The 71585-nt window shown below is 46.1% G+C and overlaps 3 protein-coding genes across 9 annotated transcripts in view; all 3 read right to left on the bottom strand.

The window, feature by feature from the left end:
- misp (mitotic spindle positioning) overlaps positions 1 to 6973 on the bottom strand; it is a 7899-nt gene extending 926 nt beyond the window's left edge. The window contains exons 1-4 of one of the 2 annotated variants that reach the window (XM_033622564.2): positions 6852 to 6973; positions 2621 to 4718; positions 947 to 1161; positions 759 to 797 (exon numbers count right to left, since the gene is read on the bottom strand). In XM_033622564.2, coding sequence (XP_033478455.1) covers positions 759 to 797; positions 947 to 1161; positions 2621 to 4592 — 2226 coding nt within the window. In that variant the 5' untranslated portion in view covers positions 4593 to 4718; positions 6852 to 6973. The other variant, XM_078168408.1, reaches the window with a different exon arrangement.
- A 6804-nt stretch (positions 6974 to 13777) lies between these two features.
- palm1a (paralemmin 1a) lies at positions 13778 to 43088 on the bottom strand. 6 transcript variants are annotated; one of them, XM_078168410.1, is made up of 11 exons: positions 43023 to 43088; positions 38573 to 38612; positions 36967 to 37047; positions 36120 to 36247; positions 23334 to 23397; positions 22692 to 22713; positions 22543 to 22614; positions 20776 to 20841; positions 19141 to 19272; positions 16084 to 16635; positions 13778 to 14018 (listed from the first exon to the last, which is right to left on the bottom strand). In XM_078168410.1, exons 1-11 carry the CDS (start codon positions 43073 to 43075, stop codon positions 14008 to 14010), a joined length of 1221 nt encoding a protein of 406 aa, XP_078024536.1. In that variant the 5' UTR covers positions 43076 to 43088; the 3' UTR covers positions 13778 to 14007. The 6 variants fall into 6 exon arrangements, with proteins under 6 accessions (XP_078024536.1, XP_078024535.1, XP_078024537.1 ...); XM_078168409.1 differs by having other exon boundaries at positions 13778 to 16635; XM_078168411.1 differs by lacking the exon at positions 22543 to 22614 and having other exon boundaries at positions 13778 to 16635.
- A 10529-nt stretch (positions 43089 to 53617) lies between these two features.
- map1sa (microtubule-associated protein 1Sa) overlaps positions 53618 to 71585 on the bottom strand; it is a 26235-nt gene continuing 8267 nt past the window's right edge. Inside the window, exons 4-7 of the mRNA XM_033622338.2 lie at positions 70381 to 70521; positions 67003 to 70030; positions 57168 to 57382; positions 53618 to 57084 (exon numbers count right to left, since the gene is read on the bottom strand). Coding sequence (XP_033478229.1) covers positions 56929 to 57084; positions 57168 to 57382; positions 67003 to 70030; positions 70381 to 70521 — 3540 coding nt within the window. The 3' untranslated portion in view covers positions 53618 to 56928. The remainder of the gene's footprint in view (positions 57085 to 57167; positions 57383 to 67002; positions 70031 to 70380; positions 70522 to 71585) is intronic.

The raw sequence follows: 71585 nt of genomic DNA on the forward strand, positions 1-71585 counted from the left end.
TAGTTAGTTAACTGTAAGTTAACTGCAAGTTAACTGTTAGTTAACTGTTAGTTAATTGTAAGTTAACTGTAAGTTAGTTAACTGTAAGTTAACTGTTAGTTAATTAGTTAACTGTTAGTTAACAGTTAGTTAACTGTAAGTCAACTGTTAGTTAGTTATAAGTTAACCGGTAGTTAACTGTAAGTTAACTGTTAGTTACTTAATTGCAAGTTAACTGTTAGTTAACTGTTAGTTAATTGCAAGTTCACTGTAAGTTAACTGTTAGTTAGTTAGTTAACTGATAGTTAACTGTTAGTAAGTTAACTGTTAGTTAACTGTTAGTTAGTTAACTGTTACAGCTCTGTAACACTTAACTCTGTAGCACAATAATGTGCAAGAAATGATGTAGTTGGTTTCCTGAATGTTTGCATGTCGCTTTATGTCATTTGTTCAGGGGAAAATGTCTTCAGACAGAAATGTGTTCGACTAAACAAATCGTTTGCTCTAAGTGATGTCATCCCTCCAGGTCATGTCATCCCTCCAGGTCAGAGCTTACCCGCTGTCAGAACAACAGGTCGGTGGTTTTCGGTGACGAGGATCGTAGAGCTGACATCATATATTTGTCACAGAGCAGGGCCACAACAACTAACCTTAAAGTTGGCATCGAATGAGATGTCCAGTTATTTTATGTGCGGTGTAGTTTACGCCAGCCTGAGTGGACACAGCCAAACACAACGCTGTTCATGGTTACCATGGTTACCTGTGGAACATTCACATACCTCGTTATTCACGTCATCAACCGGCTGAATTCCTGCGTACTGAAACACAGAGGATTAAAGCTGATCAGCAGTTTATCACAAATCAATAACTGATCAATAATCATGAGTTTGTTTGTTTTATTTTATTTGTCACTGACAGGAAGTACACAACCCTTCAAAATAAGAGCCTGGATGTGTCAGTGACTCACTGCGCTCTCCTCCAGCTTCAGTTTGACTCGTCTCTCCTCGAAGTCCTGCAGCAGTGTGTCCGTCAGTCCTCCGACAGGAGGAGGCGCCGAGCTGTGCGCCGCGGGGGAGGAGGAGGGAGGAGGTGAGTAGGACCAGGGCTGAGCCGTGATGAAGGAGAAGGAGGACAGACGGACAAAGGGACGAGGAGAGGGGGAGGACACACTGACAGGTTTGTCTGAAACACAACAGAAAGCACATCATCAATGACATCATATGTGACATCATATGTGACAGGCTGTAATGTCAGCTGGTCTGTAGTGTTATCAGTCATGTCATGTGTCCACCAGGTGGGGCTGTGTCTCTGCTCTCTGTTACCTGTACAGGTGAGTCATGTGAGTCAGACTGATGTCTCACTCTGATTGGTTGCCGTGGTTACAGACCTGTCACTGATTGACACAGAGGGCAGTGACCCCACTGAGGCTGTCGGACTTTGGTCGTCATCTCAATCAGTTATTTATTCTCAGACTGCAGCGTCCTCTTCACCTGACTCACTGACACTATGCTGATGTCACTTCCTGTCATTGGTCTCAGATCAGTCGTATCAGAGCAGCTCACAGTCGACAGTCTGCTGTCACTGAGGTCAAAGGTCACCTGTCCCTGCGGTCTGCTGTTACTGAGGTCAAAGGTCACCTGTCCCTGCGGTCTGCTGTGGCTGAGGTCAAAGGTCACCTGTTCCTGCGGTCTGCTGTTACCGAGGTCAAAGGTCGCCTGTTCCTGCGGTCTGCTGTTGCTGAGGTCAAAGGTCAGATGTCCCTGTGGTCTGCTGTTACTGAGGTCTCCTCCTGAGTGTCCCTGTCAGTTGGTCCCACTGAGGACAGAGTCAACGTGACAAATTGTCCCACCTCATGTCTTCTTTCAGAGCACTCTGGTTTTGTTTTTTGGTTTTTTGGTTTTTTGTGTGTGTCTGGTCTGATACATTTCTAAATGCTGAAGTATTTTACATCAGTTTTACAACATGTCTGTGTCTCTGTGTCCGAGGCTTTTTTGTTACTACAAAATGAAATGTGAAGGTTTTCTGAATCTGAGCAGATGGTAACACATTGCTCTCTTGTATCTATGGTGACATAGATACCCGGACGAAACCCACGCTGACACAGGGAGAACATGTCGGAGCACCTGAAGGAAACCCACTGCACACCGTACCGCTGATTTTTAAAAAAAAATGTTTCTAAAATCTCCTTCAGTTATTTTTCAGTCATCGTTGTGTCTCAGATTCGTTTTTAGAAATTTCTGATTCAAAACGTTGCAGAATGTTCAGTAAATGTATGTTATGACTCTTTTGTGTTTGTGTGATATTTCTAAAGTGTTCAACTTTTTGTTGCTAAATATAAAGCTACAACCAGCAGCTTTTTAGCTTAGCTTAGCTTAGCTTAGCTTAGCTTAGTTTAGCAACACAGACAACTAGTGGTAGCACAAAAACTGACCACTCCTCCTGTTTACTTCCGGTCTCAGGTGTTCTGTGTCAGTTCATCATGATCTGATGAACCAGTCACTGTCAGTCACAGTCAGTCACAGTTTTCAGTCCCAAACAAGTTCATAAGTAATTAGAATACTGCCTCTGACACACAGTCAGTAATCAGATTACTCTGGCGGTCTGAGTCCTGGTTGGTAGCTGAGCCTTGATAAAGACATACCTGCGTTTACAGGAGGGTAGAACTGACTGATGGCCATCTTGTTCGCCTGCTCCACCAGAGGAGCCGGAGAGAGGAGCCGTCCGTCTGTCTCCTCTCTGGACTCCCTCAGCTCCTTCAGCTCCTGCTCCCGTCTCAACGCCTCCTCGATCTCCTTCTCGATGAAATCTGGAGCGCCTGTCCCTCTGGACTGCAGGCCCGTGGACTCCAGGTTCTCCCTCCAGGACCGCGGCGTGGTCCAGGTCATATCACGTCGAGGTGTTGGGGAAGAGGAAGAGGAGGAGGAGGAGGCGCGGAAGGATGAAGAAGTTGTTAGATCTTGGCGGAGGCCTCTTGTGTACTGGACATCTGAGTCCCTCACAGAAAAGGAAGGTGGAGCTGAACTCATCTGGCTGATGTAGCGCTCGGTCTCTTCGGAGTGTCGATGAGGACAGCAGGGAGACAGGAAGATGTCTGTGTCTCCAGACTGAACTCTGGCCTCTGTCCTCTCGTCCTCGTCCTGCTGGACAGACTCCATCTTTATGTCCTCCGGGTCCTGCGGAGGATCTGGACTGTGTCCTCCCTCCTGATGAGGCTCCTCCCTCCTCTCATTCTCCTTCTGGATCTCGCGTTGGATAATGAAGCTCACTCTGTTCTTCTCTTTGGATTTGATGAGTGTCAGCAGCGGCAGCGTCTGTAAGCGTTTGGTTTTGATCTCAACCATCTCTGCTCTGCTGTCGCTGAGCTTCAGCCCTCGAGAGCGTCGCAGGTTCTCCTCACGTTCCTGATTTAAGCGGATCTCCCTCTCAATCGGTGTCTCATAGTCACTCTTGGACACACTGCTCCTGTCCTGTTGCTGAGTGTTGTCATTGAACACACCTTCGTCGCTGGTGTAGCCGCCGCCCACCTCCACAGACAGCTCCTCCAGGCCGGAGTCCAGGTCATCGAACACGCTGCTCTGCCGGCTGAGAGGCTTCTCAGTCTGACACACCGCCACCTTCCTCTCAGGGAACGCCTCATCTTCTGTTGGTTTGAATGCTGTTGGAGCTTCACTTGTCTCCACCCCGCTGTATGTCTCCATGCCGTGGTATGATGACTCTACCTGCTTCGATAAGGACGCATCAGGATCTGTCTGCAGAGACGTGTTCAGGTGTGTTATGGAGGATCTCAGAGGACTGGGGACTGCAGTCAGCCTGTCCTGCTCCATCTTCAGGAACTGCTGTCGGGCGGTGCTGAAGTTGATCTGTTCCTCGTCGATGGTCCCGGGCGCAGCCGGGCTCGGAGGTCGCGGTCTGGAGGCGACAGGACTGAAGCTCACACTGAAACCTTCCATCAGCTTGTTGGGGGAACGGCTCAGATCCAGATTCTCCAGAGCACTCAGCTGATCTTTGAATGTCAGGTTCTTCTTTGGTGCTTGGCTGCGAATGATCTCCTTCCTCAGCTGCTGCTCCTCTTCCTCCCGGACCACCTCAACACCATCGCTCTGATCCACTCTGTACTGCGCATCTCCATTTCCGTCTGCAAACAGACTCTCTGGCTTCCTGCTGCTGGCGTACGTCTGCAGTCTGAATCCTTTCTCCTCCTTCAGGGTCGACAGCTGCGTCTGACGCTGCGGCGACACCATCCAGGCTTCGTTCAGTTCCGCCTCCTGACTCGTCGGATCTTCCACGAAGGAGTAGAAACCGCAGTGAGAGCCCGAGCTGCTGCTGGGACTGCTGGGGCTGCTGGGATTCCACTCGTCGCTGGTGCTCCCTCTGTCCTGCGACACCGCGACCTGCCGGGCCTGAACCACCACGTCCCCGGACCCGTTGCCCTGCTGCGAGGAGACGACCACCGATGAATGACTGCGGGCGATGGAGATGCTGCTGGAGGTGAAGACTGGATCGTCCAGGGCAGAGGCGTCGGTCTGAGTGGGGCCAGCGATGGTGCGCAGATCTGAGAGTTGCAGCAGGGGGGACAGAGGCTTCAGCACCCACCTCCTCGGGATGCTCTCCATGGCTGCGGGGGGCGCTGTGGTGGCGGTGGGTGGCGGAGGTTCTGATGGAGGAAGACGCTGAACAGAGCACGATGTTTGGAAACTCTGAGGAGTCACAACATCCTGACGGTCTCCCGCCGAGAGTCTCTGAAACAACAGACAGGACAGTTACCATGGAAACAACAGAGAGACAGGTCGGTTACCACGGAAACAACAGAGAAGGGTCAGTTACTATGGAAACAACAGAGAGACAGGTCAGTTACTATGGAAACAGCAGCATCAGGTCTCGGTTTCTCTGTTCTCAGTTTGTGTTCTGGATGATGTGATGACGGTGCGTTCAGGAACCTGATGCTCTGCTCTCTCAGAGCGAGTGTTTCTGAACGCTTTAAAACATCCAACAGATTCCTGCAAAGCATTGTGGGATTCAGAGTCTTTGAGATGAAGAGGTGTGAGTGTCAGATTAAGATTGAAATATTCTGATGTCCCACAGACATGAGAGACAGTAATAAAGCTGCTGTCACTTTATGAGCTCATGAACAAAATCTATGAAACATCTGTTAATGAGCTGCAGATGATCAGAGGAGGATTATTTCCTTTACTGTAAATCATTAGTGTTTTAATGCTGAAACATGAACTTTACTGTCGGAGCAGGACGGACTCAGATCTTTGACTGGACTAAAAGCAGTCTGAAAATATTCTGTTGAAGTTCCTGTGTTCAAACTGATACTGCAGATATGACACACAGTTATTGTTATAAGGACGTGAGCTATCAAAAATACTGCTTATGCAAAAATGAAAAAAAAAAGAAAGTGAGACTCTTCAGAAGTATAAAGTATCAGAAAGTAGAAATACTCGAGTACAGGAACCTAAAATAAAGTACAGTAAAGTGAGAACATGACTGAGTGACTGAGTGAACTTTGATTTGGAGGAAATGAATCTGAAGAATGTGTCAATAAAGTTAACAGGAAGAACAACACACGGCCACCGCCACCGTGTGTGTGTGTGTGCGTGTGTGTACACCAGACTGTTATATACACACAATATAGTTATGATACGCACATATACAAGATATTTATATTTTATAGTGACGTGTGCACCAGGTAGTTTTAGGTTCACATTATATCTATAAACATGAGTGTGAGCTGCTGAGATAAAACCTGATGAATCATCTTCTTCCAAAGGATCAATAATAAATAAATAATCGATCAGTTTCAGATCAAACAGGGTTCAGACAGATCAATAAAATTTATTGATCCTGAAACAACAGCAGGACTCTGAAGACTGATCAGACGCAGCTCGACCTCTGCTGCAGATGTTAGCATTAGCATTAACATGGCAGCATTGGTTCAGTGTGTCTGTGTGTCAGAGATAAAGAGCCCCGCCCACAGCCTGACTGCTGCTGTCAGCTGATACACGGCCTCACACCGCCAACGCCAACGCCAACGCCAGGTCCTCCTACAGTCGACTGTAGACTGTAACTGCACCACACCTCAGAGGGACAGATGGTGCATCACATGACTGCACCATGTTCCTGTATCTGAGCTCTGAGCTCACTGGTCTTTACTAACTCAGAGTTCTACAGAAAATGTTTGAAAGGAAAGTTGATGAACTTTAATAATAAACGCTGAAGTTGTTTTCTAATTTATTTTAAATTTAAATAATTTTATGGTATTTCTTTACATATATTCCTGTGTTTGGTATTTTTACCTTTAATTTTATTATTATTTTTATTTGCACACATAAAACTGCATAAAATCCAAATAGTAAAAAAGAAGGCAATAAGACACGTGAGGAGAGGTGGCTGAAGTCAAACACGTTGACTTTGTGTTCCTGATTTTAATTTAACCTCAGGGACATTTTAAACTTTGACCTGCTTCACAGGGTTTTACTGTGCAGTATTTTCACTGTGATCAACGATGTGAATTCTTCCTCCTCCATGTTACTGAGTCCATGATGTTCCTGCAGCGCCCTCTTCAGGACGATGGTCTGAAGGGGGCGCTGACAGCAGCTCAGATATGTTTTTGCCACACATGTTAAATATGTTTCCGAAACTGTTCATATGTAAATATTCTGTATTTTAATAAAGATGCTGCTACAGAGACACTTCATAATATTCACCTCACATGGAACTCATCGTCACATTCATACACAATCATTAAAGCATGATCTCAGTCCTGTTTCTGTTTTTACATCAGAGTTATTAAAGATGATTTCAGTATGACATTTGACCCTTCTGATGTTCAAGTGTAATGTTTCAGTGGTTGAATCAGGAGCTCTTACCTGGGATCAGTTTGGTGTCAGCAGCTGCACAAACTCTGAATAATAACTGACTCAAGTGACAAAGTTCAGCTTCTATCGTCCAATCACAGGCCCCGCCCACGGCACACAGGCCCCGCCCACTCGGAGATACACATGTTGTGCCTTGACTGAAAATGTAAATGTTTTTATTATGTCCCATCAGTTTGTCCTCTGACTGTCTGACTGGTTCTTGTTGCTGAGCAGCTGCTGCCCCCTGCTGTTCACACACACACACACACACACACACACACACACAGCTTCAATTTCACACTGAGCGACACGTTTCTACAGGACAGTGCGAAACAGACTGTGATGTGTTTCCTGTTGTGTGGTGGGCGTGTCAGAGGCAAGATTCAGGTGGAGCTGTTTGTTTGTTTGTTTAGTGTTTGTTTATATTTCTCACCTGCTGTGATGATGTAAACATGTTTGCCATGATGCTGCTGAAACTAAATTAAAGCTGCAGTGTTAAATTCACAGTGTTGATTGACACGTCTGTCTGTGTGTCTGTCTGTCTGTGAGGTCTCACCTTGGCGTCGTGGTCCAGACTGTGACAGAGAACCTGCCAGGGAGGTGTGTACCTGAACATCTGAACTGGATCTGACTGGTTCCCACTGCTGTTGGTCTTTGTGATGATGATGATGATGATGATGATGATGTCAGTCAGACCATCAGCCAGCAGGAACCAATCACCATCAACCCTTCAAGAGACAGAGTAAAGACTGACCAAAAAGCCACCGTCCAATCAGAAAGAATCAACAGTGTAAACAGGAAGTCACCAACGAGCTGTAACCACAGACTGTAGAAAGGAAGTGATGTCATCACTGGTCTGTGGACTCCAGTTTGGGTTTGTGGAGCCAGAGGTGACCGTATTTGGATGAGAGGGCGGAGCTTGAATACGCACTGCAACACCTGTATCCTGACCGACAGGTTACTATAGTACCGACTTATCACTGACTGAGATGACACACAGCGAACATGTGAAGGAGAAACTTCGTCTACGCAGGAAACTTTTTAAATATTTAAAATATAAAAAACAGAAGGATTGAAAGAAAACAAATGTCAGGAATACTGTGAGAAAATGTTGTTGTTGTTGTTGTTGTTGTTGTTGAAACTATTTATTTAATGAATATTTAAACAGGAAGTTTTTTCACTTATTTACAGAAAATAAAGGTTTGTTTACAAACACAAGTCGTTTTGTTTGTCAACAGAAAATTAATGTTTACCAACATCAGCAGCATCCAATCACGTCATCTGACTGTCAGAGGTGGGCGGGGCTACGACGACCTTCACATTTTCTTTACATCACTGACTTTTAACAAACCCCTGGATGATGTCATGATGATGTCACACAGGTAAGAGTAAACAAAGATAAACAAACAGAACGAGGTCTCACCTGCAGGTCCAGCTGACGGAGGACTGATCCACACCGACCCACTGTGTGTGTGTGTCACTGTGTGTGTGTGTGTGTGTGTGTGTGTGTTGCTGAGCTGTAGAATTTGTCAGGAATCCTGCTGACCGACAGAAACACACTGCCAATGACTGACCACACCCACCACACACACAATAACATACACACACGCACACAATAACACACACACACACACAATAACACACACGCACACAATAACACACACGCACACAATAACACACAATAACACACACATACACACACACACACACAATAACACACACGCACACAATAACACACACACACACACAATAAAACACACACACACACACACACACACACACAATAAAACACACACACACACACACACACACACACACAGTGTTTAGGTACAGTACAGGCCAAAAGTTTGGACACACCTTCTCATTCAATGCGTTTTCTTTATTTTCATGACTATTTACATTGTAGATTCTCACTGAAGGCATCAAAACTATGAATGAACACATGTGGAGTTATGTACTTAACAAAAAAAGGTGAAATAACTGAAAACATGTTTTATATTCTAGTTTCTTCAAAATAGCCACCCTTTGCTCTGATTACTGCTTTGCACACTCTTGGCATTCTCTCCATGAGCTTCAAGAGGTAGTCACCTGAAATGGTTTCCACTTCACAGGTGTGCCTTATCAGGGTTAATTAGTGGAATTTCTTGCTTTATCAATGGGGTTGGGACCATCAGTTGTGTTGTGCAGAAGTCAGGTTAATACACAGCCGACAGCCCTATTGGACAACTGTTAAAATTCATATTATGGCAAGAACCAATCAGCTAACTAAAGAAAAACCAGTGGCCATCATTACTTTAAGAAATGAAGGTCAGTCAGTCCGGAAAATTGCAAAAACTTTAAATGTGTCCCCAAGTGGAGTCGCAAAAACCATCAAGCGCTACAACCAAACTGGCACACATGAGGACCGACCCAGGAAAGGAAGACCAAGAGTCACCTCTGCTTCTGAGGATAAGTTCATCCGAGTCACCAGCCTCAGAAATGGCAAGTTAACAGCAGCTCAGATCAGAGACCAGATGAATGCCACACAGAGTTCTAGCAGCAGACCCATCTCTAGAACAACTGTTAAGAGGAGACTGCGCCAATCAGGCCTTCATGGTCAAATAGCTGCTAGGAAACCACTGCTAAGGAGAGGCAACAAGCAGAAGAGATTTGTTTGGGCCAAGAAACACAAGGAATGGACATTAGACCAGTGGAAATCTGTGCTTTGGTCTGATGAGTCCAAATTTGAGATCTTTGGTTCCAACCGCCGTGTCTTTGTGAGACGCAGAAAAGGTGAACGGATGGATTCCACATGCCTGGTTCCCACTGTGAAGCATGGAGGAGGAGGTGTGATGGTGTGGGGGTGTTTTGCTGGTGACACTGTTGGGGATTTATTCAAAATTGAAGGCACACTGAACCAGCATGGCTACCACAGCATCCTGCAGCGACATGCCATCCCATCCGGTTTGCGTTTAGTTGGACGATCATTTATTTTTCAACAGGACAATGACCCCAAACACACCTCCAGGCTGTGTAAGGGCTATTTGACCAAGAAGGAGAGTGATGGAGTGCTGCGGCAGATGACCTGGCCTCCACAGTCACCGGACCTGAACCCAATCCAGATGGTTTGGGGTGAGCTGGACCGCAGAGTGAAGGCAAAGGGGCCAACAAGTGCTAAACACCTCTGGGAACTCCTTCAAGACTGTTGGAAAACCATTTCAGGTGACTACCTCTTGAAGCTCATGGAGAGAATGCCAAGAGTGTGCAAAGCAGTAATCAGAGCAAAGGGTGGCTATTTTGAAGAAACTAGAATATAAAACATGTTTTCAGTTATTTCACCTTTTTTTGTTAAGTACATAACTCCACATGTGTTCATTCATAGTTTTGATGCCTTCAGTGAGAATCTACAATGTAAATAGTCATGAAAATAAAGAAAACGCATTGAATGAGAAGGTGTGTCCAAACTTTTGGCCTGTACTGTATGTGATCACATGACTTCCTGGTCTGAACTGTCTGGGTTGTTTTTTAATGTAACAGCAAAAAGTGTGCCGTTACATCACTTCCTGTCGGGGACACACAGGTTGCAGTTCTGTTTATGAGGAGGTCATGTGTTGTTGAGCCTCAGTCAGCAGGTTACCATGACAACAGGAGGCGTCTGATGAATGACATTGATGACACTTGTCAACACAAACTTAAAGTTTCCACCGAGCTCCTCCTCTTTCCTCATGACATCATCTCCCTGACGCCATTCACCACCATCTGATGATGACATCATACAATCAGCTGATTCATGTTTAGATTCAATTCAATTCAATTTTATTTCAATTTTATTTATAAAGCCCAATATCACAAATCACAATTTGCCTCACAGGGCTTTACAGCATACGACATCCCTCTGTCCTTATGACCCTCACAGCTGATCAGGAAAAACTCCCCAAAAAACCCTTTAACGGGGAAAAAACGGTAGAAACCTCAGGAAGAGCAACTGAGGAGGGATCCCTCTTCCAGGACGGACAGACGTGCAATAGATGTCGTACAGAACAGATCAGCATAATAAATTAACAGTAATCCACATGACACAATGAGACAGAGAGAGAGACAGAGAGACAGAGAGAGAGAGAGAGAGAGACAGAGAGAGAGAGAGAGAGAGAGAGATGCAGGTAATAACAGTAGCTTACAACAACATTATTGAAAGTAATAATATTATAGTTATAGTTCTGGCTACTGTGGTACAATATGTTGAAAGTATGTATTAATATCAGACAGTATACATGTGTGACAATAGTCATATGTGTATAATAACAGTAGAAGTATGACTAATGACTAATGATGGCAGCAGCAGCAGGAGGCATCTGGCAGGACCACGGCAGCAGCACAACCACACACGTCACGCTGTCCAGGCACCGCTGTGATATGAGTTAATCTGAGAGACAGTGGAGCACAAAGGCTCCGGAGAAGAAGCCGAGTTAGTGACATCCAGAATGGCCGAGTTAGCAAGATGTAGTAATAGAATACGAGAGAGAGAGAGAGAGAGAGAGAGAGAGAGAAGGTGCCCGGTGTATTATAGGGGGGTCCTCCGGCAGACTAGGCCTAAGTCAGCCTAACTAGGGGCTGGTACAGGGCAAGCCTGAGCCAGCCCTAACTATAAGCTTTATCAAAGAGGAAAGTCTTAAGTCTAGTCTTAAATGTGGAGACGGTGTCTGCCTCCCGGACCGTAACAGGAAGATGATTCCACAGGAGAGGAGCCTGATAGCTGAAGGCTCTGGCTCCTGATCTACTTTTGGAGACTTTAGGGACCACGAGTAACCCTGCGTTCTCAGAGCGCAGTGTTCTGGTGGGATAATATGGCACTATGAGCTCTCTAAGATATGACGGAGCTTGACCATTTAGAGCTTTATAAGTTAACAGTAGGATTTTAAATTCAATTCTGGATTTTACAGGGAGCCAGTGCAGAGAAGCTAAAACAGGAGAAATATGATGTCGTTTCTTAGTTCCTGTTAGTACACGTGCTGCTGCATTCTGAATTAGCTGGAGAGTTTTTAAGGACTTACTAGAGCTACCTGATAATAGAGAGTTACAGTAATCCAGCCTTGAGGTAACAAAAGCGTGGACCAATTTTTCTGCATCTTTTCGGGTCAGGATAGGCCTAATTTTCACAATATTACGCAGATGAAAAAATGCAGTCCGTGAGGTTTGTTTTAAATGAGAATTAAAAGACAAATCTTGATCAAATATTACTCCGAGGTTTCTTATGGTAGTGCTAGAGGCCAGAGCAATGCCATCTAGAGAAACTATGTCATCAGATAAAGAGTCTCTGAGTTGTTTGGGGCCAAGAACAATAACTTCAGTTTAGATGGAGACGTGTTGGATACGGTGGTGTCATTCAGGTTCGAGGAACTTCCTGTGGACGTGTTAACAGCTCCTTCACAATATGAGTCACGGCTGACTTTTTTAACAAAGTTTGTGTCACATGACCTCTGGCCTGTTTACAGTTGGCTCTGTGTGTCGTCATGGAGACGATGTAAACAAACCAACGGGCCAACAGTTTCTCAGACTGGTGTAGAGACACATGTTTAAAAGACCTGGCGTCGTATTCACAAAGCTTCCTCGTACACAGAGTTTCATCTAACGACAGAATTCTGAGAAAATCCTTAGGACTGTGACGTTTCCTTAGAATTTCCCCTTAAAGTTAAGTCTTAAGTTCAGACGAGGTCCTGGTGAAGATAAAAGTTCCTCATGGAGCTCCTGCTGCAGATCAGATGATGTCATCAGGGATACACACACATTTCCCAGCTGACTCTGTAACGTCAGAAACAAAATGATGACATCATCACTGAGGTATGTGAGGTCAGAGCAGCAGTGATGAGTTGAGTCTGTCTCAACCTTCATCAGCAGTGATCACACTAACACTGACACTGTCACAGTCTGCAGTTCATCTCATGTCCACTGGGTGTCCTCACACCTTACAGGCTCACAGAGGGGCGTGTCTCTGACAACCAATCACATCACACCTAACAACAGGGTCGACCACACCTCCTCACTGAGGTCACAGTTTCTGTCCCTTCATCACTCACAGAACTTTCCTGAATCACTCCTGACCTCTGACCTCTGACTGACAGTTCTCAGCTCTGTGACGATTCTCAGGATATTTGTGAACACGGCTCCTCAACATGACAGACTAATAAACACGTCTCTGGATCTGAGCAAATATCACAACACTGACTTTTTCAAGAGGGAATGAAAGATGGAGGCTGCGTTCACATCGTCCACCATCAGACCAAAATGGTGAGAAGAGAAAAGTGTCACTGGTGTGAACTGGCCGGTCTGAGCTCGACTCAAGCCAGCTGATGATGTCATCTGACACCCTGCTGGTTTTAAAGCACGTCACCTGTTTCAACAGCCAATCAGCTTGTAGTGAGGTCAGCTGGTCAAGTCAAAATGACCACTGTTGGCTTGCTGCAGCAGGTGCTCCGTCCCCACAGAGCCCTCTGTTTCTGTCCTCACAGTGTGCCGGTGTCAGACGGTGGGTCGCTGCTGCTGCTGGCTGTATGTGCTTATGCCCCGCCCCCACACACATTCTCATTGACTGATGAATTGGCGCTGGTTATTTATATTATTGTGGCGTATTGATTATGAATACAGTCCATCTGATGCTGGTTTTGTTTCATCACTGGAGCCAGTATCTCACTATCACTATCCTCATTCAGATTTTAAGAAGCTACAAATTATATTCAGCCACAAAATAAGTCTGAAAAGCTGCAAATCAGAACGAAGTACAGAGAGTCGTTGACTAGAGATGATGCGCCGTCTCATGGCGGTCACTTCCTGTCAACGTCTCTACATGAGGCCACACCCCCTCCTCAACCTTAAACAACCAATGAGTGACCTGCATTGATGTCTCAGTAGGAAACCCCCCTACAGTACCCCATGTGTGACAGAGAACAGACAGCAGACGGCAGTGATGAAGCAAAGTCTTTATTCTCATCATCATCATCAGTCCATCCTCAGAACTCTGACAGGGATCTAACATATTGATCAGGTATTGATCGGGAATTGATCGGCCTCCTGCCCCTCACTGTTTCTTTGATCCAAACCAGGACCGGCCATCTCTTCCTGTCTTCACTTACATCTCTGTCTTCAGTCGGCCATCTTTGTTATGTGGTTACCATGGCAACGGTGCGTCAGCAGATCAGTTCAGATCTGTTGATGGAAGACAGGAAGCCATTTTAATGTGACGCGAGGACGTCTCTAAGGACGTCTCACTGCTTCACTTCAACTCTGTCCATCACAGAAGACATGTACAGAGAGACAGGAGCTGATGGAGGAAGATGGAGGATGAGGATGGTGGATGGCAGACGGAGTGATCACACCTGCCAACTGCTCTAGACGATGATGTCACAGGTCACATGATGTTGTGAATTAAATAAGCGATTGTTGCTGAGTCACACAAACATGGCTGCCCCGAGAAGAGGTCACAGTCAACCAGTGTGTTAGCATGCTGATGTTAGCGTGCTAACACCACCGTGCAGATTTCGTCTTTGTTTCTATTATTAAGATCTAGTTTTAGGTCGTCATCGTCTCGTCGTGGACAAAAGATTGTTGACGCAAAATTTTTGTCAACGAATTAACACTGCTAATGAAGGTGATGAAGGTGATGTGTGTGATGAAGATGATGAAGGTGATGTGTGTGATGAAGATGATGAAGGTGATGTGTGTGATGAAGGTGATGTGTGTGATGAAGGTGATGTGTGTGATGAAGATGATGAAGGTGATGAAGATGATGTGTGTGATGAAGGTGATGTGTGTGATGAAGATGATGTGTGTGATGAAGATGATGAAGATGATGAAGGTGATGTGTGTGATGAAGGTGATGTGTGTGATGAAGATGATGAAGGTGATGAAGATGATGTGTGTGATGAAGGTGATGTGTGTGATGAAGATGATGTGTGTGATGAAGATGATGAAGATGATGAAGGTGATGTGTGTGATGAAGGTGATGTGTGTGATGAAGATGATGAAGGTGATGAAGATGATGTGTGTGATGAAGGTGATGTGTGTGATGAAGGTGATGTGTGTGATGAAGATGATGAAGATGATGAAGGTGATGTGTGTGATGAAGGTGATGTGTGTGATGAAGATGATGAAGGTGATGAAGATGATGTGTGTGATGAAGGTGATGTGTGTGATGAAGATGATGAAGGTGATGAAGATGATGTGTGATGAAGGTGATGTGTGTGATGAAGATGATGAAGGTGATGAAGATGATGTGTGATGAAGGTGATGTGTGTGATGAAGATGAAGGTGATGCGTGTGATGAAGATGAAGGTGATGAAGATAATGTGTGTGATGAAGGTGATGAAGGTAATGTGTGTGAGGAAGATGATGTGTGTGATGAAGATGATGAAGGTGATGAAGATGATGTGTGTGTGATGAAGGTGATGTGTGTGATGAAGATGATGTGTGTGATGGTGATGTGTGTGATGAAGATGATGAAGGTGATGTGTGTGATGAAGGTGATGTGTGTGATGGCGATGTGTGTGATGAAGCTGATGAAGGTGATGTGTGTGATGAAGATGATGTGTGTGATGAAGATGATGAAGGTGATGAAGATGATGTGTGTGTGATGAAGGTGATGTGTGTGATGAAGATGATGTGTGTGATGGTGATGTGTGTGATGAAGCTGATGAAGGTGATGTGTGTGATGAAGATGATGTGTGTGATGAAGATGATGTGTGTGATGAAGGTGATGTGTGTGATAAAGGTGATGTGTGTGATGAAGGTGATGTGTGTGATGAAGATGATGTGTTTGATGAAGGTGATGAAGGTGATGAAAGTGATGTGTGTGTACCAACAGAATGATCCAGAGTCAGCGTGGTGCGTTCAGGGTCGACTTGTCGGTCAGATCAGTTTATTTTCTTTTTAAAACTAAAAACAAACAGGAACTTACAAAATCAAATAAATACAAACTCTAGAATTATTAACTGTCTGATTTCACAGTGACGACTGCGTGGCTAATGCTAATGCTAATGCTAATCAGATGCATCGAGCAGACAGGAGGAGTACAAAAGTAAAAAGGTTTCAGGGAAATAGAAAAAGTAAAGAGAGGTTTTATAAAACAGGAGAATGAAGAAACAGGAAATGATGTCATGTTGTTAGAGGCGGGGCTGAGGGCAGTGGGTGGAGTCTGTGTCCTGAAAAGTCTCCGTCCTTTTTATTCTTGTATGATTTGACTTTCTGCAGGATCACATGATGCTGCAGCACTTACACGGCTGTTTCTCCTTCTTTATCTCCACCGCTCCTCCCTTCACCTCCTCTGCCGTCTCACCATTGCTCGCCGCCGGCTGTGTCCCTGGAGGTTTGGTGGAGGGCGGTGGGGCGGAGGAGGCAGCTGGAGGCGGAGCTGGTGTCTGAGTGCCAACCACTGCCTCCTCCTTCTCTCCGCCCGGTGACGTTTTCCCGTTGGCGTCATCGATGAGCACGAGCTCTGCCTTCACCGTCCCCTGCAGACCCAGAACCTTCCTGGTCTCATCCTCGTCCTCCACGCTCTGGTATCCCATGAACACCATGGTGACGGGGTTCTCGGCGCTGGCCTCGGCCATGCTCGGCTCACCGCCCACTTTGGTTTCCAGCCCGGTGATCTCCGTTGGTGGTGGCAGCTCGGGAACCACCTCCTCCTGGACCTCCGCTGTCGGGAGGGAAGTCACCGTGGCAACAGTCTGCGACATCATCGAGGCCTCGTCGGCTTTATGGATCAGGTCTTCGACCTCGGAGGAGCTGAGCAGCTGGACGCCGTCTTCACCGTTCATCTCGTGGACCACTGAGGGACAGAGAGACAAGATCAGGATCAGACTGCAGACCAGAATCAAGATCAGAGTCCAGATCAGGATCAAGATCAGAGTCCAGACCAGGATCAGAGTCTAGACCAGGATCAGGATCCGAGTCCAGACCAAGATCAGGATCCGAGTCCAGACCAAGATCAGAGTCCAGATCAGGATCAGGATCAGACTCTAGACCAGGATCAGGATCAGACTCCAGATCAGGATCAGAGTCCAGACCAGGATCAAGATCAGAGTCCGGATCAAGATCAGAGTCCAGATCAGGATCAAGATCAGAGTCCAAACCAGGATCGGGATCAGAGTGCAGACCAGGACCAGGATCAGAGTACAGACCAGGATTGGGATCAGAGTCCAGATCAGGATCGGGATCAGACTAAAGACCAGGATGAGGATCAGACTGCAGATCAGAGTCCAGACCAGGATCAGGATCAGAGTCCAGACCAGGATCAGAGTCCGGATCAAGATCAGAGTCCAGATCAAGATCAGAGTCCAGACCAGGATTGGGATCAGAGTCCAGACCAGGATCGGGATCAGAGTCCAGATCAGGATCAGAATCCAGACCAGGATCAGGGTCAGACCAGGATCAGGATCAAGATCAGAGTCCACACCAGGATCGGGATCAGAGTCCAGATCAGGATCAGGATCAGAGTCAGGATCAGGATCAGACTCCAGACCAGGATCAGACTCCAGATCAGGATCAAGATCAGAGTCCACACCAGGATCGGGATAAGAGTCCAGATCGGATCAGAGTCTAGACCAGGATCAGAGTACAGACCAGGATCAAGATCAGAATCCAGACCAGGAACAGAGTCCAGACCAGGATCAGGATCAGAATCCAGACCAGGATCGGGATCAGAGTCCAGACCAGGATCAGGATCAGAGTCCAGACCAGGATCAGGATCAGTGTGCAGACCAAGATCAGGATCAAAGTCCAGACCAGGATCAGAGTCCAGACCGGGATCAGAGTCCAGACCGGGATCAGGATCAGACTCCAGACCAGGATCAGAGTCCGGATCAAGATCAGAGCCCAGACCAGGATCAGAGTCCAGACCAGGATCAAGATCAGTGTGCAGACCAAGATCAGGATCAAAGTCCAGACCAGGATCAGAGTCCAGACCAGGATCAGGATCAGAGTCCAGACCAGGATCAGAGTCCGGATCAAGATCAGAGTCCAGATCAAGATCAGAGTCCAGACCAGGATTGGGATCAGAGTCCAGACCAGGATCGGGATCAGAGTCCAGATCAGGATCAGAATCCAGACCAGGATCAGGGTCAGACCAGGATCAGGATCAAGATCAGAGTCCACACCAGGATCGGGATCAGAGTCCAGATCAGGATCAGGATCAGAGTCAGGATCAGGATCAGACTCCAGACCAGGATCAGACTCCAGATCAGGATCAAGATCAGAGTCCACACCAGGATCGGGATAAGAGTCCAGATCGGATCAGAGTCTAGACCAGGATCAGAGTACAGACCAGGATCAAGATCAGAATCCAGACCAGGAACAGAGTCCAGACCAGGATCAGGATCAGAATCCAGACCAGGATCGGGATCAGAGTCCAGACCAGGATCAGGATCAGAGTCCAGACCAGGATCAGGATCAGTGTGCAGACCAAGATCAGGATCAAAGTCCAGACCAGGATCAGAGTCCAGACCGGGATCAGAGTCCAGACCGGGATCAGGATCAGACTCCAGACCAGGATCAGAGTCCGGATCAAGATCAGAGCCCAGACCAGGATCAGAGTCCAGACCAGGATCAAGATCAGTGTGCAGACCAAGATCAGGATCAAAGTCCAGACCAGGATCAGAGTCCAGACCAGGATCAGGATCAGAGTCCAGACCAGGATCAAGATCAGTGTGCAGACCAAGATCAGGATCAAAGTGCAGACCAGGATCAGAGTCCAGACCAGGATCAGGATCAGAGTCCAGATCAGGATTAGGATCAGACTCTAGACCAGGATCAGGATCAGACTCCAGATCAGGATCAGAGTCCAGACCAAGATCAGAGTCCAGATCAGGATCAGGATCAGACTCTAGACCAGGATCAGGATCAGACTCCAGATCAGGATCAGAGTCCAGACCAGGATCAAGATCAGTGTGCAGACCAAGATCAGGATCAAAGTCCAGACCAGGATCAGAGTCCAGACCAGGATCAGGATCAGAATCCAGACCAGGATCGGGATCAGAGTCCAGACCAGGATCAGGATCAGAGTCCAGACCAGGATCAGGATCAGAGTCCAGACCAGGATCAAGATCAGTGTGCAGACCAAGATCAGGATCAGAGTCCAGACCAGGATCAGAGTCCAGACCAGGATCAGGATCAGAGTCCAGACCAGGATCAGAGTCCAGACCAAGATCAGAGTCCAGATCAAGATCAGAGTCCAGACCAGGATCAGAGTCCAGATCAGGATCAGGATCAGACTCCAGACCTCCTCCTGCTGTTCAGTCAGGTTTCAGTTTAATCATTCTGTTTCCTGTGACGTCACCTTTCCTCTCGTCCTCGTACACTTTGACCCCTTGGTGAGACAGGTCAACAGGAAGTGTGGTGTTAGTGGACAGAACCCTGGTCTCCCCCGTCACTTTGTCCCGCTCCACCTTAATCTCCACCGAGTACATCGCTGGAGAGGGGCGGGGTTAGGGGCGGAGTCACACAGGGTGAACAAAACACACACACACACACACACACACACACACAGTTAAAGACTCACACACACTCAGACACACAGACAGACACACACACACAGAGTTAAAGACTCACACACACTCAAGACACAGAAAGACACACACACAGACAGGTGGTTAAATGTCAGACATGAACCTGAATTATTCCTGCTGATGTCACCTGTCTACCTGCTGTGACCTTTGACCTCCTGATGCTGCTTGTGTCCACAGGACGTCTCAACACACTCTACTCACTTCCTGTGGACAGCAGGAGAAGCAGTCGTGCAGTGCATGCTGGGAGAACGTAGACCAGGTTCAACATTCAGCGCCTGACTCACAACACCTGGACCAAACTGTCTCCGTAGAGGCTCCGCCCACTTCTATCTCACCTTTGCACTAACAGAGTCCAGTTGATTGTTGACCAGGTCTGTGGTTGGTCCACTAAGACCTCTTTACTCTAACAGCAGATGTGGTCTGACGGGAGGCGTCCATGTTTGTCTGGTTCAGTGTCTCAGGCTGCTGTCAGCCCTAGAGTGGTCTCCTCTGGTCTGAATCAGGGACTCATGTTGTTCCAAAGTTGTATAATTGCCTAGAGTTGGTTCGTGTTCTCACGGCAGCATTTACAAGAGGACCAGATCAAATGCCTTGTGTGAGAAAGCTGCTCTTGATTGGTCAGAATTTCCATGTGGGAAAAATCCAGGAAGTAAAGCAAACGTTGAAGAAGAGTACACTTGCAAGATAAATGTGACACTTTCTAATGTCACAATGGAGGGACAACTACGCAGGTTGATTTTAGCGCTGCTCATCGTGGACTATATTGCTGTCATTGTTCATTTTAGTCAAAGCATACAGTTTGAAAACGAGGCGCGGCTCCAACTAGAAAACAATGTTTTGATGCATTGGATGTGCTGAATGTGCATATTAAGGCAGTACAGGAGGAGGTGCACATGAATAATCCTCCAGGACTGTAACATGCTCATGTTTAACCCAAACAATGTGTCATGTGACTGCAGTTGCTTCACATCCAGGTCGAACACCTTCTCACCACAAACCAACAGGACAGGTGTGAATGCAGCCTGATTTTAAGTTCTATATTTGTTATATTTACACGTCTCATCCCATGTTTACAGTTCACACTCTGCTGTTCAGTTTATTCAGGTTCAATGAGTGTTTGTTAGCGGGACGCGACCGAGACCTGACGACTGCTTCTCTCCGATCGTCATCATTAATCTGACCAAGTTAAAACTTAAAACTGTTGCAAGTCAGAAAACTACCACTCAGACGTTATTCACAGGGTCAGGTTACTTCCTGCATGAGCTGAACATTACTGTTCTCTATACACTCTGATCATCATCATCACCATCATCATCATCACTGACAGCTGTGGCGCTTCCATCAGCAGGACGTCAACAAACTGATGACCAGTTGTTATGAATGATTCAGGGTCAAGGGCTCCTCACCTCTCTTCATCTCGTCCGTCGCCTCTTTCGGTTTGTTCACTCGAGGGTTTTTGTGAACTTTGACCTCTGCAAAGGTTAATGGGAAAGAGAGGAGGCGGGCACAGAGACAGAGTACAGACTGAAGCTCTGAGGTCATCAGAAGGTCATCACAACACTTCACTGATTCCTCTTTGATCCATTCAGACTCACTGTAATCTGATTACAGTCTTCTGACCGCTCTAATCTGATTACAGTCTTCTGACCGCTCTAATCTGATTACAGTCTTCTGACCGCTCTAATCTGGTTACAGTCATCTGAATGCTCTAATCTGATTACAGTCATCTGAATGCTCTAATCTGGTTACAGTCATCTGAATGCTCTAATCTGATTACAGTCATCTGAATGCTCTAATCTGGTTACAGTCATCTGAATGCTCTAATCTGGTTACAGTCATCTGAATGCTCTAATCTGGTTACAGTCATCTGAATGCTCTAATCTGGTTACAGTCATCTGAATGCTCTAATCTGATTACAGTCATCTGACCGCTCTAATCTGATTACAGTCTTCTGACCGCTCTAATCTGATTACAGTCATCTGACCGCTCTAATCTGATTACAGTCATCTGAATGCTCTAATCTGGTTACAGTCATCTGACCGCTCTAATCTGATCATAGTAGTTTATTTACTTTATTCAGTTCATATTATAATCTATATGAATTTTAGTTAACTGACTGCTTTCATTTTATTATTGCAATCTGACTACTGTACTCTATTTACTGTATTCTGTTTATATTGTAATCTGATTAAATTGTAATATGATCACAGTAATCTGTAATCTGACTGTATTTTAACACCATATTGTGACTAACATGGGCAGAGTAATATAATTTCTGTAATCTGAATACTGTAATTTGATTACTGTAACCCAACTGTTATTATATCTCTACTGTTGCATGACTACTGTAATCTGACTACTGCAATCTGACTACTGTAATCTGTTATGTTATTGCTATAATTTGTCATTTGTGAAGTGTAATCTAACCTCTGTATTCTGTCTAATGTAATCTGACTAGAAAGCCCACCAGAGAATGCACTTTTATCGGAAACTTTGGGCTTTTAATGTGGACAACACGTTTATGAAAATGTTTTATTCTTGTTTTTTAGAATCTGTTTTAACATTTTCATTTATCAGCTGGTATGGGTCAATCACCCTTATAAACAAAAGCCGGCTTCATAACATAGTTAAAGTGTGCAGCAAAATTGCCGGCCTAACATTAAATGACTTGACGTTCTTGTACCAGGCTGGGATCTTAAAGAGGGCCCAGTCAGTCCTGGCTGATCCCAGCTACCCTCTGCACGGAGAGTTCAGGTTGCTTCCGTCTGGCTGCAGGTACAGCCAAGTTACCTGCAGGACCAATAGGCTAAGGAACTCTTTTGTTCCAACTGCCATTGGCCTCCTAAATAAGGCACTTTAACTTTGAATGTAGTTGTTGTACTTCTGCTGTCATTATGTGTCTGTTTTTTTTGTTTTTTTTTATGTGTGAGATTGCTGGCTGCACAACAAATTGCCCCTCGGGGATAATAAAGTTTTCTTTGACCTTTGACCTTTGACTACTGTTATATGATTACTCTACTGCGATAAATATAACTTGATTATACAATCCGATAACTGTAATATGATTTGTAATCTAACTACTGTAATCTCTAAACAGTTACAGAAATAGGATTACTATAATCCCAGTAATGTAATCTGATTACAGAACACAGTAGAGTCCAGTAGAGTCTCACCTTGAACTATCTGACCTGAGGTTGTGGCTGGCCTGGTCTGCTGACGGCTGCTGTGACCTTTGACCTCTACAGCTGATCAGAGAGACACAGTGAACGAAGGAGAGGACGAAACAATGACACAAACAAAGACAAGAGAAGAAGAAATGTACCTTTAACTGATCCTGATGACACCTGCAGGCAGAGACAGAAACAGGAAGTTCAACTTCGCAATTATAGTCACTGTAGTCTAACAGGAAACAGATAAATTGCAACTGAAAATACAAAGTAAAATAAAATATTAAACTAGAGAAGCATTCTTATGTCCTACTAGCACCACCGACAGGTGGCAGTGTTAATTACAAGTGTCAAAGGTCGCTATAGTCTACAGAGTTTGTTACAATTGGCAGAGATCATTACAAGCGGCAGAGGTCATTACAAGCGGCAGAGGTCATTACAAGCGGCAGAGGTCGTTACAAGCGGCAGAGGTCATTACAAGCGGCAGAGGTCGTTACAAGCGGCAGAGGTCGTTACAAGCGGCAGAGGTCGTTACAAGCGGCAGAGGTCATTACAAGCGGCAGAGGTCATTACAGGCGGCAGAGGTCATTACAAGCGGCAGAGGTCATTACAGGCGGCAGAGGTCATTACAGGCAGCAGAGGTCATTACAGGCAGCAGAGGTCATTACAGGCAGTAGAGGTTGTAACAGCTACAATAACAACATCATGATTATTTAGTTTCATGTAATAAATGTAATCTGTAATCTTTAATAGGACTACTGTAATCAGTGTGTGTGTGTCTGTGTGTGTGTGCTCACAGTAGTGTGTTCTACTCTCTGACACAAGCCTCCACTTTCCAATCCGACGAGCTCCGCCTCCAACCTGCAACACACAATCATTCAGTTTCATACAGTCTGTTTAGTTGTGTAGTGATGAGGTGTGTTATAGTTGTGTAGTGATGAGGTGTGTTGTAGATGTGTAGTGATGAGGTGTGTTGTAGTTGTGTAGTGATGAGGTGTGTTGTAGTTGTGTAGTGATGAGGTGTGTTGTAGTTGTGTAGTGATGAGGTGTGTTGTAGTTGTGTAGGGATGAGGTGTGTTGTAGTTGTGCAGTGATGAGGTGTGTTGTAGTTGTGTAGTGATGAGGTGTGTTGTAGTTGTGTAGTGATGAGGTGTGTTGTAGATGTGTAGTGATGAGGTGTGTTGTAGTTGTGTAGTGATGAGGTGTGTTGTAGATGTGTAGTGATGAGGTGTGTTGTAGTTGTGCAGTGATGAGGTGTGTTGTAGTTGTGTAGTGATGAGGTGTGTTGTAGATGTGTAGTGATGAGGTGTGTTGTAGTTGTGTAGTGATGAGGTGTGTTGTAGTTGTGTAGTGATGAGGTGTGTTGTAGTTGTGTAGTGATGAGGTGTGTTGTAGTTGTGTAGTGATGAGGTGTGTTGTAGTTGTGTAGTGATGAGGTGTGTTGTAGATGTGTAGTGATGAGGTGTGTTGTAGATGTGTAGTGATGAGGTGTGTTGTAGATGTGTAGTGATGAGGTGTGTTGTAGATGTGTAGTGATGAGGTGTGTTGTAGTTGTGTAGTGATGAGGTGTGTTGTAGATGTGTAGTGATGAGGTGTGTTGTAGTTGTGTAGTGATGAGGTGTGTTGTAGTTGTGTAGTGATGAGGTGTGTTGTAGATGTGTAGTGATGAGGTGCGTTGTAGTTGTGTAGTGATGAGGTGCGTTGTAGTTGTGTAGTGATGAGGTGTGTTGTAGTTGTGTAGTGATGAGGTGTGTTGTAGATGAGGTGTGTTGTAGATGTGTAGCGATGAGGTGCGTTGTAGTTGTGTAGTGATGAGGTGTGTAGTAGTTGTGTAGTGATGAGGTGTGTTGTAGTTGTGTAGTGATGAGGTGTGTTGTAGTTGTGCAGTGATGAGGTGTGTTGTAGTTGTGTAGTGATGAGGTGTGTTGTAGATGTGTAGTGATGAGGTGTGTTGTAGATGTGTAGGGATGAGGTGTGTTGTAGATGTGTAGTGATGAGGTGTGTTGTAGATGTGTACTGATGAGGTGTGTTGTAGATGTGTAGTGATGAGGTGTGTTGTAGATGTGTAGTGATGAGGTGTGTTGTAGATGTGTAGGGATGAGGTGTGTTGTAGTTGTGTAGTGATGAGGTGTGTTGTAGATGTGTAGTGATGAGGTGTGTTGTAGATGTGTAGTGATGAGGTGTGTTGTAGATGTGTAGTGATGAGGTGTGTTGTAGTTGTGTAGGGATGAGGTGTGTTGTAGATGTGTAGTGATGAGGTGTGTTGTAGATGTGTAGTGATGAGGTGTGTTGTAGATGTGTAGTGATGAGGTGTGTTGTAGTTGTGTAGTGATGAGGTGTGTTGTAGATGTGTAGTGATGAGGTGTGTTGTAGATGTGTAGTGATGAGGTGTGTTGTAGTTGTGTAGTGATGAGGTGTGTTGTAGTTGTGTAGTGATGAGGTGCGTTGTAGTTGTGTAGTGATGAGGTGTGTTGTAGATGTGTAGTGATGAGGTGCGTTGTAGTTGTGTAGTGATGAGGTGCGTTGTAGTTGTGTAGTGATGAGGTGTGTTGTAGATGAGGTGTGTTGTAGATGTGTAGTGATGAGGTGTGTTGTAGTTGTGTAGTGATGAGGTGTGTTGTAGTTGTGTAGTGATGAGGTGTGTTGTAGATGTGTAGTGATGAGGTGTGTTGTAGATGTGTAGTGATGAGGTGCGTTGTAGTTGTGTAGTGATGAGGTGTGTTGTAGTTGTGTAGTGATGAGGTGTGTTGTAGATGTGTAGTGATGGGGTGTGTTGTAGTTGTGTAGTGATAAGGTGTGTTGTAGTTGTGTAGTGATGAGGTGTGTTGTAGATGTGTAGTGATGAGGTGTGTTGTAGATGTGTAGTGATGAGGTGCGTTGTAGTTGTGTAGTGATGAGGTGCGTTGTAGTTGTGTAGTGATGAGGTGCGTTTTAGTTGTGTAGTGATGAGGTGTGTTGTAGATGTGTAGTGATGAGGTGCGTTGTAGATGTGTAGTGATGAGGTGCGTTGTAGTTGTGTAGTGATGAGGTGCGTTTTAGTTGTGTAGTGATGAGGTGTGTTGTAGTTGTGTAGTGATGAGGTGTGTTGTAGTTGTGTAGTGATGAGGTGTGTTGTAGATGAGGTGTGTTGTAGATGTGTAGTGATGAGGTGCGTTGTAGTTGTGTAGTGATGAGGTGTGTTGTAGTTGTGTAGTGATGAGGTGTGTTGTAGATGTGTAGTGATGAGGTGTGTTGTAGTTGTGTAGTGATGAGGTGTGTTGTAGTTGTGCAGTGATGAGGTGTGTTGTAGTTGTGTAGTGATGAGGTGTGTTGTAGATGTGTAGGGATGAGGTGTGTTGTAGATGTGTAGTGATGAGGTGTGTTGTAGATGTGTAGTGATGAGGTGTGTTGTAGTTGTGTAGTGATGAGGTGTGTTGTAGATGTGTAGTAGTTGTGCAGTGATGAGGTGTGTTGTAGTTGTGTAGTGATGAGGTGTGTTGTAGTTGTGTAGTGATGAGGTGTGTTGTAGTTGTGTAGTGATGAGGTGTGTTGTAGATGTGTAGTGATGAGGTGTGTTGTAGATGTGTAGTGATGAGGTGTGTTGTAGATGTGTAGTAGTTGTGCAGTGATGAGGTGTGTTGTAGATGTGTAGTGATGAGGTGTGTTGTAGATGTGTAGTGATGAGGTGTGTTGTAGATGTGTAGTGATGAGGTGTGTTGTAGTTGTGTAGTGATGAGGTGTGTTGTAGATGTGTAGTGATGAGGTGTGTTGTAGATGTGTAGTGATGAGGTGTGTTGTAGATGTGTAGTGATGAGGTGTGTTGTAGTTGTGTAGTGATGAGGTGTGTTGTAGATGTGTAGTGATGAGGTGTGTTGTAGATGTGTAGTGATGAGGTGTGTTGTAGATGTGTAGTGATGAGGTGTGTTGTAGATGTGTAGTGATGAGGTGTGTTGTAGATGTGTAGTGATGAGGTGTGTTGTAGTTGTGTAGGGATGAGGTGTGTTGTAGATGTGTAGTGATGAGGTGTGTTGTAGATGTGTAGTGATGAGGTGTGTTGTAGTTGTGTAGTGATGAGGTGTGTTGTAGTTGTGTAGTGATGAGGTGTGTTGTAGATGTGTAGTGATGAGGTGTGTTGTAGTTGTGTAGTGATGAGGTGTGTTGTAGTTGTGTAGTGATGAGGTGTGTTGTAGTTGTGTAGTGATGAGGTGTGTTGTAGATGTGTAGTGATGAGGTGTGTTGTAGATGTGTAGGGATGAGGTGTGTTGTAGATGTGTAGTGATGAGGTGTGTTGTAGATGTGTAGTGATGAGGTGTGTTGTAGATGTGTAGTAGTTGTGCAGTGATGAGGTGTGTTGTAGTTGTGTAGTGATGAGGTGTGTTGTAGTTGTGTAGTGATGAGGTGTGTTGTAGTTGTGTAGTGATGAGGTGTGTTGTAGATGTGTAGTGATGAGGTGTGTTGTAGATGTGTAGGGATGAGGTGTGTTGTAGATGTGTAGTAGTTGTGTAGTGATGAGGTGTGTTGTAGTTGTGTAGGGATGAGGTGTGTTGTAGATGTGTAGTGATGAGGTGTGTTGTAGTTGTGTAGTGATGAGGTGTGTTGTAGTTGTGTAGTGATGAGGTGTGTTGTAGATGTGTAGTGATGAGGTGTGTTGTAGTTGTGTAGTGATGAGGTGTGTTGTAGTTGTGTAGTGATGAGGTGCGTTGTAGTTGTGTAGTGATGAGGTGTGTTGTAGATGTGTAGTGATGAGGTGTGTTGTAGTTGTGTAGTGATGAGGTGTGTTGTAGATGTGTAGTGATGAGGTGTGTTGTAGTTGTGTAGTGATGAGGTGTGTTGTAGATGAGGTGTGTTGTAGATGTGTAGTGATGAGGTGCGTTGTAGATGTGTAGTGATGAGGTGCGTTGTAGTTGTGTAGTGATGAGGTGCGTTGTAGTTGTGTAGTGATGAGGTGTGTTGTAGTTGTGTAGTGATGAGGTGTGTTGTAGTTGTGTAGTGATGAGGTGTGTTGTAGATGTGTAGTGATGAGGTGTGTTGTAGTTGTGTAGTGATGACGTGTGTTGTAGATGTGTAGTGATGAGGTGTGTTGTAGTTGTGTAGTGATGAGGTGTGTTGTAGTTGTGTAGTGATGAGGTGCGTTGTAGTTGTGTAGTGATGAGGTGTGTTGTAGTTGTGTAGTGATGAGGTGTGTTGTAGTTGTGTAGTGATGAGGTGTGTTGTAGATGAGGTGTGTTGTAGATGTGTAGTGATGAGGTGCGTTGTAGTTGTGTAGTGATGAGGTGTGTTGTAGTTGTGTAGTGATGAGGTGTGTTGTAGATGTGTAGTGATGAGGTGTGTTGTAGTTGTGTAGTGATGAGGTGTGTTGTAGTTGTGCAGTGATGAGGTGTGTTGTAGTTGTGTAGTGATGAGGTGTGTTGTAGATGTGTAGTGATGAGGTGTGTTGTAGATGTGTAGTGATGAGGTGTGTTGTAGATGTGTAGGGATGAGGTGTGTTGTAGATGTGTAGTGATGAGGTGTGTTGTAGTTGTGTAGTGATGAGGTGTGTTGTAGTTGTGTAGTGATGAGGTGTGTTGTAGATGTGTAGTGATGAGGTGTGTTGTAGTTGTGCAGTGATGAGGTGTGTTGTAGTTGTGTAGTGATGAGGTGTGTTGTAGATGTGTAGTGATGAGGTGTGTTGTAGTTGTGTAGTGATGAGGTGTGTTGTAGATGTGTAGTGATGAGGTGTGTTGTAGTTGTGTAGTGATGAGGTGTGTTGTAGATGAGGTGTGTTGTAGATGTGTAGTGATGAGGTGCGTTGTAGTTGTGTAGTGATGAGGTGCGTTGTAGTTGTGTAGTGATGAGGTGTGTTGTAGTTGTGTAGTGATGAGGTGTGTTGTAGTTGTGTAGTGATGAGGTGTGTTGTAGATGTGTAGTGATGAGGTGTGTTGTAGTTGTGTAGTGATGAGGTGTGTTGTAGTTGTGTAGTGATGAGGTGCGTTGTAGTTGTGTAGTGATGAGGTGTGTTGTAGTTGTGTAGTGATGAGGTGTGTTGTAGTTGTGTAGTGATGAGGTGTGTTGTAGATGAGGTGTGTTGTAGATGTGTAGTGATGAGGTGCGTTGTAGTTGTGTAGTGATGAGGTGTGTTGTAGTTGTGTAGTGATGAGGTGTGTTGTAGTTGTGTAGTGATGAGGTGTGTTGTAGATGAGGTGTGTTGTAGATGTGTAGTGATGAGGTGTGTTGTAGATGTGTAGTGATGAGGTGTGTTGTAGATGTGTAGTGATGAGGTGTGTTGTAGATGTGTAGTGATGAGGTGTGTTGTAGTTGTGTAGTGATGAGGTGTGTTGTAGTTGTGTAGTGATGAGGTGTGTTGTAGATGTGTAGTGATGAGGTGTGTTGTAGTTGTGTAGTGATGAGGTGTGTTGTAGATGTGTAGTGATGAGGTGTGTTGTAGATGTGTAGGGATGAGGTGTGTTGTAGATGTGTAGTGATGAGGTGTGTTGTAGATGTGTAGTGATGAGGTGTGTTGTAGATGTGTAGTGATGAGGTGTGTTGTAGTTGTGTAGGGATGAGGTGTGTTGTAGATGTGTAGTGATGAGGTGTGTTGTAGATGTGTAGTGATGAGGTGTGTTGTAGATGTGTAGTGATGAGGTGTGTTGTAGTTGTGTAGTGATGAGGTGTGTTGTAGATGTGTAGTGATGAGGTGTGTTGTAGATGTGTAGTGATGAGGTGTGTTGTAGTTGTGTAGTGATGAGGTGTGTTGTAGTTGTGTAGTGATGAGGTGCGTTGTAGTTGTGTAGTGATGAGGTGTGTTGTAGATGTGTAGTGATGAGGTGCGTTGTAGTTGTGTAGTGATGAGGTGCGTTGTAGTTGTGTAGTGATGAGGTGTGTTGTAGTTGTGCAGTGATGAGGTGTGTTGTAGTTGTGTAGTGATGAGGTGTGTTGTAGATGTGTAGGGATGAGGTGTGTTGTAGATGTGTAGTGATGAGGTGTGTTGTAGATGTGTAGTGATGAGGTGTGTTGTAGATGTGTAGTAGTTGTGCAGTGATGAGGTGTGTTGTAGATGTGTAGTGATGAGGTGTGTTGTAGATGTGTAGTAGTTGTGCAGTGATGAGGTGTGTTGTAGATGTGTAGTGATGAGGTGTGTTGTAGTTGTGTAGTGATGAGGTGTGTTGTAGTTGTGTAGTGATGAGGTGTGTTGTAGATGTGTAGGGATGAGGTGTGTTGTAGATGTGTAGTGATGAGGTGTGTTGTAGATGTGTAGTGATGAGGTGTGTTGTAGTTGTGTAGTGATGAGGTGTGTTGTAGTTGTGTAGTGATGAGGTGTGTTGTAGTTGTGTAGTGATGAGGTGTGTTGTAGATGTGTAGTGATGAGGTGTGTTGTAGATGTGTAGTGATGAGGTGTGTTGTAGATGTGTAGTGATGAGGTGTGTTGTAGTTGTGCAGTGATGAGGTGTGTTGTAGTTGTGTAGGGATGAGGTGTGTTGTAGATGTGTAGTAGTTGTGCAGTGATGAGGTGTGTTGTAGATGTGTAGTGATGAGGTGTGTTGTAGATGTGTAGTAGTTGTGCAGTGATGAGGTGTGTTGTAGATGTGTAGTAGTTGAGTAGTGATGAGGTGTGTTGTAGTTGTGTAGTGATGAGGTGTGTTGTAGATGTGTAGTGATGAGGTGTGTTGTAGTTGTGTAGTGATGAGGTGTGTTGTAGATGTGTAGTGATGAGGTGTGTTGTAGTTGTGTAGTGATGAGGTGTGTTGTAGTTGTGTAGTGATGAGGTGCGTTGTAGTTGTGTAGTGATGAGGTGTGTTGTAGATGTGTAGTGATGAGGTGTGTTGTAGTTGTGTAGTGATGAGGTGCGTTGTAGTTGTGTAGTGATGAGGTGTGTTGTAGTTGTGTAGTGATGAGGTGTGTTGTAGTTGTGTAGTGATGAGGTGTGTTGTAGATGAGGTGTGTTGTAGATGTGTAGTGATGAGGTGCGTTGTAGTTGTGTAGTGATGAGGTGTGTTGTAGTTGTGTAGTGATGAGGTGTGTTGTAGATGTGTAGTGATGAGGTGTGTTGTAGTTGTGTAGTGATGAGGTGTGTTGTAGTTGTGCAGTGATGAGGTGTGTTGTAGTTGTGTAGTGATGAGGTGTGTTGTAGATGTGTAGGGATGAGGTGTGTTGTAGTTGTGTAGTGATGAGGTGTGTTGTAGTTGTGTAGTGATGAGGTGTGTTGTAGTTGTGTAGTGATGAGGTGTGTTGTAGTTGTGTAGTGATGAGGTGTGTTGTAGTTGTGTAGTGATGAGGTGTGTTGTAGATGTGTAGGGATGAGGTGTGTTGTAGTTGTGTAGTGATGAGGTGTGTTGTAGTTGTGTAGTGATGAGGTGTGTTGTAGTTGTGTAGTGATGAGGTGTGTTGTAGTTGTGTAGTGATGAGGTGTGTTGTAGATGTGTAGTGATGAGGTGTGTTGTAGATGTGTAGTGATGAGGTGTGTTGTAGATGTGTAGTAGTTGTGCAGTGATGAGGTGTGTTGTAGATGTGTAGTGATGAGGTGTGTTGTAGTTGTGTAGTGATGAGGTGTGTTGTAGATGTGTAGTGATGAGGTGTGTTGTAGTTGTGTAGGGATGAGGTGTGTTGTAGATGTGTAGTGATGAGGTGTGTTGTAGATGTGTAGTGATGAGGTGTGTTGTAGTTGTGTAGTGATGAGGTGTGTTGTAGTTGTGTAGTGATGAGGTGTGTTGTAGTTGTGTAGTGATGAGGTGTGTTGTAGTTGTGTAGTGATGAGGTGTGTTGTAGTTGTGTAGTGATGAGGTGTGTTGTAGATGTGTAGTGATGAGGTGTGTTGTAGTTGTGTAGTGATGAGGTGTGTTGTAGTTGTGTAGTGATGAGGTGTGTTGTAGTTGTGTAGTGATGAGGTGTGTTGTAGTTGTGTAGTGATGAGGTGTGTAGTAGTTGTGTAGTGATGAGGTGTGTTGTAGATGTGTAGTGATGAGGTGTGTTGTAGATGTGTAGGGATGAGGTGTGTTGTAGATGTGTAGTGATGAGGTGTGTTGTAGATGTGTAGTGATGAGGTGTGTTGTAGATGTGTAGTAGTTGTGCAGTGATGAGGTGTGTTGTAGTTGTGTAGTGATGAGGTGTGTTGTAGTTGTGTAGTGATGAGGTGTGTTGTAGTTGTGTAGTGATGAGGTGTGTTGTAGTTGTGTAGTGATGAGGTGTGTTGTAGATGTGTAGTGATGAGGTGTGTTGTAGATGTGTAGTGATGAGGTGTGTTGTAGATGTGTAGTGATGAGGTGTGTTGTAGATGTGTAGTAGTTGTGTAGTGATGAGGTGTGTTGTAGTTGTGTAGGGATGAGGTGTGTTGTAGTTGTGTAGTGATGAGGTGTGTTGTAGTTGTGTAGTGATGAGGTGTGTTGTAGTTGTGTAGTGATGAGGTGTGTTGTAGTTGTGTAGTGATGAGGTGTGTTGTAGTTGTGTAGGGATGAGGTGTGTTGTAGATGTGTAGGGATGAGGTGTGTTGTAGATGTGTAGTAGTTGTGTAGTGATGAGGTGTGTTGTAGTTGTGTAGTGATGAGGTGTGTTGTAGTTGGGTAGTGATGAGGTGTGTTGTAGATGTGTAGTGATGAGGTGTGTTGTAGATGTGTAGGGATGAGGTGTGTTGTAGATGTGTAGTAGTTGTGTAGTGATGAGGTGTGTTGTAGTTGTGTAGGGATGAGGTGTGTTGTAGTTGTGTAGTGATGAGGTGTGTTGTAGTTGTGTAGGGATGAGGTGTGTTGTAGATGTGTAGTGATGAGGTGTGTTGTAGATGTGTAGTGATGAGGTGTGTTGTAGATGTGTAGTGATGAGGTGTGTTGTAGATGTGTAGTGATGAGGTGTGTTGTAGATGTGTAGTGATGAGGTGTGTTGTAGATGTGTAGTGATGAGGTGTGTTGTAGTTGTGTAGTGATGAGGTGTGTTGTAGATGTGTAGTGATGAGGTGTGTTGTAGTTGTGTAGTGATGAGGTGTGTTGTAGATGAGGTGTGTTGTAGATGAGGTGTGTTGTAGTTGTGTAGTGATGAGGTGTGTTGTAGATGTGTAGTGATGAGGTGCGTTGTAGTTGTGTAGTGATGAGGTGCGTTGTAGTTGTGTAGTGATGAGGTGTGTTGTAGTTGTGTAGTGATGAGGTGTGTTGTAGTTGTGTAGTGATGAGGTGTGTTGTAGATGTGTAGTGATGAGGTGTGTTGTAGTTGTGTAGTGATGAGGTGTGTTGTAGATGAGGTGTGTTGTAGATGTGTAGTGATGAGGTGCGTTGTAGTTGTGTAGTGATGAGGTGCGTTGTAGTTGTGTAGTGATGAGGTGTGTTGTAGTTGTGTAGTGATGAGGTGTGTTGTAGATGTGTAGTGATGAGGTGTGTTGTAGTTGTGTAGTGATGAGGTGTGTTGTAGTTGTGTAGTGATGAGGTGCGTTGTAGTTGTGTAGTGATGAGGTGTGTTGTAGTTGTGTAGTGATGAGGTGTGTTGTAGTTGTGTAGTGATGAGGTGTGTTGTAGATGTGTAGTGATGAGGTGTGTTGTAGTTGTGTAGTGATGAGGTGTGTTGTAGTTGTGTAGTGATGAGGTGTGTTGTAGATGTGTAGTGATGAGGTGTGTTGTAGTTGTGTAGTGATGAGGTGTGTTGTAGATGTGTAGTGATGAGGTGTGTTGTAGTTGTGTAGTGATGAGGTGTGTTGTAGATGAGGTGCGTTGTAGTTGTGTAGTGATGAGGTGTGTTGTAGATGTGTAGTGATGAGGTGTGTTGTAGTTGTGTAGTGATGAGGTGTGTTGTAGTTGTGTAGTGATGAGGTGTGTTGTAGATGTGTAGTGATGAGGTGTGTTGTAGATGTGTAGTGATGAGGTGTGTTGTAGTTGTGTAGTGATGAGGTGTGTTGTAGATGTGTAGGGATGAGGTGTGTTGTAGTTGTGTAGTGATGAGGTGTGTTGTAGATGTGTAGTGATGAGGTGTGTTGTAGTTGTGTAGTGATGAGGTGTGTTGTAGATGTGTAGTGATGAGGTGTGTTGTAGATGAGGTGTGTTGTAGATGTGTAGTGATGAGGTGCGTTGTAGATGAGGTGTGTTGTAGTTGTGTAGTGATGAGGTGTGTTGTAGTTGTGTAGTGATGAGGTGTGTTGTAGATGAGGTGTGTTGTAGTTGTGTAGTGATGAGGTGTGTTGTAGTTGTGTAGTGATGAGGTGTGTTGTAGATGAGGTGTGTTGTAGATGTGTAGTGATGAGGTGTGTTGTAGTTGTGTAGTGATGAGGTGTGTTGTAGATGAGGTGCGTTGTAGTTGTGTAGTGATGAGGTGCGTTGTAGTTGTGTAGTGATGAGGTGCGTTGTAGTTGTGTAGTGATGAGGTGTGTTGTAGTTGTGTAGTGATGAGGTGTGTTGTAGATGTGTAGTGATGAGGTGTGTTGTAGATGAGGTGTGTTGTAGATGTGTAGTGATGAGGTGCGTTGTAGATGAGGTGTGTTGTAGTTGTGTAGTGATGAGGTGTGTTGTAGTTGTGTAGTGATGAGGTGTGTTGTAGATGAGGTGTGTTGTAGTTGTGTAGTGATGAGGTGTGTTGTAGTTGTGTAGTGATGAGGTGTGTTGTAGATGAGGTGTGTTGTAGATGTGTAGTGATGAGGTGTGTTGTAGTTGTGTAGTGATGAGGTGTGTTGTAGATGAGGTGCGTTGTAGTTGTGTAGTGATGAGGTGCGTTGTAGTTGTGTAGTGATGAGGTGCGTTGTAGTTGTGTAGTGATGAGGTGTGTTGTAGTTGTGTAGTGATGAGGTGTGTTGTAGATGTGTAGTGATGAGGTGTGTTGTAGATGTGTAGTGATGAGGTGTGTTGTAGATGTGTAGTGATGAGGTGTGTTGTAGTTGTGCAGTGATGAGGTGTGTTGTAGTTGTGTAGGGATGAGGTGTGTTGTAGTTGTGCAGTGATGAGGTGTGTTGTAGTTGTGCAGTGATGAGGTGTGTTGTAGTTGTGTAGGGATGAGGTGTGTTGTAGTTGTGCAGTGATGAGGTGTGTTGTAGTTGTGCAGTGATGAGGTGTGTTGTAGTTGTGTAGGGATGAGGTGTGTTGTAGTTGTGTAGTGATGAGGTGTGTTGTAGTTGTGTAGTGATGAGGTGTGTTGTAGATGTGTAGTGATGAGGTGTGTTGTAGTTGTGTAGTGATGAGGTGTGTTGTAGTTGTGTAGTGATGAGGTGTGTTGTAGTTGTGTAGGGATGAGGTGTGTTGTAGTTGTGCAGTGATGAGGTGTGTTGTAGTTGTGCAGTGATGAGGTGTGTTGTAGTTGTGTAGTGATGAGGTGTGTTGTAGTTGTGTAGTGATGAGGTGTGTTGTAGTTGTGCAGTGATGAGGTGTGTTGTAGTTGTGTAGGGATGAGGTGTGTTGTAGTTGTGTAGTGATGAGGTGTGTTGTAGTTGTGTAGTGATGAGGTGTGTTGTAGTTGTGTAGTGATGAGGTGTGTTGTAGTTGTGCAGTGATGAGGTGTGTTGTAGTTGTGTAGGGATGAGGTGTGTTGTAGTTGTGCAGTGATGAGGTGTGTTGTAGTTGTGTAGTGATGAGGTGTGTTGTAGATGTGTAGTAGTTGTGCAGTGATGAGGTGTGTTGTAGTTGTGTAGTGATGAGGTGTGTTGTAGTTGTGCAGTGATGAGGTGTGTTGTAGTTGTGCAGTGATGAGGTGTGTTGTAGTTGTGCAGTGATGAGGTGTGTTGTAGTTGTGTAGGGATGAGGTGTGTTGTAGTTGTGCAGTGATGAGGTGTGTTGTAGTTGTGTAGGGATGAGGTGTGTTGTAGTTGTGTAGTGATGAGGTGTGTTGTAGTTGTGCAGTGATGAGGTGTGTTGTAGTTGTGCAGTGATGAGGTGTGTTGTAGTTGTGCAGTGATGAGGTGTGTTGTAGTTGTGTAGGGATGAGGTGTGTTGTAGTTGTGTAGTGATGAGGTGTGTTGTAGTTGTGTAGTGATGAGGTGTGTTGTAGTTGTGTAGTGATGAGGTGTGTTGTAGATGTGTAGTAGTTGTGCAGTGATGAGGTGTGTTGTAGTTGTGTAGGGATGAGGTGTGTTGTAGATGTGTAGTAGTTGTGCAGTGATGAGGTGTGTTGTAGATGTGTAGTGATGAGGTGTGTTGTAGATGTGTAGTAGTTGTGCAGTGATGAGGTGTGTTGTAGTTGTGTAGTGATGAGGTGTGTTGTAGTTGTGTAGTGATGAGGTGTGTTGTAGATGTGTAGTGATGAGGTGTGTTGTAGATGTGTAGTGATGAGGTGTGTTGTAGATGTGTAGTGATGAGGTGTGTTGTAGTTGTGTAGTGATGAGGTGTGTTGTAGATGTGTAGTGATGAGGTGTGTTGTAGTTGTGTAGTGATGAGGTGTGTTGTAGTTGTGTAGTGATGAGGTGTGTTGTAGATGTGTAGTGATGAGGTGTGTTGTAGATGTGTAGTGATGAGGTGTGTTGTAGTTGTGTAGTGATGAGGTGTGTTGTAGTTGTGTAGTGATGAGGTGTGTTGTAGATGTGTAGTGATGAGGTGTGTTGTAGATGTGTAGGGATGAGGTGTGTTGTAGTTGTGTAGTGATGAGGTGTGTTGTAGTTGTGTAGTGATGTCAGAGAGGTGCTGCAGATGTGTTTTTGTGTGTGTGTGTTCTGAGTACTCAAACTCAGTTGAGACCTGCTGATGGTGTCCTCCAGGTTCCTGGTCCTGGCCTCGTCCTGCTCCAGTTGTCTCTTTACTTCATCCTGTTCTGGTCCAGCAGAGGGCGCTCCGTCCAGCAGCCAGCGCTCCCTCAGGGCCTTCGACTGAACAGGAAATACAACAAGACTGCGGTTAGGACGGTATCATCAAAGTATAAAGATGCAGTGACATCAGACGGACGCTGGTGTCATTCTGTCAATGAACACATGACTGAATGAACATGTGATGGCTGACTTCAGATCAGTGCTGACAGAACATGAAGGGACCGGAGTCCAGATCAGCTGATGTCATGTCTCTGTGTCCTTGTGTCCGTCTGCAGAGCAGCTGCCTGTTCTACATACTGGGCGGCGGCGGTGAGTCTGCGGCGTTGGTCTGATGTCAGATATTTTTACTCTGCAGCTGTTTATAGTCTGATGAAGCTCTGCATCGACACGCCTCCTGATCCACATTGTGAAAACAACTTCCTGTCACCAACAACCAGGGTGAGCAGCTTCACCGTGAGTGTCGCTGCTTCTAACGCTCCATCGCATCTTTGTTTTTATTGTTCATTTTTGTTTTGAATGTTCTGAATCCTGTTTGTAAACATCAGGTTTTTTATTTGTTTTTATTGTTCATATAAAAAAAACAGCAGCAGCTGAAAATCACTGATAAACAACTTCCTCTGCTGTCACATGACAATGCTCCCTGTGGACTGAATGTCTCACACATTTGAAGACATGAAGACACGTCTCTGTGTGTGTCTGTCTAACAGAACCTATCCGTAGCTCCACTAACACACCCAGATAATAATACTGCTGCATGTATCCTTCTGCATCTGTCTCACCTTCAGGTGCTGCAGGGCTCTCCTGTCGTCCTCCAGCTGACGTTTCTTGTTCTCAATCTCAGTCTGCCACTTCCTCTTCTCCTGAGGCATGATGGGAAACACACAACAGTTGAAGCTTCAAGCATGTTAAGACATGACTGAGGCCCCGATAACACTTCACCTGTTTATAGCGTAAACACTTCAACTGTTTACAGTGTCAACACTTCAACTGTTTACAACATAAACACTTCAACTGTTTATAGCGTCAACACTTCAACTGTTTACAGTGTAAACACTTCAACTGTTTACCGTGTAAACACTTCAACTGTTTACAGTGTAAACACTTCAACTGTTTACAACATAAACACTTCAACTGTTTACAACATAAACACTTCAGCTGGTTACAGTGTAGACACTTCAACTGTTTACAACATAAACACTTCAGCTGGTTACAACATAAACACTTCAGCTGGTTACAACATAAACACTTCAGGTGGTTACAGTGTAGACACTTCAACTGTTTACAGTGTAAACACTTCAACTGTTTACAACATAAACACTTCAACTGTTTACAACATAAACACTTCAGGTGGTTACAGTGTAGACACTTCAACTGTTTACAGTGTAAACACTTCAACTGTTTACAACATAAACACTTCAACTGTTTACAACATAAACACTTCAGCCGGTTACAGTGTAGACACTTCAACTGTTTACGGTGTAAAGACTCCATCTGTTTACAGCATAAACACTTCAACTGTTCACAACATAAACACTTCAACTATTTACAACAAAAACACTTCAACTGTTTACAGCATCAACACTTCAACTGTTTACAGTAAAAACACTTCAGCTGTTTACAGTGTAAACACTTCCACTGTTTACAACATAAACACTTCAACTGTTTACAACATAAACACTTCCACTGTTTACAACATAAACACTTCAACTGTTTACAGTGTAAACACTTCAACTGTTCACAACATAAACACTTCAACTGTTTACAGCATGAACACTTCAACTGTTCACAACATAAACACTTCAACTATTTACAACAAAAACACTTCAACTGTTTACAACATAAACACTTCAGCTGGTTACAGTGTAGACACTTCAAGTGTTTACAGTGAAAACACTTCAACTGTTTACAATGTAAACACTTCAACTGTTTACAGTGTAAACACTTCCACTGTTTACAACATAAACACTTCAACTGTTTACAATGTAAACACTTCAACTGTTTACAGCGTGAACACTTCAAGAATTTACAACATAAACACTTCAACTGTCTACAGCGTAAACATCGAGATAAAAACACAGTACTGTTGCAGTTGCTGCTGATGTCTGAGATGCAACACGATTAAATTACACTGGAAGTAGATGAGTGTGTGTGTGTGTGTGTGTGTGTGTGTGTGGATCAATAAGTGCATTAGTGTCAGAGCTCTGATCAGCTCAGAGGGTCAGGGTGTGTCTGCAGGTCTTAGTATCTGCTGCAGTCAGACGTGTGTGTGTGTATTACGTGTGTGTGTGTGTGTGTGTGTGTGTGTGTGTGTGTGGGAGGGTGGGTGTGTGTGTGTGGTGTGTGTGTGTGTGGTGTGTTCACTGACAGTATGTACATTACACTCACTGCGAGGAGCTGCTGCCGATCCTGCTGAGCCTCACCGACCCTGAGGGACACACGCACACAGATATTAGAGTTAATGTGTTCATCACCAGGGGTCACTGTAGGTCACTGCAGCAGCACTGGGTGTCGGCCTAACCTATGAGGTCAGAGGGGTGATCTTAGAGCAGGAAGTATCAGGTTTGAAGAGGAAACATGAAGTAAGTGTAGCCAAAGACAGTGGATAAACCAAGACGGTCCACTGCGAGTCAGTTTCCTGTATCAGTGTCACGTGGGGTTGGCGACCACCACACCCCTTTAGGAGACTAACAGCAGGTCCTGAGTCCATTGACTTCAGTGGGAGAAATGAACGTGATTACAGATTATGGCTGATTCTTTCTCCCCATAGTCACGGAAGCAAATATTGGACCTATTTATCACAAGCCACATATCTTCAGAACATCCCGACACCAAAATGGCAAATTTCAGACGGACAAATCAGGAGAAAATTTACTTTGTTCAAGACCTGTCTCTGTCTCAACAACACACTCTCACGAGATCTGGCAACAGATATCTCCTCTCTGGTGCTGAAATCAGTGCAGTTTCATCAAAGATACAGTCAGGTCCAATTGGTTATAATCAGTGGTTTTCACAGTCAGGTCCGGTTGGTTATAATCAGTCAGGTCCGGTTGGTTATAATCAGTGGTTTTCACAGTCAGGTCCGTTTGGTTATAATCAGTGGTTTTCACAGTCAGGTCCGGTTGGTTATAATCAGTCAGGTCCGGTTGGTTATAATCAGTCAGGTTCGGTTGGTTATAATCAGTCAGGTCCGGTTGGTTATAATCAGTGGTTTTCACAGTCAGGTCCGGTTGGTTATAATCAGTCAGATTCGGTTGGTTATAATCAGTAGTTTTCACAGTCAGGTCCGGTTGGTTATAATCAGTCAGGTCCGGTTGGTTATAATCAGTCAGGTTCGGTTGGTTATAATCAGTCAGGTCCGGTTGGTTATAATCAGTGGTTTTCACAGTCAGGTCCGGTTGGTTATAATCAGTCAGGTCCGGTTGGTTATAATCAGTAGTTTTCACAGTCAGGTCCGGTTGGTTATAATCAGTGGTTTTCACAGTCAGGTCCGGTTGGTTATAATCAGTAGTTTTCACAGTCAGGTCCGGTTGGTTATAATCAGTCAGGTCTGGTTGGTTATAATCAGTGGTTTTCACAGTCAGGTCCGGTTGGTTATAATCAGTGGTTTTCACAGTCAGGTCCGGTTGGTTATAATCAGTGGTTTTCACAGTCAGGTCCGGTTGGTTATAATCAGTGGTTTTCACAGTCAGGTCCGGTTGGTTATAATCAGTGGTTTTCACAGTCAGGTCCGGTTGGTTATAATCAGTAGTTTTCACAGTCAGGTCCGGTTGGTTATAATCAGTGGTTTTCACAGTCAGGTCCGGTTGGTTATAATCAGTAGTTTTCACAGTCAGGTCCGGTTGGTTATAATCAGTCAGGTCCGGTTGGTTATAATCAGTGGTTTTCACAGTCAGGTCCGGTTGGTTATAATCAGTGGTTTTCACAGTCAGGTCCGGTTGGTTATAATCAGTCAGGTCCGTTTGGTTATAATCAGTGGTTTTCACAGTCAGGTCCGGTTGGTTATAATCAGTCAGGTCCGGTTGGTTATAATCAGTCAGGTCCGGTTGGTTATTATCAGTGGTTTTCACAGTCAGGTCTGGTTGGCAGTTGGTCCAGAGGATCAGCTGGACTCTGCTGAGCTCCACACTTTCCTGGTTTTATTTTAGTGAAGCTGAACTCAAAGGATCCTGAACAAAGCTGCTGTCCATCTCCATGGCGACTGGACTCTACAACAGAGAATCTGAGCTGCAGAGAAAAACACCAGCCACAGGCTCTGATATATGTACTGGGTCCACTGGAAACCAGTTCAGACTGCAGAGCATCAGCACAGGACAGACAGGAAGTTCACCTCAAAATAAAATTACAAACCAACAAACCAGCTTCTGTGTTCCTCTTATTGTGTCCACACCCTGACACAGACCACCTCACTCAACTACAGACCAGTACAGACCAGTACAGACCAGTACAGACAGGTACAGACAGGTACAGACAAGTACAGACAGGTACAGACAGGTACAGACCGGTACAGACCGGTACAGACCGGTACAGACAGGTACAGACCAGTACAGACAGGTACAGACCAGTACAGACAGGTACAGACCAGTACAGACCGGTACAGACAGGTACAGACAGGTACAGACCAGTACAGACCGGTACAGACAGGTACAGACCGGTACAGACAGGTACAGACCGGTACAGACCAGTACAGACCGGTACAGACCAGTACAGACCGGTACAGACAGGTACAGACCAGTACAGACAGGTACAGACCAGTACAGACCAGTACAGACCGGTACAGACCAGTACAGACCAGTACAGACTAGTACAGACCAGTACAGACTAGTACAGACAGGTACAGACCAGTACAGACAGGTACAGACAGGTACAGACCGGTACAGACCGGTACAGACAGGTACAGACAGGTACAGACCAGTACAGACCGGTACAGACAGGTACAGACCAGTACAGACAGGTACAGACCAGTACAGACAGGTACAGACAGGTATAGACCGGTACAGACAGGTACAGACAGGTACAGACCAGTACAGACAGGTACAGACAGGTATAGACCGGTACAGACAGGTACAGACAGGTACAGACCGGTACAGACAGGTACAGACAGGTACAGACCAGTACAGACCAGTACAGACAGGTACAGACAGGTACAGACCAGTACAGACCAGTACAGACAGGTACACAGAAACAGTCAGACATACTTTTCTGATTTGATTGATCTGAATTGTTTTAATAATCAATCTGATGAGTCATAACAATCAGCTGATCGATCAGATAAATATTGATCTGCTCTCAGAATCAGAGGAAATAATTTCATATTAGATTGATTACACTGACTAACTGAAATGATTGTAGCTTTTATTTAATTCTCAGAACTTCCTCCTCAGTTTTCCACAATAAAATCCTTCATTCAGATCATGTTGTGTCTTTTACTGTGAAAACATTAGGAGGAGCAGAACCAACCCAGTGAATTCATCTGTGTCCTTCTCATGTCAGGGATCTGCCCCGAGTGTGTCCTTGAATCACATCCTGTTAAACTCTCCATCCAACATCGCTGATCAACTTTTTTATCTGTTGCCTGGCAACCAACGAAGCTCAACAACTTTGTTGCCGTTGTTTTTCTCACTGAAACACAAAAACAACATTGTCACCTTAAAGAAAAATAAGAGTTCTAAAGAGTTCATCCTGAAGGGCTGACGTTTGACCCAGAACCCTCTGTTAAAAGAAGGGTTCTTTATGAGAGTAAGGGTTCCATTAAGAACCCTGTTCAAGCATAAAGTTCCTTTAGCCCTGGGCTAACCTGTTAAAGTAAAAGCATCACTGGTGGGAGCCACCCTGGATGGGTTCTCGATGAAACCTTTTGCATATGAAAGGGTTCTTTTACTTTTTACACTACAAGTCACATTCACCCATTCACACACACATTGACACATGGTGCCACCTGCAACTCAGTTTTTAACACAGTCACACACAGATGGACACTGAAGAAGACTTCACAACAACAAGTAAAAAGTGAACTTTGATTTCTTACAGTTCAGTTCAGGAGAATTTTGCCTGAATATTTACTGGAGAATAAAACAGGACTTTTGATTTTCTGTAACTTCTGTAAGTTCTCAGTTATTTTGGACTGTTCTGACGCAGCATCACAAACACACAGAATGATAAATAATGAACGGTCCCTTAAACTCCTGGTTCATCATAATGACCCCTCCCTCTGTTAACACGTCACACTTTATATGTTTATATATAATATTAATGTTAATGACTCTGTTTGAACTGCAGCCTGCAGAAATAGACTTTATCTTCACTACTGCTGGTTTTAACATGACTGGGCGAGGCGAAGCTTTTATTTTGAAGACTGTGACCGGAAGTTGTCTAAACTTCTCGAACTTGACAGCATTGATCATAAATCAGGTCCTCGATGTCACAAACTGATCAATATGTAATCAGAAGGCTCGTGCTGCTCATTGATGAGCTGTCCCGTCTGATTCCGCACAGAAAAGTAGAGCACAAAATGTTTTTGTCACTCCGCCGGATTTAATGTCATTTAACCCTTTCCTGTCCTCGTGCGGTGACCACACATACATGTGCATGTTTCCGGTGTCTCTGACGGACTTTAGTGCAGTTTTTCCTCCACAGCTGATTCCCGGTAACACCGGTCCTGACTCAGCGGTCTGACGGACTGATGCCGCACAATGACGACACACCACACGCCCCGCACGTGCACACTCAGGTCACACTTCACGTCATGAACATACAGAACATTTAACACAAGAAGAAGAAGGAAAGAAGGAACGATGGAAACATGATAAAAGAAGAAGAAAAAATAAAGGGTACTTACTCCATGTCTGAGAACAGCTGCTGCTGAGCCCCGAGTCGTCCGGTGGTCTGCATCCGACAGAGAACAGAGACCCGCCCACACCGAGAGGAGGACGGGGGGGGGGGTCAGAGTACTCCACAGTACCAATACTGCAGCACCGACAGGTCAGAGTACTCCACAGTACTAATACTGCTGCACCAACAGGTCAGAGTACTCCACAGTACTAATACTGCTGCACCAACAGGTCAGAGTACTCCACAGTACCAATACTGCAGCACCGACAGGTCAGAGTACTCCACAGTACCAATACTGCTGCACCTACAGGTCAGAGTACTCCACAGTACCAATACTGCAGCACCGACAGGTCAGAGTACTCCACAGTACCAATACTGCAGCACCTACAGGTCTGAGTACTCCACAGTACCAATACTGCAGCACCGACAGGTCAGAGTACTCCACAGTACTAATAATGCTGCACCAACAGGTCAGAGTACTCCACAGTACCAATACTGCAGCACCGACAGGTCAGAGTACTCCACAGTACCAATACTGCTGCACCTACAGGTCAGAGTACTCCACAGTACCAATACTGCAGCACCGACAGGTCAGAGTACTCCACAGTACCAATACTGCTGCACCAACAGGTCAGAGTACTCCACAGTACCAATACTGCAGCACCAACAGGTCAGAGTACTCCACAGTACCAACACTGCAGTACTCCACAGTACCAATACTGCTGCACCTACAGGTCAGAGTACTCCACAGTACCAACACTGCAGTACTCCACAGTACCAATACTGCAGCACCGACAGGTCAGAGTACTCCACAGTACCAATACTGCTGCACCAACAGGTCAGAGTACTCCACAGTACCAATACTGCAGCACCTACAGGTCAGAGCACAGTACCAATACTGCAGCACCTACAGGTCAGAGTACTCCACAGTACCAATACTGCAGCACCAACAGGTCAGAGTACTCCACAGTACCAATACTGCAGCACCTACAGGTCAGAGTACTCCACAGTACCAATACTGCAGCACCGACAGGTCAGAGTACTCCACGGTACCAACACTGCAGTACTCCACAGTACCAATACTGCAGCACCTACAGGTCAGAGCACAGTACCAATACTGCAGCACCGACAGGTCAGAGTACTCCACAGTACCAATACTGCAGTACTCCACAGTACCAATACTGCAGCACCGACAGGTCAGAGTACTCCACAGTACCAACACTGCAGCACCTACAGGTCAGAGTACTCCACAGTACCAATACTGCAGCACCGACAGGTCAGAGTACTCCACAGTACCAATACTGCTGCACCTACAGGTCAGAGTACTCCACAGTACCAACACTGCAGTACTCCACAGTACCAATACTGCAGCACATACAGGTCAGAGTACTCCACGGTACCAATACTGCAGCACCTACAGGTCAGAGTACTCCACAGTACCAATACTGCTGCACCGACAGGTCAGAGTACTCCACAGTACCAATACTCCAGCACCTACAGGTCAGAGTACTCCACAGTACCAATACTGCTGCACCGACAGGTCAGAGTACTCCACAGTACCAATACTGCTGCACCTACAGGTCAGAGTACTCCACAGTACCAATACTGCTGCACCGACAGGTCAGAGTACTCCACAGTACCAACACTGCAGTACTCCACAGTACCAATACTGCAGCACCTACAGGTCAGAGCACAGTACCAATACTGCAGCACCTACAGGTCAGAGTACTCCACAGTACCAACACTGCAGCACCGACAGGTCAGAGTACTCCACAGTACCAATACTGCAGCACCTACAGGTCAGAGTACTCCACAGTATCAATACTGCAGCACTGACAGGTCAGAGTACTCCACAGTACTAATACTGCTGCATCTACAGGTCAGAGTACTCCACAGTACCAATACTGCTGCACTGACAGGTCAGAGTACTCCACAGTACTAATACTGCTGCATCTACAGGTCAGAGTACTCCACAGTATCAATACTGCAGCACTGACAGGTCAGAGTACTCCACAGTACTAATACTGCTGCATCTACAGGTCAGAGTACTCCACAGTACCAACACTGCAGCACCTACAGGTCAGAGTACTCCACAGTATCAATACTGCAGCACTGACAGGTCAGAGTACTCCACAGTACCAATACTGCTGCACCTACAGGTCAGAGTACTCCACAGTACCAATACTGCAGCACCTACAGGTCAGAGCACAGTACCAATACTGCAGCACCTACAGGTCAGAGCACAGTACCAATACTGCAGCACCGACAGGTCAGAGTACTCCACAGTACCAACACTGCAGCACCGACAGGTCAGAGTACTCCACAGTACCAACACTGCAGCACCTACAGGTCAGAGTACTCCACAGTATCAATACTGCAGCACTGACAGGTCAGAGTACTCCACAGTACCAATACTGCAGCACCAACAGGTCAGAGTACTCCACAGTACCAACACTGCAGTACTCCACAGTACCAATACTGCAGCACCTACAGGTCAGAGCACAGTACCAATACTGCAGCACCGACAGGTCAGAGTACTCCACAGTACTAATACTGCTGCACCGACAGGTCAGAGTACTCCACAGTACCAATACTCCAGCACTGACAGGTCAGAGTACTCCACAGTACCAATACTGCTGCACCGACAGGTCAGAGTACTCCACAGTACCAATACTGCTGCACCTACAGGTCAGAGTACTCCACAGTACCAATACTGCTGCACCGACAGGTCAGAGTACTCCACAGTACCAACACTGCAGTACTCCACAGTACCAATACTGCAGCACCTACAGGTCAGAGCACAGTATCAATACTGCAGCACCTACAGGTCAGAGTACTCCACAGTACCAACACTGCAGCACCGACAGGTCAGAGTACTCCACAGTACCAATACTGCAGCACCTACAGGTCAGAGTACTCCACAGTATCAATACTGCAGCACTGACAGGTCAGAGTACTCCACAGTACCAATACTGCAGCACCTACAGGTCAGAGTACTCCACAGTATCAATACTGCAGCACTGACAGGTCAGAGTACTCCACAGTACCAATACTGCTGCACTGACAGGTCAGAGTACTCCACAGTATCAATACTGCAGCACTGACAAGTCAGAGTACTCCACAGTACCAATACTGCAGCACCTACAGGTCAGAGTACTCCACAGTATCAATACTGCAGCACTGACAGGTCAGAGTACTCCACAGTACCAATACTGCTGCACTGACAGGTCAGAGTACTCCACAGTACTAATACTGCTGCATCTACAGGTCAGAGTACTCCACAGTACCAACACTGCAGCACTGACAGGTCAGAGTACTCCACAGTACTAATACTGCTGCATCTACAGGTCAGAGTACTCCACAGTATCAATACTGCAGCACTGACAGGTCAGAGTACTCCACAGTACTAATACTGCTGCACCTACAGGTCAGAGTACTCCACAGTACCAATACTGCAGCACCTACAGGTCAGAGCACAGTACCAATACTGCAGCACCGACAGGTCAGAGTACTCCACAGTACCAACACTGCACTACTCCACAGTACCAATACTGCAGCACCTACAGGTCAGAGCACAGTACCAATACTGCTGCACCTACAGGTCAGAGTACTCCACAGTACCAATACTGCTGCACCGACAGGTCAGAGTACTCCACAGTACCAACACTGCAGTACTCCACAGTACCAATACTGCAGCACCTACAGGTCAGAGCACAGTACCAATACTGCAGCACCTACAGGTCAGAGTACTCCACAGTACCAACACTGCAGCACCGACAGGTCAGAGTACTCCACAGTACCAATACTGCAGCACCTACAGGTCAGAGTACTCCACAGTATCAATACTGCAGCACTGACAGGTCAGAGTACTCCACAGTACCAATACTGCAGCACCTACAGATCAGAGTACTCCACAGTATCAATACTGCAGCACTGACAGGTCAGAGTACTCCACAGTACTAATACTGCTGCATCTACAGGTCAGAGTACTCCACAGTACCAATACTGCAGCACTGACAGGTCAGAGTACTCCACAGTACTAATACTGCTGCATCTACAGGTCAGAGTACTCCACAGTATCAATACTGCAGCACTGACAGGTCAGAGTACTCCACAGTACTAATACTGCTGCATCTACAGGTCAGAGTACTCCACAGTACCAACACTGCAGCACCTACAGGTCAGAGTACTCCACAGTATCAATACTGCAGCACTGACAGGTCAGAGTACTCCACAGTACCAATACTGCTGCACCTACAGGTCAGAGTACTCCACAGTACCAATACTGCAGCACCTACAGGTCAGAGCACAGTACCAATACTGCAGCACCTACAGGTCAGAGCACAGTACCAATACTGCAGCACCGACAGGTCAGAGTACTCCACAGTACCAACACTGCAGCACCGACAGGTCAGAGTACTCCACAGTATCAATACTGCAGCACTGACAGGTCAGAGTACTCCACAGTACCAACACTGCAGTACTCCACAGTACCAATACTGCAGCACCTACAGGTCAGAGCACAGTACCAATACTGCAGCACCGACAGGTCAGAGTACTCCACAGTACCAATACTCCAGCACTGACAGGTCAGAGTACTCCACAGTACCAATACTGCTGCACCGACAGGTCAGAGTACTCCACAGTACCAATACTGCTGCACCTACAGGTCAGAGTACTCCACAGTACCAATACTGCTGCACCGACAGGTCAGAGTACTCCACAGTACCAACACTGCAGTACTCCACAGTACCAATACTGCAGCACCTACAGGTCAGAGCACAGTATCAATACTGCAGTACTGACAGGTCAGAGTACTCCACAGTACCAATACTGCTGCACTGACAGGTCAGAGTACTCCACAGTATCAACACTGCAGCACTGACAGGTCAGAGTACTCCACAGTACCAATACTGCAGCACCTACAGGTCAGAGTACTCCACAGTATCAATACTGCAGCACTGACAGGTCAGAGTACTCCACAGTACCAATACTGCTGCACTGACAGGTCAGAGTACTCCACAGTACTAATACTGCTGCATCTACAGGTCAGAGTACTCCACAGTACCAATACTGCAGCACTGACAGGTCAGAGTACTCCACAGTACTAATACTGCTGCATCTACAGGTCAGAGTACTCCACAGTATCAATACTGCAGCACTGACAGGTCAGAGTACTCCACAGTACTAATACTGCTGCACCTACAGGTCAGAGTACTCCACAGTACCAATACTGCAGCACCTACAGGTCAGAGCACAGTACCAATACTGCAGCACCTACAGGTCAGAGCACAGTACCAATACTGCAGCACCGACAGGTCAGAGTACTCCACAGTACCAACACTGCAGCACCGACAGGTCAGAGTACTCCACAGTATCAATACTGCAGCACTGACAGGTCAGAGTACTCCACAGTACCAATACTGCAGTACTCCACAGTACCAATACTGCAGCACCTACAGGTCAGAGCACAGTACCAATACTGCAGCACCGACAGGTCAGAGTACTCCACAGTACCAATACTCCAGCACTGACAGGTCAGAGTACTCCACAGTACCAATACTGCTGCACCGACAGGTCAGAGTACTCCACAGTACCAATACTGCTGCACCTACAGGTCAGAGTACTCCACAGTACCAATACTGCTGCACCGACAGGTCAGAGTACTCCACAGTACCAACACTGCAGTACTCCACAGTACCAATACTGCAGCACCTACAGGTCAGAGCACAGTATCAATACTGCAGCACTGACAGGTCAGAGTACTCCACAGTACCAATACTGCTGCACTGACAGGTCAGAGTACTCCACAGTATCAATACTGCAGCACTGACAGGTCAGAGTACTCCACAGTACCAATACTGCAGCACCTACAGGTCAGAGTACTCCACAGTATCAATACTGCAGCACTGACAGGTCAGAGTACTCCACAGTACCAATACTGCTGCACTGACAGGTCAGAGTACTCCACAGTACTAATACTGCTGCATCTACAGGTCAGAGTACTCCACAGTACCAATACTGCAGCACTGACAGGTCAGAGTACTCCACAGTACTAATACTGCTGCATCTACAGGTCAGAGTACTCCACAGTATCAATACTGCAGCACTGACAGGTCAGAGTACTCCACAGTACTAATACTGCTGCACCTACAGGTCAGAGTACTCCACAGTACCAATACTGCAGCACCTACAGGTCAGAGCACAGTACCAATACTGCAGCACCGACAGGTCAGAGTACTCCACAGTACCAACACTGCAGCACCGACAGGTCAGAGTACTCCACAGTACCAACACTGCAGCACCTACAGGTCAGAGTACTCCACAGTATCAATACTGCAGCACTGACAGGTCAGAGTACTCCACAGTACCAATACTGCAGCACCGACAGGTCAGAGTACTCCACAGTACCCACACTGCAGCACCTACAGGTCAGAGTACTCCACAGTACCAATACTGCAGCACCTACAGGTCAGAGTACTCCACAGTACCCACACTGCAGCACCTACAGGTCAGAGTAGTCCACAGAACCAACACTGCAGCACCTACAGGTCAGAGTACTCCACAGTACCAACACTGCAGCACCTACAGGTCAGAGTACTCCACAGTATCAATACTGCAGCACTGACAGGTCAGAGTACTCCACAGTACCAACACTGCAGCACCTACAGGTCAGAGTACTCCACAGTACCAATACTGCTGCACCTACAGGTCAGAGTACTCCACAGTACCAATACTGCAGCACTGACAGGTCAGAGTACTCCACAGTACTAATACTGCTGCATCTACAGGTCAGATTACTCCACAGTACCAATACTGCAGCACTGACAGGTCAGAGTACTCCACAGTACCCACACTGCAGCACCTACAGGTCAGAGTACTCCACAGTACCCACACTGCAGCACCTACAGGTCAGAGTACTCCACAGTACCAACACTGCAGCACCTACAGGTCAGAGTACTCCACAGTACCAATACTGCAGCACTGACAGGTCAGAGTACTCCACAGTACCCACACTGCAGCACCTACAGGTCAGAGTACTCCACAGTACCAACACTGCAGCACCTACAGGTCAGAGTACTCCACAGTACCAATACTGCAGCACTGACAGGTCAGAGTACTCCACAGTACCCACACTGCAGCACCTACAGGTCAGAGTACTCCACAGTATCAATACTGCAGCACTGACAGGTCAGAGTACTCCACAGTACTAATACTGCTGCACCTACAGGTCAGAGTACTCCACAGTACCAATACTGCAGCACCTACAGGTCAGAGCACAGTACCAATACTGCAGCACCTACAGGTCAGAGCACAGTACCAATACTGCAGCACCGACAGGTCAGAGTACTCCACAGTACCAACACTGCAGCACCGACAGGTCAGAGTACTCCACAGTATCAATACTGCAGCACTGACAGGTCAGAGTACTCCACAGTACCAATACTGCAGTACTCCACAGTACCAATACTGCAGCACCTACAGGTCAGAGCACAGTACCAATACTGCAGCACCGACAGGTCAGAGTACTCCACAGTACCAATACTCCAGCACTGACAGGTCAGAGTACTCCACAGTACCAATACTGCTGCACCGACAGGTCAGAGTACTCCACAGTACCAATACTGCTGCACCTACAGGTCAGAGTACTCCACAGTACCAATACTGCTGCACCGACAGGTCAGAGTACTCCACAGTACCAACACTGCAGTACTCCACAGTACCAATACTGCAGCACCTACAGGTCAGAGCACAGTATCAATACTGCAGCACTGACAGGTCAGAGTACTCCACAGTACCAATACTGCTGCACTGACAGGTCAGAGTACTCCACAGTATCAATACTGCAGCACTGACAGGTCAGAGTACTCAACAGTACCAATACTGCAGCACCTACAGGTCAGAGTACTCCACAGTATCAATACTGCAGCACTGACAGGTCAGAGTACTCCACAGTACCAATACTGCTGCACTGACAGGTCAGAGTACTCCACAGTACTAATACTGCTGCATCTACAGGTCAGAGTACTCCACAGTACCAATACTGCAGCACTGACAGGTCAGAGTACTCCACAGTACTAATACTGCTGTATCTACAGGTCAGAGTACTCCACAGTATCAATACTGCAGCACTGACAGGTCAGAGTACTCCACAGTACTAATACTGCTGCACCTACAGGTCAGAGTACTCCACAGTACCAATACTGCAGCACCTACAGGTCAGAGCACAGTACCAATACTGCAGCACCGACAGGTCAGAGTACTCCACAGTACCAACACTGCAGCACCGACAGGTCAGAGTACTCCACAGTACCAACACTGCAGCACCTACAGGTCAGAGTACTCCACAGTATCAATACTGCAGCACTGACAGGTCAGAGTACTCCACAGTACCAATACTGCAGCACCGACAGGTCAGAGTACTCCACAGTACCCACACTGCAGCACCTACAGGTCAGAGTACTCCACAGTACCAATACTGCAGCACCTACAGGTCAGAGTACTCCACAGTACCCACACTGCAGCACCTACAGGTCAGAGTAGTCCACAGAACCAACACTGCAGCACCTACAGGTCAGAGTACTCCACAGTACCAACACTGCAGCACCTACAGGTCAGAGTACTCCACAGTATCAATACTGCAGCACTGACAGGTCAGAGTACTCCACAGTACCAACACTGCAGCACCTACAGGTCAGAGTACTCCACAGTACCAATACTGCTGCACCTACAGGTCAGAGTACTCCACAGTACCAATACTGCAGCACTGACAGGTCAGAGTACTCCACAGTACTAATACTGCTGCATCTACAGGTCAGATTACTCCACAGTACCAATACTGCAGCACTGACAGGTCAGAGTACTCCACAGTACCCACACTGCAGCACCTACAGGTCAGAGTACTCCACAGTATCAATACTGCAGCACCTACAGGTCAGAGTACTCCACAGTACCAACACTGCAGCACCTACAGGTCAGAGTACTCCACAGTACCAATACTGCAGCACTGACAGGTCAGAGTACTCCACAGTACCCACACTGCAGCACCTACAGGTCAGAGTACTCCACAGTACCAACACTGCAGCACCTACAGGTCAGAGTACTCCACAGTACCAATACTGCAGCACTGACAGGTCAGAGTACTCCACAGTACCCACACTGCAGCACCTACAGGTCAAAGTACTCCACAGTACCCACACTGCAGCACCTACAGGTCAGAGTACTCCACAGTACCAACACTGCAGCACCTACAGGTCAGAGTACTCCACAGTACCCACACTGCAGCACCTACAGGTCAGAGTACTCCACAGTACCAACACTGCAGCACCTACAGGTCAGAGTACTCCACAGTACCAACACTGCAGCACCTACAGGTCAGAGTACTCCACAGTATCAATACTGCAGCACTGACAGGTCAGAGTACTCCACAGTACCAATACTGCAGCACCGACAGGTCAAAGTACTCCACAGTACCCACACTGCAGCATCTACAGGTCAGAGTACTCCACAGTACCAATACTGCTGCACCTACAAGTCAGAGTACTCCACAGTATCAATACTGCAGCACTGACAGGTCAGAGTACTCCACAGTACCAACACTGCAGTACCTACAGGTCAGAGTACTCCACAGTACCCACACTGCAGCACCTACAGGTCAGAGTACTCCACAGTACCAATACTGCTGCACCTACAGGTCAGAGTACTCCACAGTATCAATACTGCAGCACCGACAGGTCAGAGTACTCCACAGTACCCACACTGCAGCACCTACAGGTCAGAGTACTCCACAGTACCCACACTGCAGCACCTACAGGTCAGAGTACTCCACAGTATCAATACTGCAGCACCGACAGGTCAGAGTACTCCACAGTACCCACACTGCAGCACCTACAGGTCAGAGTACTCCACAGTACCAATACTGCTGCACCTACAGGTCAGAGTACTCCACAGTATCAATACTGCAGCACTGACAGGTCAGAGTACTCCACAGTACTAATACTGCTGCATCTACAGGTCAGATTACTCCACAGTACCAATACTGCAGCACTGACAGGTCAGAGTACTCCACAGTACCAATACTGCAGCACCTACAGGTCAGAGTACTCCACAGTACCAATACTGCAGCACCTACAGGTCAGAGTACTCCACAGTACCAATACTGCAGCACCTACAGGTCAGAGCACAGTACCAATACTGCAGCACCTACAGGTCAGAGTACTCCACAGTACCAATACTGCAGCACCGACAGGTCAGAGTACTCCACGGTATCGATCAGTGATCGATCAGGTTCTATCAGTGATGGTTGTGTTGCTGCTGCGAGTCCAGCAGAGGGCGACATCACACCTTAAGAATCTAAACAAACATCAGTCATCAATAATGTCAACAGGTTAAAGTCACAACGATGAGCTGTATTGATCAAGTGAATCAATATCAAACTGAACTTTGGATCATTTACAGATAAAATCAGTTTCAGAGATGATTATTGTGATCAGTCACTGCTGACTTTCACCAAATTATCAGTTAGTTTATTGATCTTAAATTCTTACTTCCTGAATCAGAAACCGGCAGATTTTCACAATAAAACACACAGAACACGCTCTGTTAAAGGACTACTTTTATTTTGAAAGAACCATCAAAATTAGTGTTTCAGTACACAAATGACCAGTGTGTGTGTGTGTGTGTGTGTGTGTGTGTGTGTGTGTGCGTGTGTGTGTGTGTGCGCGTGTTGGGGGGGTGAAACCTTTTCAAAATAAAAGACATGTTGAACACATTTCTGGCTTGTTTGAGTCTGATTAAAGATCAATAATAAAGTTGTAATATTATAAAAACAAAGTCTTGATTCAGAGAAATGTAAATGCTCCATGTGTAAAAAATTCTGAGGAAAATTAATTTTCCAAAAAGTTAAAATATTCAGAGAATGAAGTTTTCATTTCAAAATATCAGAATAAATAAAATCACGAAAACAGGAAGTGGTCTGTGAATTAAACTTCAAGTTAAAAGTCTCGATATTCAAACTGTTTCTTGCTTAAAAAGATTCTCCAAAAATTCTGACCTGATTTAAATAACATTACAACTTTTCTGTGGAAATATTTGGACCTTAAGCTTGAAATATTATTTCATTTTGAAAGAACAGATCAATAAGCAGATATATTGGTAATAAAATCAGCTGTCTGGTCCTTTGACTCTCAGTTGAAACCTCTAATTAAACTCCATGAACTTTAACAACGATCACATTCGTGTGTTTAGCCCTTCACAGGTTCACGGATCAATAAACTTATTGATCAGGCTGGAGCTCGTACCAAAGATCAGACTCGGACCAGAAATTTAAAAAAGGAGAAAAATAAAATAAATAAATAAATTAAAGATTGAATTGTTTTGTGTTTTTTTAAAGGACGGTCGAGTTGTGTCTTCGTGGTTTCAGTTGTTTCTAAATTATAAAACAAAAAACATTAAAAACGTTAAAAAACTTTGTGATATTGATAAACTGATTTCTCCTCACAGATTCGAGTTGCTGCTTTAAATCATCTGAAATACTACAGGTCCCAAAATCCACTGCTGCAGGAGGCATCCAATCAGAGAGCTGATTCACTGTTTGGATCGATTCAGACATTTTGGACCAGCTCAGCAGCTGTGGAGCACACAGCAGCCGAGGCTCATGGGTAATGTAGTATTAAGATGTTTCTACCTGCAGCCGCGTGTCAACCTTCACTTCATCAAACTGATCAGAGGTCAGTGTGGAGGCAAAGTGTGGTCCCAAAAATCACCCAAACACCTTCAGCTGTGAACGTCACAAACTCTGTTGGATCAGAACATTCAACACCGAACACGCTCATCATCAAATTATTTCACAGTAACGAGATTAAGGTCCCAAAACTGTGGAGATAAAGTTCACCTCATCACCTGGAACATTCAGAATAACTACGAGACAACGATTCAGAAACGTGAGATAAAAATCTCAAACATACCTGAAACACACAAGTTCAAATATTTCAGATTTAGAGATCTTTTCTTTATGAAATAAAGACTGTGGAACTATGACAGTAAGAGTTACTTACGAGACAAACACGTCCCAACACTTCATAGCTACAGAATAAAGACCTCGTACTTCTGACATAATACAGATTATGTATGTTTGGGACAAAGATGTCATGATAATAAAATAAAGACTTTGTAAATACAGAATAAAAATCTCGTACTTTTGACGTAATAAAGATTGTGTCATTGTGAGATAAAGATTTCAAAGTTACGATAATTATCTTGAAGTTACAGGATTAAATTAGCAGGTAAAGAGGACGAATTAATTAAATAAAAACTCGTCTCATTTTAATGACATCATCATCTCTGTCATCTTTGTCATGTGACAAACACAGCAAGTGTCTGTTTGACTTTAAAACTAAAGAAATGGGACACATTGAACTGAACAAAGACAACCAGCACAGCTAATGCTAACAGGAGCTAACACCAGATAAAATTAGCTAACCTGAGCTAACACCAGCTAACACAATCTAACATTAGCTAAGGTTAGGGAACATTACCTAACACCAGCTAACATTTCCTAACATTGGCTACCTTACACAAGCTAATATTAGCTAACATGAGTTAACATTAACTAATTAACAAGCTAACATTAGCTAACTTGAGCTAACATTAACAAACATGAGTTAAAATTCCTTAACATGAGATAAAATAATCTTTCATGTTAACACAAGCTAACATTATCTAACATGAGTTCAAATTACCTGGCTAACATGTGCTAACATTACCTATCATTACCTAACACTAGCTAACATTAGCTAACATGAGTTAAAATTACCTGGCTAACATGAGCTATCATTACCTATCATTACCTAACACTAGCTAACATGAGCTAACATGAGTTAAAATTACCTGGCTTACATGAGCTAACATTACCTATCATTAGCTAACATGAGCTAACGAGTTAAAATTACCTGGCTTACACGAGCTATCATTACCTATCATTACCTAACACTAGCTAACATGAGCTAACATGAGCTAACATTACCTATCATTAGCTAACATGAGCTAACATAAGTTAAAATTACCTGGCTTACATGAGCTAACATTACCTATCATTACCTAACACTAGCTAACATTAGCTAACGTGAGTTAACATTAACTAACAAGCTACCATTAGCTAACATGAGCTTACATTACCTAATATTACTTAACAGAAGCTAACATTAGCTAGCATCAGTTAACATTACCTAACACAAGCTGATATGAGCTAACATGAATTAAAATCACTGGACATGAGCTGACATTACCTCGGATCTAATGATTATCTTGCTGTTTTATTAGTTTATATATATATATATATATATATATATATATATATATATATATATATATATATATATATGTATATATATATATACATATATATATATGCGCCCAGTTTAAAGAAACAATGATGTCATTAAATCCTTAAAAAGCAAATTGATTAAAACAACATCGGTGTTAAAATTCAGCCTCCTGCTAATGTGCTAATGTTTGTTAGCAGGTGAGCCGACGGTCCTGATCCAGCAGAGAGGAAGTGACAGGAAGTGAGCTGAGGTGACAGGAAGTGAGCTGAGGTGCCAGGAAGTGACAGGTGTTGCAAGTGCAGGGAATGTAAAGGAAACCGTTTCTTACTTGAGAGACCAGTATCTTGACTTCCTGTCTCGTGAACCTTCAGACTAAGAGCTGTGTGAGTAGTAACTGAGCATGCTTACTAAAATGACTTCACTGAAGGGGGCGGGGCTTTCAGATATTTAAGGAAACCTGATCAAACACATCCTCTCATTGGTCTGGTCAGAATGTAACCATGGCAACGATTAAAGTCTCCTCTGTCTCCACCTGTGCAGACGTCAGAGGTGAGGTGGGCGGGGCTTTCAGCGGGCGTGACTCTGGTCTCAGAACTCGACCTTGCAGGCGGGAAAGGTCTCCTCCTGCATGGCCACGGTGCTGTTGCTGCCCAGCACGGTGACTGACAGGTCCCTCTGCCTGTCATGGGTCTCCTGGTACCACTCATGCATCGCCAGCGAATCAAAGGTTGGGATCAGAGTCACCTGAGGACAGGTCATAAACAGGCCAATCAGAGAACAGATCATAAGAAGGTGAAGCAAACAAACATCAGTGGGCATTAACGGACCTGAACCTCCGGCCAGTTGCTCTTCCCCTCCAGCAGGGCGTCCAGGATGCTCCTCATTGCCACCTCCTTCACAGGGTTGTCTCCACTGATGATGTAATACGAGGAGCGAAGACGTCTGAACAACTCCAGGTCCACGGTGGAGGAGGCGCAGCCGGACGGCAGGTAGGCCAGGTCCACATAGACTGCAGAACCCTCAGAACCTGCAGCTTTAGAAGCTGACAAGAAGTCAGCCGAACGAGAAACACGTCATTAACACAACAGTTTTGCTGCTGCGTTCCACCATCACATGACGAGAACAATCAAAGGTTTGAAGCAGAGATAAAGGACCTGGTAATATAATAATAACAATAATAAACTTTATTTATATGTCATCTTTCATACAAAGCTCTTTGTCAAGACTTTTTGGTCAGGTTATGTGTACTAATAAGAAATGTGTATGATTTATTGAGCTGCTGCAGCCACTGTCTTCTTTTAACAGAGATATCTACCCTTTCTATTGTTTAGTTAAAACATTCATTTAGTTACGTTGTATGCCTGAGACCCTTTAAGGGGTTAATCGTGAGGGCGTACATAATATTCTTGTTTCACGTTGACGGCTCATTGTCGGCGAACCTTCGGCAGGAGCATACAGCCCGTCAGTAAGTAGCATAACAACTGCTAATGATGGTTAACTCATGAATAGATGGTCGTGTTGACGTTCACCACGCTATCCCGACGTGCCGTAGGTGGCTCATAATGTGTTGTTTACGAGCGTGATAGGCGTTCGGCCTCCGGCGTGAGTGTAGCGCAGCGCTCTCGGCCGGCACTCGGCTAACTCCCGGGAGCATTCTCGGCGGTCGGGGTTGGCCGGGACATGCCGGTGGTTGAGCGCTCGGTGGGCAAATGCGTACGGTGGTGTGGTGAACGGCAACTTTGACTCTGTGGTCTGTTGCAGAGCATTGTATTGTGTTTCATGCCTCTTGTAACTTATCGGCAGCGCGTCCAGTTGGTATACACAGGCCGTGTCTCAACACGTCCGTGCTGCCGTCTGGGGACTGCTTTGCGCGTGCTCCCGGTGTGCTAGGCTTTCTGGGAGATGTAGTAAATGTGGTTGATTTGGGTCTTCTGTGATGTATTTGAAATTATTACTTATGTAAATGGTGTGCAGGTAGATTCTTGTTATATGTATGGCAATAGTAGCTGATGGGGTAATAATTAACCAGCTTACAAACATGTTTTATTAATGGAAAAAAGTGGAAACATCTGTTCAGCAATCTCAGTTTCACATGTAACTTTTTGCATCTGTTTTTGTTGTTTCAGGTTTATGACCTGTGGTCATTTTGTTATCAAAATAAAGAAGACAAAAAGGAAAACATGAGTTATAACTTTGTGTGCTGCCTGTCGAGCCTTGTCGGAGGGCTGAAATGTAAAAAAGATCCGAACAGTCATAAACTGCGGCCCCGGCTCTGGAGAAAACCAGGCCGGATAACCTTGAAGCAAGGACAAAGCTCGAAGACTATTTAACCAATCTGACTGTGAGCTAACAGCCCATCCATAAATGCTGTCTGCTCATCTGCTAACCTGCTAGCCGAGGAATAAAGTAGCTAAAGCCAAGAAAAAGGGACAGTGTCTAAAAGCCCAGTAGAGGCAATCGACTATTTGAGCCCAGGTGGCATACACAGCTTATACTGTTGGTTAACGCAAGAAAAATTAGCAAGATGGCAACAACAAAGGAGGAGCTGGAGAGGCTTAAGCAGAAGCGTTCAGCAGCCCAGACCGCATTCACCAAAAGAGCCAACCATCTCACCTCCAGGGCTAGCACACTGGGAGAAGGTGAAATGAGAGATGAGTGGAGGACCTTTAAAACGGAGCACTCCAGAGTCAGAGATGCTGGGTTTGAGTATGCCACAGCCCTGAGAGAAGCAGACGGTGGCCAGACCGAAGAAAAGGCGGAGCACATTGACGAAAAAACAGCGGTGTGCGACCGTAAGTTTGATGAAACTCAACAGATCGTCCTAACAAGCTTCTGGACCAGATTCGCTGAGGAGGCAATTACCACCCTCGCTGATGAAGCTGAATCAGCTATGGACCAGGCTGAGGCAACCGACTACCGGCAAATGACCAGGAGGCAGCGCGACCTGATGAATAGGAGCCTGGAACGGGAGGTCTTCGAGCTCGACAGAGAGTTGAATGAGTGGATGAACTTGATTCCTAGACCCAGGATAACGGAGTCGAGAGACCGTATAAGGAAGCTGAAGAAACGACGTGAGAAACTGTGGGATGAGTGGGTGTGGCAAGGCAGTATTCAAGGCTGGGACCTGTCCGGAGTCGAAAAGGAGGAGCCAGATGCTGATTATGCTGATCTGTTCTGTACGACATCTATTGCACGTCTGTCCGTCCTGGAAGAGGGATCCCTCCTCAGTTGCTCTTCCTGAGGTTTCTACCGTTTTTTTTTTCCCCATTAAAGGGTTTTTTTTTGGGGAGTTTTTCCTTATCCGCTGTGAGGGTCTTAAGGACAGAGGGATGTCGTATGCTGTAAAGCCCTGTGAGGCAAATTGTGATTTGTGATATTGGGCTTTATAAATAAAATTGAATTGAACTGAATTGAAAATTGAATTGAATAGACGAAGAGGTAGAGCAAAACCAAGACGGAGTGCAGAACAAGACCGGTGGAGAAGCAGCGTCTGATGGTGCTCAACCCGACTCTGACCCGTTCGACCCTGTAAACACGCAACCCCTGTTGGGCAGCGTCCAGCCTAGCTTGCCTAGCGTACCCCCCAATCTCAGCTATGGTGTACTTCCGAATGCTGCAAGCACCCCACGTGGGACTTTCAGCACACTGCAAAGTGGTTCCGGCATGAACCCTGGGACTTACAATGTCAAGCCCCTGATCAGTCTTGAGCGGGCATGCCTGCCCACGTTCTCCGGTGACATGAGGGATTACTACCGTTGGAAAGCTGAATGGGAAGACCTGCAGCGACTGGGAAACCCACACGGATTGGAGAATGTGAGGAAATTCCACCTTCTGGGCAGCCTAGGCGACAAAGTCAAGAGGGACTTCGTGTTGTCCAGCTGCGGGACCGCGGATGACATGTTCAGGCTCCTGGACAATAAGTACGGAAACAAGCCAAAGATAGTGCTGCTAATCTCAAAAGAAGTGCAAGGACTTCCCCCTGTAAAGGGAAACAACCCTAGAAAGACAATTGAACTGATTCAGGCTGTGGAGAGAGCGCTTCATGATCTCCAAGTCCTAGGGGAGGAAGATGCTGTGAAAAATCGGGTAGTGGCACAGTCAATTGAGAGTAAGCTTCCTGACTCCCTAAAAGAAAAATGGCTAACGCATAAGAACGACCCCGCAAGCGGCTTTTCATCGCGCAACCACTTTGATTGTCTACTGCAATACCTCAAAAAGCAGGAGGCCATTCTCGAGGAGTTAGATCAGCTGCAGCCCAGTCCAGCGGACAAGCCTGAGAGGGTGAAGGAAAAGAAGGCATTCACCAAAGCCACATCAGGGAATGCTCAAAAAATCTCTCAATCGGATTCATGCACCGCGTGTGGAGATGATGTCCACGCTGGCAGACTGTTTGCCTGCAAAGTCTTCAAGAAGCTCAACCTGTCGAGTAAGAAGGCTCAACTGAAGAAAGCAGGAGCATGTTTCAAGTGCTTGCGCCATCATGGCGAAGATGGCAGTTGCACCCAAAAATATCTCTGCTTGAAGGACGACTGCCGGAAAGGAGGGTCCTCAGACCACAACTACTTGCTCTGTCCGAAGCCACAGATCAAGAAGAAGGATAAGACAAGCGGAGAGCAGAGAGATCCAAAGGTGGAGAAAAGAGGACTTGGGCTGACCGACAAACAGGAAGAGCTCCTTGCCAAGCTCTCTCCAGAGCTGAAAGCAGAGTTCAAGGAAGCTTTCTCAAATAAAGTTTCAACAACAGTATGCACCAGCACCAGTAACGAGCTGCAAGAGTACCCAGTCGTAATGATGCTACTGGAAGTTACAACAAACTCGGGCCAGCTAGTCGGCGCTTTGATTGACCTTGCGTCCGATACTAATTACATCACAAATGACACAGCCGAGCGTCTCAAGCTGAATGGTGAGAACGTCATAATGATAGTCCAAGGAGTTGGAGGAATGGAGAAGACGGTTGCTACCAGAAGGTATACCCTGAGGCTGAGAGTAAAGACCCCCAAGGGTACAGTAACAGAGCACAAACTTCTCTGTTACAGTTTGGAAAACATAGCAAAGGTGAACCAGGCAGTCACATCACAGCAACTACAGAAGTTTTTCCCTGATGTTGCAGCCAAGGATTTGGTCCGCCCCGAGAAGATTGACCTGCTAATTAGTCACAGGGAAGGTCGCCTGGTCCCACAGCCAATCAAAGTGGAGGGAGACCTCATCCTCTGGGATGGTCCCCTGGGTAAGACCGTGGGCGGAACCCATCCTGACCTCTTTGAGGTGGTAGACCTTGCAGTGCACAGGTCCGAAACTCACTTTGCAAGGTCAATGAGAGCAGCTTCAAGGGCGTACAGAGAGATCCTTGTGGGCCCGGCAAGATTTAGCGAAGCCCAGGTGAAGAATGGAGAAACAATCACCCGGAGAACTGCGACTACCAACAAGGAAGTCTTAGAGTGGTTCAAGTGGGACAGCGTCGGTGCAGCCTGTGACCCTCAATGTGGTGGCTGCAAATGCGGTAGGTGTCCCCCTGGAGGCAAAGAAATGACCCTAGGGGAAGAAAGGGACCTAGAGAAAATCAAAGAATGCCTCACCTACGTGCAAGCAGACAAACACTGCGAGACCCCTCACTGGGACGCAGCTTACCCATGGAAAGGTGACCCTGCGACGCTGCCTGACAACCGACGTGCAGTGGAGGCAACCTTTCTAAACACGGAAAAACGTCTCGAGAGGGAGCCGGAGTGGAAGGCTGCGTATAGAGAACAAATCCACGAGATGGTCTCAAGGGGAGCTGCCGCTAAACTCACTAAAGAGGAGACCGACAGTTGGAAGGGACCGAAGTGGTACATCAGTCATCTAGTCGCGCCAAATCCTCACTCAACCACTACCCCTGTGAGAATCGTTTGGAATAGTAGCCAAGAGTTCCTGGGGGTAAGTTTGAACGACCTCCTTCACAAGGGTCCAGACGTCCTCAATGCGATTAGAGGAGTCCTTTTAAGGTTCAGAAGTGGGTTGTACGCTGCCTTAGGTGATGTAAGAAAAATGTACAACTCCGTTTGGCTGAAGGACAAAGAAGTCCAGCTTCACCGCTTCCTCTGGAGAGACAGCCCAGAGGATAAGATCGAAGTCTTCGTCGTTGTCAGGGTCAACATCGGCGATAAGCCTGCTGGCTGCATCGCTCAGGTCTCCATGAGAGAAACGGCAAACCTGCCCCAGTTCGCTGCCATGGTTGAAGAGCGCCGGGTTCTGGTAGAAGACAGCTATGTGGACGACATCTTGACGTCCCATGATAAACCTGAAGACGCTGGAAAAGATCACCAAAGGAGTGGAAAAGATCTTAAAGGCTGGGGGCTTCTCCCTTAAACCATGGGTCTTGTCTGGCCAAAGTGGGAGGTCAGGAGTTACAGCCAACTCTAGTGACAGCAGAGGAGTCATGTCTGCACCTAAAACTCTGGTGTTACCCAACCAAATGCAGGACGAAGAGAGTAAAGCACTGGGAGTCGGATATGAACCAGAGACCGACAAACTTCGCGTGATGACGTCCATCAACTTCTCGAAAAAGCGAGGCAAAATGAGAACGGGACTTGACTTGTGCGAAGATGAAGTCAGAAGTAACACTCCAAATCCCTTGACGCGTCGAGTGCTGTTAAGTCAGATTGCTGCATTCTACGACCCCATTGGTCTAGCCACACCTGCTAAGCAGAAAGGGGTGATGCTCGTGAGAGAATCCTACCAAGAAGCGGGGAAAGACAACCCAATAAAGGATACTTGGGATGACCCTCTGTCGCCAAAACTCTGGGAGGCGTCCATAAGACTCTTCGAGGAGTATGTGAGACTTGGCCAGATCAGGTTCGAGAGAAGCCTCACGCCACCAGGAGTCATAGGCCACCCAGTGGGAGTCACGTTTTCAGATGGGAGTGAGGCTTCCTATGGTGCTGTGCTCTACCTCCGGCGGAAGACGCAGAATGGGGTCGTCGTAAGATTGGTTGAGTCAAAGGCCAAACTTACTCCCCTTGACCAAAAAGGGGACGTGATTAAGGCAGAGTTATGCGGTGCTGTCTTCGCAACCCGTCTGAAAAGGTACTTTGAGAAGCACTGCCGCATCGAGGTCGTGCACTGGATCCACTTCATAGATAGCCAAACAATCCTGGGAGCGATCCAAAAGGATAGCTATGGCTATCAGACCTTCTTTGCGAACCGCATCGGAGAAATCCAGAAGGCTGGACCAATAGAAGACTGGAGATGGGTTGAGGGCAACCTCAACATAGCAGATATTATTACAAGGGGAGCATCTCCTGAGGAGCTTGATGAAGAGTCGGAGTGGCAAAGAGGCCCTGAGTTCCTAAGATGGCCGGAAGCTGAGTGGCCAGTGAAGATGGCCAGTGAGATAGTGACCACCATTGCTGATGATGTAAAAAGGCTTAGGAGAAAAGCTTTCTCAGCTGTGGTCACCAGGGCTCAGTCGCAAAAGACATCTGGCCCCAGCAGAACCGACGTCGACCTGGACTCGGGAGACTCCACGGATGAAGATGGTTGTTCCGCGCTGCAGCAACTGCTAAAAGGCCGGGATCCAAATCCAGCTGCGGAGAGGCCAAGAAGGAAACCCTGGGGTGTAGATCTCGTGCACCTTGTGGAGCCCAGGCGATTCAGTACCTTGTTAAAACTGTGTGGGACCGTCGCCTGGACTCGACGAGCTGCGGAATCCTGGCTAAATAGAAAACAGCAAGCCTCGAGTCCAGCAAAGTGGGAGGCAAAGGGCTCTAAGCTGTCCGTGGAAGAAAGGATAACGGCCTTCCAAGACCTGGCCCTTGCAGCCCAGGACGGTGCAGAATTTCACAACACGACCCTGAACCGCCTGGTTGTGACCAGGGATGACAACACAGGACTCTTGCTGTGTGGCGGTAGAGTCCAATCTTGGAATGAAGATGGAACGGCTGTACCGTTAATCCCTTTCCAGTCGTGGCTGGGGACTTTGCTAGCAAGAGAAGCTCATGAAGCGAATCATGAAGGCGTTGCTGCCACACTGCTGCGCACAAGGAAAAAGGCCTGGGTAGTGCAAGGTCGAAGGACAGTCAAGAAAGTGGTCAACGAATGCATCACTTGTAGGAAGAATAGAGCCAGACTGTGCCAGCAAGTGATGAGCGACCTCCCTCAGGAACGTACCAGAAGAGCAAATCCATTCGAGTATACCACACTGGACCTCTTCGGCCCCTTCGAGGTGAGGGACGCTGTTAAGAAAAGAACTAAGAAAAAGGTCTGGGGAGTAGTGTATTGCTGCATGGCTTCTAGAGCCGTCCATGTCGACCTCGTCGATGACCAGTCTTCTGAAAGCTTTCTTCAGGCCTACACTCGATTCACTGCTTTGAGGGGGCATCCGAAGAAGCTATGGTCGGACAGAGGCTCAAATTTCGTGGGCGCTAGACCTGCACTGGGAGAGTTACACAGACACCTGGCCTGTTTACAGAGGGCATCTGTTGAGAACGTGGCTGCCAGGAATGGCACTGAGTGGCAGTGGGAATTCCATCCTGCGGACGCGTCCCACAGGAACGGAGCAGCCGAGGCAGCGGTTAAGCTCATTAAAAGAGCTCTTCACAGCCTCGGTGGAACAACCGGCTGCTACACCTGGGGGGAGTTCCAAATCCTTCTGTACTCTGCAGCTAACTTGACCAATGAGCGGCCCATCGATGCCAAGGCACAGGAGCAGGAGGACGCAGTGGAGTACTTGACTCCTAACTCCCTTATCCTAGGGCGTACCGGACAGGGAGGAGACATGCATGGAATCGAAGTGGAAACCCACCCTTGGCGCAGGCTGAGGGCTGTCCAGGCTGGAGTGGACAGGTTCTGGTCGAAGTGGAGTGAGCTGGCAGGCCCAAACTTGTTCATCCGGCACAAGTGGCACCGAACAGAGAGGAGCGTCAAAATTGGAGATGTGGTCTGGATAGCAGACCAAAATGCTCTGAGAGGACAGTTCCGGCTCGGCCGGGTCGCCGCTACGTATCCTGACCAGAAGGGGGTGGTCAGGGACGCGGACATGACAACCTGCTTGGGTCTTCCTGCCCATCTTGTGTCCAGGGCCCGGAGGAAAAACTCTGACTTGCCCACGACCATCGTCCTACGCAGGGATGTGCGGAGGTTGGTGGTCTTGATTCCAGTTGAGGACCAACAAAAGTAAAACAAGTCCTTGCCAAGGGTACCTAAGAGACTCTGTTTGCTTTAGTTAGCAGGTAACCCTGGGAGGCAACTGAGTGATTAGAGGGCAAACCTACACTCAGTAGGAGGAAAGGTGGTGGAGCCTACCTCCTTAGTTAGCTTTTGTTCTCATGTTGGTCTAAATCATGAAAGCGTTTGGACTTCTAGAAGGACACTTTCATTCGCAAACCGCTTTAGTTTCCATGTTTGGATACCTGTAAAGACAAGACTTTAAGTTCGAGATTCCCACTGAAAGACTCAAGTGACTGTTGTGTTAATTGTGGCCTCCTTGGATCTTTGATCAGTCGGCCAAGTGGGAGGTGTCAAGACTTTTTGGTCAGGTTATGTGTACTAATAAGAAATGTGTATGATTTATTGAGCTGCTGCAGCCACTGTCTTCTTTTAACAGAGATATCTACCCTTTCTATTGTTTAGTTAAAACATTCATTTAGTTACGTTGTATGCCTGAGATCCTTTAAGGGGTTAATCGTGAGGGCGTACATAATATTCTTGTTTCACTTTGACGGCTCATTGTCGGCGAACCTTCGGCAGGAGCATACAGCCCGTCAGTAAGTAGCATAACAACTGCTAATGATGGTTAACTCATGAATAGATGGTCGTGTTGACGTTCACCACGCTATCCCGACGTGCCGTAGGTGGCTCATAATGTGTTGTTTACGAGCGTGATAGGCGTTCGGCCTCCGGCGTGAGTGTAGCGCAGCGCTCTCGGCCGGCACTCGGCTAACTCCCGGGAGCATTCTCGGCGGTCGGGGTTGGCCGGGACATGCCGGTGGTTGAGCGCTCGGTGGGCAAATGCGTACGGTGGTGTGGTGAACGGCAACTTTGACTCTGTGGTCTGTTGCAGAGCATTGTATTGTGTTTCGTGGCTCTTGTAACTTATCGGCAGCGCATCCAGTTGGTATACACAGGCCGTGTCTCAACACGTCCGTGCTGCCGTCTGGGGACTGCTTTGCGCGTGCTCCCGGTGTGCTAGGCTTTCTGGGAGATGTAGTAAATGTGGTTGATTTGGGTCTTCTGTGATGTATTTGAAATTATTACTTATGTAAATGGTGTGCAGGTAGATTCTTCTTATGTGTATGGCAATAGTAGCTGATGGGGTAATAATTAACCAGCTTACAAACATGTTTTATTAATGGAAAAAAGTGGAAACATCTGTTCAGCAATCTCAGTTTCACATGTAACTTTTTGCATCTGTTTTTGTTGTTTCAGGTTTATGACCTGTGGTCATTTTGTTATCAAAATAAAGAAGACAAAAAGGAAAACACGAGTTATAACTTTGTGTGCTGCCTGTCGAGCCTTGTCGGAGGGCTGAAATGTAAAAAAGATCCGAACAGTCTTTACAATAGGAGCAGTATAAGCCCTGCAGTTCGGACGTCTGTAAGTTCGAAAGTGTTTCTGAGTTTCTGAGAGAGTGTTGTAAAATATTTGTAGAGTACTCTGTGTCATGTTTTCAGGACGGTGCCTGCCTACCTGAGGACGAAGGTTTTGCAGGTGCGACTCTGGAGCCTCCCAGTGAATTTCGGGATGACGGCTTCATGTCGATGCTGGAGGTCATCTTCAGGGAGCCTGTGGAGGTACCGACCTTTGACTTTCCGTTCTGGGCTGTGGTACTTCCAGAGGTCGCCTTCATCGTCGTACCGGTTGGTTTCTTGGTCTTGGTGGCTGAACTCTTCAGACTACGGCTGCCCTCCGTGTCGGCCATGCAGGCTCCAGGCTGGGGTGGTAACGGGGGCAGATCTTTGACCGGGGCTGGCGGCGGGTCGTGTCCTCCTCTGTGGGAGTAGTGGGGACTCGGGTGATCTTGTGGATGAGTGGGTGGGAAAAGGCCACTGGAATCATCATCAGACTCCATGTCTGCTGTGATGGAGGGACAGTCCTCTGTACAGGGCGGGACGTCAGAGTCCGTGGCCGTCAGGAGGGAGTCGCTGACTGATGTGGGTGGAGTTTCTTGGCTGTAGGCTGAAGGACAGCCGCTGCTGCTTTGATCCTGTGAGTGGTTGTTGTTGTCGGAGATGTCTAGTGAGTCAGCAGCGGCGAAGCCAGGGCTAACATGCTGCTGATGGTTCTCTGGAGTCTTGGGGTGCTGGAACTCACAGGGCGACACCAAGCAGAGATCAACATCATGTGGAACATCTGAGATAAGCTCTGATATCCCGTGGACGTGCTCTTCTGAGCAGCTATTATGGTTGGACCTCAGAGGTAGGGAGTCCGAGTCGCTAACGTGTCCGTTAGAGTAGACTCTGTCTGCGGCAGGTCCTCTGGGCGACACAGCAGCCGGTGGAAGTGTTTGCTCTAAAGAAACCGATAGAGATTCATCGACTTCTGTGGAGTGAGGAGAGCCAACCTCAGCCGGCAGGGAGGTGATGGTGGGGGAGGAGTCTGGCATGATGTCTTTGAAAGGACTGAGCGTCAACAGACTGGATTGTTTGTCCTGAGAGGAGGAGGAGGAGGAGTTCTCCACAGCGTCCCTCGGGGAGCTCAGGTCGGACGTCCTACAACCTCCCTGGTTATAATCCTCAAAGCCCAGACTGGACCCTCGCACCCCAAGGCTTCTGTCCTCACCTAAAACCTGAATGTCCTCCTCAGAGGATGGATGGAAAGGCTTGCGACCTGCACAGTTAGAGACGTGGTCCGTCTCCACACAGCGAAACTTCTCTGGACTCTCCACTGTGCAGGTCTGGTTTCCGTTGGCCTGTTCTCCATCAGGACTCGTGACTGCAGTGATCACAGAGTTCTGATTTCTGTTCCTGTTGTTGTCTTCCAGTCGAAGTCTTTCAAATTCAGCCGTCATGTCCTCAGGTGTGGACACCTTGGACCGATCTGCCTCCTTCTGGTTTTCCTGCTCCTTTGGACCTGGTTTACCTTTTGTCCCTTTATTCAAAGTGTCTTTCTTTGGGAGAGTCCCATCTTTCTTCAGAGACCCACTCTTGCCCAGACCTTTCTTTACGTCTGTACTTCCTGTTGAAGCTGCACTTGTTGCTTTCTTCACTTCTTTAACAGCTGGTTTTGCAGTTTTCTTCTCCTCTGCTTTGACGTCCTTCTTGCTGTCTTTTTTTGGTTCAGGTTTGATGTCTTTCTTTGGTTTTGCACTTAGAGTTTCCTTCTTTACCGCTTCTTTCTTCTTCTCTCCACTCTCTTCTTTCTTTACAACAGCAGCAGCGACCTTCTCGTCCTTCTTTTTCACTTCCTTTTTCTCTTCTTTTGACGTGTCTTTCTTTGGGACAAGTTTCTCAGCAGGTTTTGATTTAGCGTCTGCGTCCTTCAGTTTGGACTTTTCATCCCATTCCTTCTTATCTTTCGGAGCGGCGTCACTTGCTGCCTTTGGCTTTGTTTTCACCTCCTGTCTCTTGACGTCTACTCGTCCAAGCTTGTCTTTCTGTAAGGCACTAATGGGTCTGGAGTCCTTGGACTGTGACTTAAGGCTTTCCCGACTCTCTGCTCGTTTTGGTTGTTTCTCTGTTTTGGATGTTTCGAGGTCCTTGAAACACACAACCGGATGTTTGAGGAAATCCAGATGTTTGAGTTTTTCAAGTCCATCCAGAATTTTGGTCTGCGGCGTGCACCCTGGGAAAAGGACCCGGATGATCTTCTCCAGAGGACTGGAGGGATGCCAGACCAGCAAAGCACAAATGGACACAAGGCATGGCAGTGGAAGATCTGAGCCTTTTACGTTTGATCCGTTGTTTGGCCAAGTCTGCATTAAAGCTTCGAGGTGTTTGCTGCCGCTGACTGGATTCAGCGGGTACAGCTCCAGACGACCCACTCCCATCTTCTGAAACAAGATAACTGGTTCTATACTGGGTCCGTTAGAGCGGCTGAGAGGTTCAGGTTTAATTGAAAGTCTCTGTAAATGCTGCAGGGTGAGAGCCACCTGGTCGCAGCTTCGCAGCTCACTGGGATCTCCTCGCAAGGACTTCAGTCTGTCGGGAACATTGAGGAAGACCACCCCGATCTCAGGCGAGATGAGGTTCTTCATCCAGTCCTCTTCAGTCTGAGCTCCAGCAGACTCCTCCTCCTGCTCTGCCACTTTCCTCAGAAGCAGACTGTTCAGTCCGGGCAGGTTGTCCACGCCGATGTGAGTCAGGAGCACCGAGTCAATTCTGTCCAGGTGTCGAACCAGTTTCCAGAAGCAGGAGCAGGGATCGGAGCCGCCATTCACCAGGACGTTAAAACCATTAACAGCAAAGAAAGCAGAGTCCCCCCTCCCCCCAGGGAAGATGTAGCAGCAGGGCCGAGAGAGTTTCAGGAATCCCACGGTGCTTGGGGGCTCCAGGAGCTCGAAGGGCGACTCGGGCTCCAACGACTCCGACAGGTACTCTGTGAACTCCTGCAGACCCTCCATCTCTGGGAGGACAATGGGAGGGTTGATCTGGATGTTGATGTAGTCCTGCAGGTTGTGTTTGTCCAACGCAGAGTGTCTCCAGAGACCAAAGTCTGGACAACTGAGGGTGAGACTGGACTTCACCGCCGGGTCTGCATTGCTCAACAACTCTCCAACCTTCAGAATAGAGAGACATCAAACACGTCATCATCATCATCACCATCATCACCATCATCATCATCATCATCATCACCATCATCACCATCAACATCATCATCAGGAGCCTGAATATTAACACACTTGTTCTGTCCGACCAACAGTTCACTGCTATTAATCATAAAGATCAGATACGGTTATTGATCCCAAGCAAAGACATTCAGGTCCATCTACAGTTTTACAAACAGATAGTTTAAGATCACTTCAACAGAGATTTTGGATCACACACATTAACACACACACACACACACACACACAGAGTATTGATCAGAGTGAGTATCAGTATCGATCAGTATCAGTGGCGTTCTGACCTCCTCGTCAGTGAAGATGTGGATGAAGTCGCTCAGAGAGAAGCAGCCTCTCTGTAACACGATGTCTCCGGACTCTTCCACACACTGACCAGCCAGAACCAGAAGTTTGTGTCGCGAAGAGTCACAGACCAGCCGCCGCACCTGAGCGCACAAACAGGAGATACATTATCGGAGGAGGAGGAGGAGGAGTCAAGTCAGACAGGGAAGGGCTAACAGATGTTTATGTTTATGTTTATTTCGGTCATTCAACAAAAAGTACAACGCAGCACAACGTAGTGTCTCTCTAAGGTTATGACGCCTACTCTTCTCACCTTGTTACAACTAGCAGAAAAAATATATTTTGTGAAGATTCATAATTTACACTATTTCCTGTTCAAGTTGAAATGCAAAGGCAACAATACCAACTGATTACACATCCCCAGTTGACAATTTCCCGCAGCAACAAACAAAACTTAAAATACCTAATTCCCAAAAATCAAACATTTTGCTTGTATGTGTCTGAGGAGACTTTAAATCTTTGAAATGTCTCACATCATTTCAATTCATCCTCAAGATTGTTCCATGAATTCACCTCCTTTATAGAGATGGACATACATTTAATATTAGTCCTAGCTCTTATTTTTTAAAGTTCATACTTACAATCTTTTTTTTCAAACATATTTACAATTTTACTCTGTAATAAGTTGTTATGAACTTTATACATTATCTGCGCAATCTTGTAATCTACTAAATCCTGGAATTTAAGTGCTCTTAATTTTACAAATAAACCATTAGTGTGCTCTCTGTACTGTGATCTTGTGATGATTCATATGGCTCTTTTCTAGGGCTGTAGTCTCCTGGTCGACTAGTCGATTATTTGGTCGCTATGCTCTCGTCCGACCAAATTCTCATTGGTCGAATAATCGCTGCGTTACTTTCATAAGGAGAAAAGTGCTACATCAACAGCTTTCCAGGATTAATCCATTATTTCCTGCGGGGGGGGACAGGCTAAGTTACCTGTGAAAATGGGGGTGTTTTCAAAACACCCCTGTTGTTGACAGAAAGTTGGACTCGCCCACCCTCACGCTCAGTGTCGCGGTGACGCAGACCTCCTGTCTGTTTAATATAAGACAGTTGTTTTGTCGGTGAATGTTGTGAGTTGTAATGGAGCCAAATTATGTGCCGATACCTTTGTTACATGTTGCTGTTGTCCCTGGTTTTATATG

The sequence above is a fragment of the Epinephelus lanceolatus genome, chromosome 6 (assembly GCF_041903045.1).
Source record: "Epinephelus lanceolatus isolate andai-2023 chromosome 6, ASM4190304v1, whole genome shotgun sequence".
Lineage (NCBI taxonomy): Eukaryota > Metazoa > Chordata > Actinopteri > Perciformes > Serranidae > Epinephelus > Epinephelus lanceolatus.

Excerpts from the sequence above, each read along its gene's own strand:
- palm1a (XM_078168409.1), bottom strand. The coding sequence starts at position 43,075 with ATGCAGACCACCGGACGACTCGGGGCTCAGCAGCAGCTGTTCTCAGAC. Across the intron at positions 37,048-38,572 it reads ATCGGCAGCAGCTCCTCGCA|GAGAAGAGGAAGTGGCAGAC; the intron begins GTGAGTGTAATG and ends ATCATGCCTCAG. Across the intron at positions 23,398-36,119 it reads CTGGAGGACACCATCAGCAG|GTTGGAGGCGGAGCTCGTCG; the intron begins GTCTCAACTGAG and ends TGTGTGTTGCAG.